The following is a 69,501-nucleotide window of genomic DNA, read 5'->3' on the forward strand; positions in this document are numbered from 1 at the left end:
TCAGTATAATGCTTGCTGTGGGTTTATCATATATGGCCTTTATTATGTTGAGGTACTTGTCCTCTATACCCATTTTGCTGAGAGTTTTTATCATGAATGGATGTTGAATTTTGTCAAATGCTTTTTCAGCATCTATGGAGATGATCATGTGGTTTTTGTCCTTTTTTTTGTTGATGTGGTGGATGATGTTGATGGATTTTTGAATGTTGTACCATCCTTGCATCCCTGGGCTGAATCCCACTTGGTCATGGTGTATGATCCTTTTGATATATTTTTGAATTCGGTTTGCTAATATTTTATTGAGTATTTTTGCATCTACATTCATCAGGGATATTGGTCTGTAATTTTCTTTTTTGGTGGTGGGGTCTTTGCCTGTTTTTGGTATTAGAGTGATGTTGGCTTCATAGAATGAGTTTGGGAGTATTCCCTCTTCTTCTATTTTTTGGAACACTTTAAGGAGAATGGGTATTATGTCTTCTCTGTGTGTCTGATAAAATTCCGAGGTAAATCTGTCTGGCCCCGGGGTTTTGTTCTTGGGTAGTTTTTTGATTACCGTTTCAATTTCTTTGCTCGTAATTGGTTTGTTTAACTTTTGTGTTTCTTCCTTGGTCAGTCTTGGAAGGTTGTATTTTTCTAGGAAGTTGTCCATTTCTTCTAGGTTTTCCAGCTTGTTGGCATATAGGTTTTCATAGTAGTCTTTAATAATTCTTTGTATTTCTGTGGAGTCTGTCGTGATTTTTCCATTCTCATTTCTGGTTCTCTTGATGTTTGTTGATTCTCTTTTTCTCTTAATAATTTTGGCTAGAGGCTTATCTATTTTGTTTATTTTCTCAAAGAACCAGCTCTTGGTTTCATTGATTTTTTCTATTGTTTTATTCTTCTCAATTTCGTTTATTTCTTCTCTAATCTTTATTATGTCCCTCCTGCTGACTTTAGGCCTCATTTGTTCTTCTTTTTCCAGTTTTGATAATTGTGATGTTAGACTATTCATTTGGGATTGTTCTTCCTTCTGTAAGTATGCCTGGATCACTATATACTTTCCTCTTAAGACTGCTTTCGCTGCATCCCACAGAAGTTGGGGCTTTGTGTTGTTGTTGTCATTTATTTCCATATATTCCTTGCTCTCTATTTTAATTTGTTTGTTGATCCATTGATTATTTAGGAGCATGTTGTTAAACCTCCATGTGTTTGTGAACCTTTTTGTTTTCTTTGTAGAATTTATTTCTAGTTTTATACCTTTGTGGTCTGAAAAGTTGGTTGGTAGAATTTCAATCTTTTGGAATTTACTGAGGCTCTTTTTGTGAGCTAGTATGTGGTCTATTCTGGAGAATGTTCCATGTGCACTTCAGAAGAATGTGTATCCTGTTGCTTTTGGATGTAGAGTTCTAGATGTCTATTAGGTCTGGTTGTTGAATTTTGTCAAATGCTTTTTTAGCATATATTGGGTAGTGTGTGGTTTTTATCCTTTTTGTTAATGTGGTGTATTATATTGATTCATTTATGAATATTTTACCATCCTTGCATCCCTATAATAATCCCACTTGGTCATGATAGATGATCCTTTTAATGTATTTTTGAATTTGTTTTGCTAATATTTTGTTGAGGATTTTTGCATTGTATGTTCATCAGGTATATTGGTATGTAATTTCCTTTTTTGTGGTGTCTTTGTCTGGTTTTGGTATTAGAGTGATACTGGCCTCGTAGAATGAACTGGAAGTATGTAAGAAGGATGGGTATTAGCTTATCTTGAAATGTTTGGTAGAATTCAGCTGTGAAGCCATCTGGTCTTGGACTTTTGTTTGTTGGGAATTTTTTGATTACCAGTTCAATTTCACAATTGATAATTGGTCTGTTGAGATTTTCTGTTTCTTCCTGGGTCTGTTTTGGAAGGTTGTACTTTTCTAGGAATTTGTGTCTTCTAGGTTGTCCAGTTTACTGGCATATAATTTTTCATAGAATTCTCTAATAATTCTTTGTATTTCTGTGGTGTCAGTTATAACTTCTTTTTCATTTCTGATTTTGTTTATTTGTATACTTACTTTATATAAGTACTGCTACTCCTTTTTCTCCTCTTTTTTTCTTGATAGCTAGCTCTGTTTTGTTTATCTTCAGAAAGAATCAGTTCTTGGTTCCATTTGTTTTTTTTTTTTCTATTGTTTTATTTTTCTCTATTTACTTCTGCTCTGATCTTTATTATGTCCCTCCATCTTTGGGTTTCATTTGTTCTTTTTCTGTTTTTTCAATTATGAATTTAGACTGTTTATTTGGATTGTTCTTGTTTCTTGAGATAGGGCTGTATTGTTGTGTACTTCCCTCTTAGAACCACATTTGTGGCATCCCACATATTTTGAACTGTTGTATTTTTATTTTAATTTGTCTCTGTGTATTGCTTGATTTCTTCTTTGATATGTTCATTTATCCATTGATTATTTAGAAGCATGTTGTTTAGCCTCCATGTGTTTGTGGGTTTTTTGTTTTCTTCATGTAATTGAGTTCCAGTTTCATACCCTGTGATCTGAAAAGATGCTTGAAACAATTTCAGTTTTTTTAATTTATTGAGGCTCTTTTTTGTGTCCTAATATGTAATCTCTTCTGGAGAATGTTCCATGTGCATTTGAGAAAAATGTGTGTCCTGCTGCTTTTGGGGGGAACATTCTGTATATATCTGTCAAGTCCGTCTGGTCCAATGTGTCATTCAGTGTCTCTCTTTCCTTATTGATTTTCTCTCTGCTTGATCTATTGATGTAAGTGGGGTGTTAAAGTCTCAGTATGATTGTGTGCTGTCTATTTCCCCTTTAGGGCTGTTAGTATTTGTTTTACATATTTAAGTGCATCTATGTTGGGTGCATAGATATTTACAATTATTATATCCTTTTGTTGAACTGACCCATTTATCATTATGTAATGTTCTTTGTTGTTACTTTCTTTGTTTTAAAGTCTATTTTGTTTTATATAAGTACTCCTACTCCTTTTTTCTCCCTTTTATTTGCATGAAATATATTTTTCCATCCCTTCATTTTTATTCTGTGTATATCTTTAGGTCTGAAAAAGTCTCTTCTAGGTAGTATATAGATAGGCCTTGTTTCTTTATCCATTCTGACACCATGTTCTTTTGATTGGTGGATTTACATTTAAGGTAATTATTGATAGTATGTACTTATTGCCATTTTATTGTTTTCTGGTTGTTTTTGTAGTTCATTTCTGTTCCTTTCTTCCTTTCCTATACTCTTGTTATTTGATTGTTTTCTTTAGTGTTACTTTTCGATTTGTTTAAATTTTTTGTGTACGTATTATACATGTTAAATTTGTGATTTTCTTATGATTCCTAGATAGTTTCCTAAATATGTAACAGTCTATATTAAGTCTATGGTAGCTCTATTTTGGACACAATATAAAAATACTCCTTTTTCCTCCTTCACACTTGATGTATAAGATGTCATAAGCTATATCTTTTGTGGATCCATTGACTGATTTTGTGTATAGCTAATTTTACTACTTTTATTTTTTTAACTTCATACTTGCTTAGTAAGTAATTGGTCTACTACCTTTACTGTAGGTTTATTTTCACTGATGAAAAATATTTAGGCCTAAGAACATTTCCATCTACAGAAGTTCTTTTAACACCCTATAAGGCTGGTTTGGTGGTGATGAATTCTTTCATTTATCTGGGAAACTTTTAATCTCTCCTTCAATTCTGAATGATAACCTTGCTGGGTAGAGGATTCTTGGTTATAGGTTCTTCCCTTTCAATACATTAAATGTTTCCCTTCTGGCCTGTGAAGTTTCTGCTGAAAAATCTGCTGATAGCCTTATGGAGTTTCCCATACAGGTAACTGTCTGCCTCTTTTTGGCTGCTTTTAAGATTCTCTCTTTATCTTTAATTTTTGCCATTTTGATTACTGTATGTCTTGGTATTATCTTCTTGGGGTTCCTTTTGTTTGGGGATCTCTGTGCTTCCAGGACCTGGGAGTCTGTTTCTTTCTTCAGATTCAGGAATTTTTCAGCAATTATTTCTTCAAAGAGACTTTCTACTCCTTTGTCTCTTTCTTCTCCTTCTGGGATCACTATTATGTGAATATTGTTTTGTTTGGAGTTACCACACAGTGCTTAGCATCTTCTTGTTTTTAGAAATAATTTTTTCTCTCTGTTCCTCAGCTTGGTTATGTTCCTGTTCTCTATTTTCCACCTCTTTGATTCTTTCCTCCACTTTCAGCATTCTACTATTCCTTCCCTCCATTATATTTTCCATTTCAGATACTGTAGTGTTCAGCTCTGAGTGGCTCTTTTGAAATGTTCTCTTTTGAAGTTCTCACTGACATCATCAATTCTTTTCCCCAGGTCACTGAGCATCTTTATCACTGTTCTTTGAAATCTTTATCAAGATTGGTAATCTCTGTTTCCTTTAGTCCTCTTTATGGTGTCTTACTTTGTTCTTTTGTTTGCAACATATTCCTCTACCTCCTTTTTTGTCTGTTTCTGTGTTTCTTCCTTTGTGTTAGATAGATCTGTTGTGCCTCCTGATCTAGAATGTAATGGCTTTATGAAGAAGATGTCCTGTGTTGCTCAGGACTCTTGCTCACCAGTGCCAAGTTATCCTTTGCAGTACAGCTGCAGTTGCTGTTGGTGACCTGGGTGGGCCACCCTTCTGCCTGTCTGCTAGCAGTGGCTGATCTCTGTCTACAGAGGCTGACAGCTTGCCTCAGCAGGCCCTTTGTAACCCTTTGTGTCACTTTTGCTGGGATCATCTGCCTGCTGAGCAGCAATGGCAGCCACTATTGGGCCAGGTGGGGCCAGGTGGGGTAGGTACATAGGGAAGCACCTCAGGGTTGAGCTGCCAGGGAGGGAGAAGTATCCTTTAAAGCTGGCTCCTGCAAGTGCCCTACCAGTTGGGCTGAGGGAAAGCTGGGAAAGCCTCCCTCTTCCTGCCAGGCAGCAAAGTCTCCCTTTGCTTGCCAGGCAAGAAAGTCTGACCACTGCTGGGCTGTGCAGACTGGGGAGGTGGGCATGTGCACAGGGAAGTGCGCTTTGGGGCTGACTTCTAGTGAGGGGATGGAGTGTTTGGGGCTGGCTCTGAGAGCGACTGAACAGTTGGGCTGAAAGAGGATTGCGGAAGTGTTGTCCACCTGCCCTTTTTCCTTCAGAGAGAGCTCCCTCTAACCCTGCCCCTCTGGCATACTTCCCACTGCTGGTAAATCTTTTAAACCACTGTCTCTGTGTTGGGTCTCAGCAGGACTGATGGAGTGTGCCTGTCCTCCACAGTGACAGTGACAGGAATCTCAGCCTCCCAGACTGCTCCAACTCTCCCTGGTGTCCAGCCCCATTAAGCACTAAAGCCCAGGGCAGTATGGACTTGTGTTTGCTGAGCAGATCTCCAGGGTTGGGGGTGCAGGATTCCTGTGAGTTTATCCCCTCTCAACTCGTGTTTTATCCACTCCTTCCTGCTTGTGGCTGGGATGGGGGAGTGCTTGGGTCCCGACAGTGGCTCTGCCACTTTATCCTTCTCAATGTGATCTTGTCTTCTTCACTAGATGTAGATGGCCTGTTCTGCAGTCTTCAGGCTGTTTCCAGGGCTAGCTGTATTTGCTGTAGTTGCTTCCTTGGGTGTTCATGGGAGGAGGTTTCTGCCTTGCCTTTTCCCTAATTTTGTTCTCCATCATCTTTTCCCTAAATTTGTTCTCATGGATGTTTACTTTATATTTTGGTTTATGCTATAATATTGTTGCTCAAATTGAACCCAGTTTGGGCATTGGCAGCTCTTTCGGGTTGGCTCTTGTGTCCTTATATTTTTCTTTCTTTTTGTTAATATATATATTTTTAATTCTTGATAAACTTGTTAGTTTAGAATAGTTTTAGTTTTATAGAATTATTATAAGGATGGTACAGAGAAAAAACGACTTTATACCTCCAGTGGAGCATGAGCAGTATGAGGAAGAGAATAAACCCTGGACTGCCCAGAGCCCTGTACCCACACACACAGTGCCTGTGTCCCATTGCTGTTACCCCCATGCCTGAGAGAAAGGGTGAAGGGGCTGCTAAAGGAGATGAAGCCAAGGTGAAGGATGAACCACAGAGAAGGTCTGCAAGGTTATCTGTTAAGCCTGTTCCTCCAAAGCCAGAGCCAAGCCTAAAAAGCCCCTGCAAAGGAGCAAAGGAGAAAAGGTACCCAAAGAGGAAAAGGGGAAGCTGATGCTGGCAAGGATGCAAATAACCCTATAGAAAATGGAGATGCCAAAACAGATGAGGCACAGAAAGCTGAAGGAGATGCCAAGTGAAGTGTGTGCATTTTTAATAACTGTGTACTTCTGGTGATTCTATAGTTTGAAATACTATTTTTTATCAAATTTTATAAAAATGTTGAGTTTTGTTTTACTTTTTTTTTAAGCTATGTTGCTAGCACACAGAACACTTCATTGTTTTTTGGGGGAAGGGCATATGTCACTAACAGAATGTCTGAAACTGGATTGACATGAGGAAGAAACACCTTTCCCTTCTAGTTTTGAGAGACTTCTCCTTAGTTCCCATGAGGAGGGATTCCTTGATGTCGACACGCATTAGCCACCTTGAGAAAAACACCTTGTGGTTTTTATGTTTTCTTCTCCTTCTTGGCCTTCAGCATAGACTTGCCTCTCTTAAGCCCAGGGACCTGTTGGGACCTGACCCCCAAAATTGGTTACCAGTATGTCAGGCAGTCTGAACTTTCTGATGTCACTCACTATTGAGATGGTATCGCTCAAAAGAGCAGTTGTTCCTTTAGATTGTGGATCCCTGAAAGTCAGGGTCAGCTTGCGAAAAGTTGTTAAACTACATGCTAAATGTGAAATGCCCACCCTCACTCTGAACTTTCCCTGTTGGGAGCATCCAATGAAGACTTCATCGGGTTTCATAGTGGCTTTCTGATTTTGGTACTCCATTGAAGAAGGGAGTTTGAAAGTTGTTGTATACTGTTAACATTTGTTTGCCCATGTCCTGCCTGAAATACCGTGATTATTTTATGAAAACTATGTTGAATAAAACTGGATAAGTTTGGCTTTGAAAAAAAAGAAAGGTAGTACAGAGAATTCCTATATACCCTACACCCAATCTTCCCTATTATGCCATCTTAATTTAGTGTGGTTAATTTGTTATAGTTAATAAATCAATAGTAATGCATTATTTACTAAACCCCATACTTTATTCAGTATTGTCTATTTTTCCCTAATCTCTGTTTATTACTCCAGGATCCCATCTGGGATACCACATTACATTCAGTAGTCATGTCTCTAGGCTCCTTTCGGTTGTGACCATTTCTCAGACTTTCCTTCTTTTGGATGACCTTCACAGTTTTTGAGAACTGGTCTATATGATTGTGCGCTTTAGTAGCCTGCCTGAAAATCTCCTTTCTTTGCTTTGGGACATTCTGAGAACATACTCTCACTCCATCCAGTGCTCTCCAGCTCCCCCATATCCTGGGGTGGTAGGGACTTAGTTCCCATGCCGTGCAGATTCAAGCAAACACTGGACACCTGGTGACTCTGGCTTTAGGAGTTGGCAAGAGATCTGCCCTATGCTGAGCAGGAGTTCAGTGAGCTTCCCTTTCCTGCCTCTGTTCTTTCTTGCTCTCTGCTGCCTGTAAGGCATCTGCCATTCCATGCTATTCTCACTTTAATGAATTCCTTCCTCACCTTGTACTCTGACTTCCCTTCATCTCTGAACTGAGTTATTTCCCAACACGGGAAAACACTACTTTGCATTCTGTTTCTATGGATTTACCCACATTGAATTATTTCATGTAAACCGATTTGTATAATATATGATGTGTTTGGCTTTGTTCACTGAGCGTAATCTTTTCAAGGTTAATCCATGTTGCAACATTATCAGTACTTTATTTTTATGGCTGAAGAATATTCCATTATATGTATATACCACATTTGTTTATCCATTCATCCATAGATGAACATATGAGTTGTTTATACCTTTTGGCTGTTGTGAACAAACAGTGCTGCTATAAACAATCACAGGGTTTGCTTGAACACCTGTTTTCAGTTCTTTTAGGCATATATGTAGGAGTAGAGTTACTGGGTCATATGTAAATTTTTTGTTTAACTTTTTGAGGAATAGCAACCTGTTTTCCACAAAGATTAAACCATTTTTACATTTTTACCACCAACATGAGGGTTCCAGCTTGTCCATATACTCACCAATGGTTGAAAGGTTTTATATAAAAGAGCATCCTGGCTGCCAGGTAAGACTGGATTGTAGGTGGCAATGGCAGAAGTTGCCCTGGTGAATGATGATGACTTGGACTAGGGTGGTAATGGAGAGAAGCAGACGGATGGGAGAGGTGTTCTTGAAGCAGAAGCAGTAGGACTTTGTTGGTGAGAGAGGGATGAATCAAGAATGATTCCAGGTGTCTGGCTAGGAAAGCTTGGTGCGTGCACTGCCATTTGCTGAGATGGGATTGACTGGGAGGTACAGCTTGGGGAGAAATCAAGACCTAAGGTTTGGACAAAGGGCTAAAGATAATAATGTGATTTGGCCATTATTTTATGGGGTGCTGCCTCTCTGTGAGGCCAGATACTGGGCTTATCTGATCTTTTTGTCGACAATCTGAGTTCTTTTGGTTCCAGAGCAGACATGTTATGCAGATGCTGGGCACAGGGCAGAGGGCCTCTGCATGGTAGAGAGATCAGTGGTGTTTCTCGACATCCCTCTTGTATACTTTTCTGGGGTTCTCTCCGTTTACTGGTTTCCTGACTGCTTGGCTTGGTTTTCCTTTCACAGCCACTTAGCATGGCCTCTTCTCACTGAGCTGGGTCCTAGATCCTTTGCTACCCTGTTTGTGGTAATTCCAGGCTCTTACTTGCTCTGTTCCATCCAACTTTTAGCATTTGGATTGTGCCCCTTCGTGTTTAACATGTGTTGATGGGGAGTTGGGTTCTAGTCCCTGTGTGACTTTTCTGTTGGGCCAATGGACAAAATAAAGAATTTGGAGTTGGACAAGGGAGGGCAGAGATAGGGGAAGAAAAGTCATAATTATTGTCATGATTGTCCCCTGTAAGACAGATGAATTAATCATGGGTTTTGTTGCCTCATCATTCGTATTGTTAATTTTTATGTCCCTAGTAGGTAATACTTTTACTAGTCATAAACATACTGTGAAATTCCTATTTGTAGGAATTAGACAGGTGAGTCATTTTTTGCATGAACACAGGTTATTTATTAAAGAGATGATTACAAAATGCCCCAAATCCCTGGATTCTTGCTTTTCATGCACTTGTCATTCCTGATAATGTTGGTGAAATTCCAAAGACTAGTTGATATGTTCAGAACACTATTCTGCTTGGCTCCTTAATCATAAGGTTGTCGTTGGTTCAGTATTTCTTAGAGAGGTTTTCGAGTGCTTTCATTCTGTAAAACTCTCTGTCATCAGGTGTGCTGGGTTTAAATTGCTGCCTGAAGATCATTCTGGGAAGAGATAAAAGACAATTAATTATATTCTTAAATACATAAGCTGGTTGCAGGCACTGGCTGAGCCACTCAGTGTACTCCATTGCCTACCCACAGTGTTTGCTACCAGAAAGGGGATATGGAACAAGTCAGGCCAGTGGAAGCCTCAGAGGTTATTTCTGGATGATTATCATTTGAACTATTTCAGAAAGAAATGGAGGGTGAAACTCCTAGTACGTGGGGGACCTTCATGTACAGCCAAAACAGGGCCCACCCAGAAATAGTAGAGTCAAGAGATAGATTCTTGTATCATTATTTGGGCCCTGAATCAAGCCACTGTTGAAGCTCGCCCCATCCTTGGATGTTCAGTACTTTTAATTTTATGGTTATTATTGCTTAAACCATTTTGATTGGATTTTTTGTTAGCTGAAACCATTGGCATTCACCTGATCCAATCCCTGACTCAAAGCTGACTTGGGCAGGCTTAAGTGATGTGTCCAAGACCACTCATAGCTATTGATTATAAGAGCCAGAGGTAAAAAACCAACACTGAGGCAAATGCTGATTTACTGCACTCTACCCTCTAGTAATTGATTTGTCCACAGATACAGAGAAATTTGGAGGTTAAGTAAACATAGGATGTAACAACTTCTAAGGTCTCTCTCACCGATTTAACCACTTCAACCTTGGCATTGATTGGAGGAACTGAGGTTACTCCCTGTGGAACGTTCCAATGCACTAAATTTCCTGAAAGAAAGGAGGAGAATCTTATATGAGTTGAAAGAAACAATGACCAGGCTGGGTTATTTTAGCCACTGTCAATGGGAGGGATCTCTGGGCAGTATATGGGTCTAGGAGAAACCCCTCTTCTGTCCATTCAACAGACAGATTTGAATTAAGCCATAGTTTTTCCTAGTCTTTTGTATGTGTGAGGGAGAGTTTACAAGGATCAGAAACACCCTAGCACTAACTAGAAACCTGGTGGGTATTCTATGCACAGACTTGGTACCAAGAGATATGCTGGCATGTCTGCCTTCACTGATGTAGCAGGTCCTGCTATTTTGATGCTATTTGCACTATTTTTAATCTCTTTAGAGTTCACTACAAATGTGTACTTGTGGCATTTTATACCATCATTTCTTGATAGTCATAAATGTTTCAATCTCAGACTCTTGAATGTCTCCAACTCTAGCATCTATGTGATTAGGTGACCTGGGTCCTTGTTTGCTCTAAATGGTTGGTCCTGAAGACCCCTACTGAGCTAGATTTCATTAGGACCTGTAGGAGAGGCATTTAGATACAGTTTTCATGTTTGCCATCTCAGGATGCTGAAGTCCCTATCTAAAAACAAAGAAGTCATTTTCTATCCAGACAGTGATTGAAAGATATGGTGCCCAGTGCCACAGCACATTCTGCAGTGTGGTTTCGCACCCCTGTCCCTTTTTATGACTCTTCTAGGTGTTCATATTATTAATTCCATATACCTTTAAGAGCAGACAAGAAATTCTTCAGAACTGCAGCCAGCACACCTTGCACCTCGTCCGTCTGGAAGAGATGGGAGGACCATTTTCATCCGTACATTTAGTAGTCCCTCAGCTAGTCCTCACATCAGGGAAAGCTGTCCTGGGGGCCTTTGACATGTGGGGTTTTTTCTAGTGGAAGAAGTCTGTTACTGGACAAGGCTCTGTGGGGAAATGGAGCTCAGTCAATCCCTCAGGCCTTCAATTCTTTGGAGGTTTTCAAAAGCCTTTCAGTAGGTTTTGATGCCTTAGGCAGCTCCTTGAACAAATGCTTATAGAGTTGCTGTTATGTTCAATGTGGCTGCATATCATTAGAGCAAATGGTGAATTCAGTATTTTGCTGAAAGCTGCCTCTTTAACATCCTCTCTGAGATCCTCCCAGATGTGGTCCCCCCTGCTGGTGCTCTGTTTCCCTTTCTTTTTTCTGCATTACCCTCTTCAAAGGCCTGTGATTCCATGCTGCCTACCTTTTGCACATCCTGCTTCCTCTACTTTTGGTCCATGGTGAACTCCTGCTTCTCCTAAAGGCTAAGTTCAGGCTTCATTTTCTCAGTGAACCCACCATTTGCCTCCTAGTTGGTGCCCTCTCTACTATCTTCATGCTCAGTTGACAACTGTTTGCATAAATGTATGTCCCGTCAGGTGGGTAGTTACATGAGGTGAGTGATTATGCCTTTTATGTTCCTTCCTCTGCACAGAGCCTGGCATGTCGCCTGGTAAGATGCGATGAAGGATCCCTGGGCTTTCTGCTCAGCATCTGCCTCTTGACTGACTCCCCATTATCTTAGGGCTGACATACGGGACACAGCGACAGTGGTGCCCACTGTGTGCCTCCAGACTCTTAATGATTTGGCTAATTTATGATTTTAATCAGTCTCTGTATTCCCATTTAAACTCAAGGGTCACTCCTGGAGTTGGGCATCTCATTGCTGTTTCATGTTGCAGTTCTAGGGTGGGCACATAGTCATTCTCACTAAACATTTGTTGAATGAAGGCATGAACATGTGCGAGATCAAGTGTCTTAAATGTGGATGTGGTTAGTGAACTTTCTGTGAGTTTCCATTGCGGAACCTGGAGCCTGCTCACTGGGCCCTACCCTCATACTTCCCACTTCCTTACCTCCCAGGCTTTTATCTGTTGATCCATGTGCTCACTGTGTAGAACATGGGTTGAAAACCACTTATGGAAATAGTGAGTCCATGGGAGGATGGGCATATTTTTGAGCAATTCTTATGAGCCCAGGCAAGATTAGAATCTAGATCATCTTTTCATCCTTGCTGTGGATCCCAAAACTTCCTGGTTTATCAGAACTTACGACACTAAAAAAAGCACAGATTTAGACCTTCCTTCAGGTCACCACTGATTGAATGTGGAACTCCAATAATGGGTTTTGGGAACAGTTTTAGGTTTGAAGCCCATGGTCTTCCTGCACACTGTGTCTGTGATCTAGTCTGCATGACCTTTTCCTTTGCAGAGTCCCTGTGTCACTGAGGGTCTGGCATTAGCATAATTTCTCACATATCATAAATAAATATTTTGAAAATCAAATCAACTTACAGTCTCACTGGGTGTCACACTATGTTCAGAGCTGTCAGGAAACGAAGTACAAGGAAAAATTATTTTCAAATAAAATATACTAGCCAGTTATAAAGGAGAGTTTAGGTATTGCATCAGTTGCTTCTTAAGAAAGAAAAGTCATTTATAAAATGTCAAATACAGAGGAGAAAAAGCAAGTTTAAGGTGAGTAAAACTCCATTCTCATTTTCCTAATTATTCAAGGGCCTTTTCCATCCTCATGTGATTTGAATTGGGTTCTTGATGTTTCTTCCTATATTGCTGAATGTCAAGAGGATTTTGTAGTTGTAGACAGTACCTTAGAATCTTCATGTCTGTCATCAGTTTGTCTTTTGAAATCTTGCACGCGTGGGAGATGATAATGATCTGTGTCAATATAAAATAAACATGGGTTAATAATACCCTGACCTGGCTACTCAGCAGATAGGTCACATTTTGGTATGACAAGTAAGGTCAGAGGTTGACCAGAGTGGAAACTACCTGGTATCAGGATCAGCACTCACCGTTTTCCCAGTGGCAAAGGCATCACCATTCTTTTTCACAGAAACCCAATAAGTGGCTGAGATTTTATTGCCTCGCTGGTAGGAGTAGACTACTTGGGTGATACTTGCATCCAGGTTATTCATCTGAGATAAAAAGAAGTCATCATTTGGAGTGTAAAGAGGAAGGAGAGCTGCAGAATGTTGCCTTGTGAGACAGCCATACTTCATTCAGCTCATTTACTCAAATATTTATTTATCCTCTAGTGTGAGTTGGTCACCTAGCTGGGCGCTGGCACAGCTGACGTGACCACTACAGACAGGGTCTAATTCCAGACATTTCCCTGTAACTCATTTCCTTTCTCAGAAGGACAAGAGGGCATTTAACACATAAAATTTCACTTTTCTGTTATACTTCGTCCTATTTAAACCCATTTCTTCCTTTGCTGTTGTGGCAGACAGCTCTGCACTTGGATCATTTTGGGAGGCTCTGTTAAGGAAACATTGTATGAGGCTGAAATAGGGCCTGGCACAGAGAAAGGACTCAATGATTATTACTTTGTTGTTATTACTGCCACTATTCCTTCTGTCACTTTTGGGACCAGGAGCTAATTAATACCTCCCATGTAAACCCACTTCCTTGCTCATGCTATGACTGCTGGTAAATTACTTCTCACTTTGGTTATCTGTAAAATGGGGATGAGAATCTCTACCTCCCAGTGTTGTGTTTATGTAAAGACACCTGGCTTTGTACCCAGCACAAAGAAGGCACTCAGAAAACATTTGTCCTCCTATGCCCCTGCTCTCTGCTTTCCCCCACTGTCAACAAAGACCCATGTATATGATTATTCAGGGAAAATATGTATCTCATAGCATTCCTTGAATTTATCTCTGAAAGAATATTCTGGAACCTACAGTATTTCCACCTGGTTACTCTTAGAGTTTGACAGACTAAGCTTAAGCAAACAGGACAGTGGTGCCAGGGGCCATGGATGATGCTTACCTTGACGGAGCTCTGCTTGGCACTCTGAGTGACTATTGTCTTGAGTATTGTGTGGGACAGAGTTATGGAAATGTTGGCATTTTTAGGATCTGGAGGAAGGGGGCTTCCAGGTACAGGTACTGTATTTCTGGAAAGGACGGCTTTAGCCTGGAGAAAGAAAAGCAGGAAGCACTTGGCATCATGTGACAGTAACATCAATTTCTGTGCCTTTGGAGGCCTGGCTGGGATGTCGAGGAGTCATGTGGCTCCCTGTGAGCACTGCGGTGGGTGAGCATGAAGACCAGCCTCCGTCCGTCTCCACAGCCTCTGCTCTGGGGGACTGGGAAGTGGTGGGGTTTGAGGAGACTAGAGAGCAGAGGCCCCTTGTAAAGGAGGAAGTGCTGCTCCTCTCCAGTTGTTTGGTCCTGGTATAATTTGGCTTAGGGCCACCAGAACACTGGTTTTCCAAGAGAAGCCACAAATCATTTTTCAGGTAAACTCCCCAATTTAAGTGTTGCTTCAAGTAACATGTATGTGTATGCATGTTTGTACATAACTCACCATTCCTACCTTTCCTTACATGTTCTCCCAACCTGGAATGACCTACTTGTGAAGCTCAAGGCCCATCTTGTCTGTGAAACATTTTCATAGATATTCTGGCCTCCATGGAATAATTCCTGTTTCTTTTACATGCATTTTCCCTTCTACTTATAAAATGCAAACCACACATGCCAGGAAACTTTAAAAGTTACATGAAATATGAAGGAGCAGGGAAGAGATTTTGCATGACATCACTGGTATTTCTGTGTTTTTGTTTGTATACCTCATTCCATTTTTGTTTTGCTTTAAAGAAATTACTTTCATAAGCATTTTTGTATACCCTATAAATTTTGTAAGTATTTCTAATGATCTCAGGCATGATTTAACTATTTCCTTTTTGTTCTTCGCTAGTTTTTTTTTTCTTCTCCCTCTCTGATATTTTCATGCCTAAATATGTCTGCATTTAAGGTGCTTCATACAGATAGATTCCCAGAAGTAGGTCCAAAGCCTTGTCTTTCTTCACTACTCATCATTTTGCCGAGGTTTCACATTCCCTGAGTGGTTGAGATAGATGGGGTGGTGGTGAGTTGGCCCTTTTTGTTTTCTCACGTATTTTCCATTGAGTGTCTAGAGCTGTTCTGAGTACATCCTACTGGTCAAGAAATGATTGTTGTCGTGGAATGCCTTTCAGGCACTGTACGTTGGTCTTCAATGGAAGGGAAAACACCGCTGACCCTGTCTCAGGCAATCAGGTGGTGTGGTGGAAGCCTGGAAGATTCATCCATGGTTAAGTTCTGGGGATCTGGATGCAGGCTCGTTTGTCATGTCACTGACATTTATTTCATGAGTTCAGGGATGTCTTCAGCCTTCTTATGGAATCCATCATAAGTACAAAGAATACTTACACAGTAGTTGATAGAGAGACCTTGTGCAGAAAACCGGGAACTTGTAACTTGATACTTGAAAAAGCCAGTAGCTGCAGGCAAGAGGAAAGAGAGAGCGTGTAGGGACCCCCACAAACCTCTGACTGGTGGTGTGCCCTGGGCTCTTGCTGCCTCTGCTCTCTAGATGGGGGACCATTGCAGACCCCTCTCTTTCCCTTGGTCCCAGGCAGAAAGCTGGTGCCTCACTGGCTTTTCCACATCTGTCTGGGAGGAGGCTTTGGGGAGGAAGGTGACACGAGGGCTCTGTCCATGGCGTGCCAAAACCTCCAGGGGGAAGAAAAGGCTTGCCTGGGCCCCATGGATTGTCTACTCTGGGATTTGGGAAATGTTACCAATTTCCTGCTTCAGCTGTCTTGGCAGCTTCTGTCCCACTATGTCCTATCACCCTGTTTCCTGGATATGTTTGGGGACATGGGAGGGGATTTTTGCTTTTTACCCTGGGCCTGGGACTACTCCTTGCTCAGACTCCATGCATGTGTGCACTTTGCAAACCATTTGGGAAGGAAGGGGGCACCACAGAGACCCCTAAGGGACCCTTTGCCCTGCTGTGTCTTGGCGAATGAGTCACAGTGGTTCAGAGAAGCAGGTAAGTCGCCACATTTTCTGCCCTGAGGGTGCTGAGGAGAGTTTGGGTGCTCAAAGGTGCATGGTGTTGCAGCTCATAGCTCCATCCTCTTCTGTCTGTCGCCCAGTGGGATCCCAGGGGAGCCTTGGCTATCTCCCTCTATTGACCTGTTAGCCCCAGGGAGGTCTGGTGTTTATACTCACAGTTCTCACATTTGTTGAAATTTCTGAGATCAATATCACAGGATTTGGAGTTTTGAATCTGTAAAATCACCCCCTGTTAGATTTGCCAAGGAAATACAGCAGGCCCAGCCCGCTCCTCACGGTCCCACCTCCCCTTCTTTCTCCTGTCTTTCCCTTCCCCTATTTCCTGGCCTTTTTGGCAGAACTTGTCTTCTACCTTTGCCCCGCCTAAGGCACTGTCCTATCTTGTTGCCGGGGTCTTTGGGGCCAGGGGGGCGGTTGCTTCCCTAGACTCAGGACTCCTGATGGCCTGGTGTCTTCTCAACTCTCTACCAGCATCAGGACACACCTGAGGAAAGGGCTTCTCCTCCTCTTTCCCCACCTAACAGACTCTGAGTGGTGTCCTCCCCTTTCCCGGTACTTACGTTTTCTTTCATAGTTACTGTCAACAGTGGAGGAATGACGTCATTCAAGGGAAGAGACATAGGCACCGGCAAAGAGTTTGTGAGCCTGGGGAAGACAAATGGGGGGAAATGTGTGGTTCTTGCATTTCTGGATTTTGCTCAGACATTAGAGAAAATCCATCCATCGATGAAACAGCTGCCTGATGTCCTGTTGCCTAATGTGTGCAACTCCCCAAGCCCTGTCACCTTCAGTTTTAGTCATTAAGGAAGATGCAAAGATGCCCAGGAAAACTACCAATGCCCATCTGACCCAGCAATCCCATGTAGAGAAATTGTCCTTCAGATACCTATACACGCTGGTGAACAGACTTGTCTGGAACTTTTCTAATTGGGGTTGGGTACAACAGTTAATGATTGAAAACAACTAGTTCTTGATAAAGAACTGTTTATATAAATTATTTAAGTACAAGTACATCTTCATAATGAAATACTAGACAGCCATAAAAAGAAGGTATTTATATAATGAGGCAGCAGATTACAAGCTATTTTTTTTAAGTGAAACAGATTCCAGAAAAGTATACATAGTATCTGCTCCTTTCTGTGTATGTTTATATGTACTCAAATTTGTTTCATATGCAAATAATATCCTGGATCTACTGGTTGCTTCCAGGGAGGATAATTAGCTACCTGGTGTGCATGGTTGGGAGGGAGACTTTTCACTGAATGGGTTTTTGTATCTTTTGAATTTTGATCCAGGTGAATGTATTGCTTATGCAAGAAAAAAGAACAAAGTACAAAAAGTACACTTAGCAGGCAGAGTGAGAGATGGCTGTTATCAAACATACTAGGCTGTTCCCAAGTGGAGACCACCCTCTGGGCCTCTGTTTGTTGACCATTCAAACCATTGGCTGAGCTCATCTCTAAGGTGGTACCAGTGTAGACATTCTGATGTACAAGCCAGCTGATCCAGAAAATGAGAGAAATGGTCTCACGTACATCTCCAGTATCTGAAAGGTCACTTTCTTGGCCTTGATGTCTTTGTCTTGGACTTGAAGGTTGACGCATTGGGTATTGTTTGTGGAAATGCCGATATTCAGAGTCACATCCCCATGCACTTGAATTCCCAGTAGACTGATTGCAGGTCCTGCTAAGCTGTAGAGAGCAAGATGCAGGTGAGACCAGACCTGGCTCCAAGATGTCACTTAGGCCAAGCAATGGGTGTTTGGGAGTCAGCTTTATATATCTCTGGGTTACTTGAGAGAACGAAAGTTTGGTGCTTTCCAGTGAGCATTCCCCAAGGTTGGCTTCCCCCTGTACAGAGGATTCAGAGCCTCGCTCATGGGAGGCATTCAGTTAAACATTAATAAAATCACCCTCCTACCCAGCTTACAGTCTGTTGGTGGCACAAGGCTGACTTGTGACAAGATGCCCATCAGAGATGCACTTTTGTACCGAGCATTGCCAGCTGTCTGTTGTGTGGGTGACAGCATGAGAAAAACCCATCATTTACTAGAGGCCTTATTAAAGTCAGATGTTCTGGAGAAGACAGATGCTTCTTGACACAGCTAATGGAGATTGCCTCACTTAAGTGCCTGGCTAGAGCTTGGTCAGTGAGAGGTTTCAGTGCTGTGTGTTAGTCCATGAAGCCTCCTCCCCAGTGTGGCTTGCTTGTCCTCATGTCTTCCTGTGTGCCCTGGGCCTATACTATTAACCAGCTCTTTCCCCACGTGTTGATGCTCACTGCTGACAGGGACTGCTTTTAGTCCTACTATGCCCAGCACAGCATCTGGTATGGAGCTGTGCATTAACTACCCATTAGGTGGAGAATGAGTGCAACTTAATCATCTCCGACTCCCCCAACTGCCTTGGACAATGTTTGTGCAGAGTGGGCTGATTCTCCTTGGATTATTTGAAAGGTGTATTTCCTGTAATACTAGTGTCCATGTCAGTACAAGATGCATTCTCTGTTGTTTCTCTCTTCATTGCCCATGTATAAAATTGTGCAGATTTCACCTGGAAATCTGGATTTTTGTCAGTGCTTAAACTATTTGAGAATGGCATTCCATGGGATCATTCTCCTGCTCTGGTCCTCTGGGATGGAGGAGAATGACTGTTGTGCTTGATGCCCAGTTTGTCCCACCCTCAACCATCCTGCCTTCCTCTGTGTTGTCTTTGCCTGGTGCTTGGACACCAGATTTTAAGTCCCCAGTCAATGCCATTGCAGTTGATTCAGAACAGGCTCACCCATTTCCACCTATGAAGGCAGTAGTCATGGCATGGAAGAGGATCCCATCATCTGTCATGGTTGATGTCATGTTCTCCACAGTCACTCTTTGAACCTCTAATCTGCAAAGTGACAGCATCAAGGGTCAGTCCTTGCTCAAGGAATCAGCCTGGGCAGCAGGAGAAAAACCTCTGAAGCAGCCAGTTAACAACCTATCAACCCATCCATCCCCGGGACTCCTTAGCTCCCTTACCCACCCAGTTCTTAAAGCTCAGGAAATCTTTATCACATTTCTCCCTCAAAGGGCAGCCTTTCAGCACAGAGCTAAATATTGCTTCATGGTTGTCCCTTCCCATTGGACTGTTGGGGGTTGAACTTCAGGGTCACCAAATAACTGCTTGCTTCTTGTCCAGACCTTAGGGTAAGGAAGCACTTACCCCAACAAGAGCCCTTCCAGGTTATTTTCCAGCAGGTCCGTGACTGCACTACTAATGCCTTCTGGCACTGCACTCTTCAGCAGGCCCTCGGTGGATTCTTGGAGCTTGCCAACTTGGTCAACCACACCATTCAGGGGCAGGGGGAGATCCGAGAGACCGACAGTGTTGGCAAGGCCTTTTATAGGATTCTCTGCAGAAATGGGTAGTATGCTGCCTAGAGCACTTAGGCTGCTGGCTGCACTAGTGGCTACTGAGGACAGTGGCGGTTGTTGCTGAGATGACTTGCCACCACTCCCCTTGCCCAAGACACCACCAAGGCCACCATCTCCAAGAATATTGAGAGATGAAGTCACGTCCAACACAGACAGCAGGTCAGAGCTGGACACCGTGGCCAACACTGACCCAACTGCACCAGCCAGGTCTACCTTCGCGCACATCAGCATCTTCTCAATCTGTGTGGGCAGGGCGGCATGTAGATCTGGAAAGGTCAGGAGACATGTTCCTGCTGTTGGCTGCCCAGCTGGTTCAGCTGGAGGAACCTTCCCAATTGGAGAAAGAGCCTCTTTTTTTTTTTTTTAAGTTATTTAAGTGTCATTGATATACAATCTTATGATTGTTTCACATAAACAACACAGTGATTTCAGCATTCACCTACGCTATCAAGTCCTCACCCCCTCTACTGCAGTTCACAATCAGCATGGTAAGATGTTATAGAGTCATTAATTGTCCTCTCTGTGCTGTACTGCCTTCCTCATGACCTACCTATATTGTGAGTGCAAATCATAGTGCCCCTTAATCCCCTTATCCCTTCCCAACCCCTCCCCTTTGGTAACCATTAGTCCCTTCTTAGAGTCTGTGAGTCCACTGATATTTTTTTCCTTCAGGTTTGCGTTAGAGAAACAGCTGCTTTGCATTATGAGGCCCACAGGCACTGTATATCCCATCTCTTGGAAATGGCAATCCCTGCTACTGCCCACCATAAGAACAGCCTGGCATTACAGAAATAACCTGTGCCCTGTTCAGAGTTAACATTTATCAGCACCTACCTGAGGTTAACCTGGTGTTGAGTATGTTATTTAGGCATGGAATAAAAGGACCCAGTTTCACTCTTGAGTCCAGTAGGCCAGAGTACATATAATGTAAACCCTGCCCCTTGAAGTCCAAATGGTGTGGGGCAGGGTCTTCTCTTTCTCAAGCCCATCTCTGCACCTGCCCTGGGGTGCATGATAGAACCTACAGCCTGGTTTGTTGGGTGTAGGATGAATGAGTTGATTGATGGTTTTAAGTGCTAAATAGGGTTGAGGTGCCCAGGGAAGTAATGGTGGAGAATTGGACTATCCTATTCTCCATCTGTGTGATTCTGTGCAAGCGCTTTCCCTTCTCTAGGCTTCATTTTCCCCTTGTGGGTCATTGGGAAGTCCTGCCACTTTTGATAAGCTGCCCATACTAGGAGAACTCTTGCATCAGCTCTAATCCTCCTGCAGACTGTTATCATCAGGGTGGAGGAGGTGCTAACCATGCCTTTGCCTCCACCCTGGAGATAAGCAGAGTGGGAGAAGTAGAATCCCAGAAGATGGTGGGGAAGGAAAAGGGTCAAGAGCCAGCTTGGAGAGCTGTGAAGTCACAGGGCCCTATCCTCTTGTGCTGCTCTTGGTGGCCTGGAGAAGGAACTCAGGAAGAATTATCTAGATGAGGGTGAACCCTGCTCACCTAGAGAAGAAGTTAAGTTATTTGCACTGAGGGACAACTTTCTGGGCCCAGCAGAGTAACAAAAAGAAGTCCGCTAGTACCAGCACTGTTGAGCTGGTGGGCCTTGGGTTTTGGAAGCTTGCTGCCGCCTCCATGTCCAGGGCTCTGTGATCTGGGGAGCCTTGGCCTGTGTGGGGGAAGTGAGCATACCCCCATCTTAGCTTTTCCCATGAGAATCTCTTGCATATGAGTACCATGAGGTCCATACAAGGGTGTTCAGGTCAACACTTCTCAGAGCAGTACAAAATAGGAAAGAAAGGAAATCAAATATATGTGTAAATTGTGAAGGATTAATCCAATAGAAAGCCTTGGTGAAAATGAGTGGAAAATCTTTCTGATTACAACATGGATGAATCACCCCAAAAACATAAGATTAAGAGACAATGCAAACCTTTTGGGAAACTTTACAGCACACAGTACAATTTTTTACATTGAAAAGTAATAGCCACACATCATAATATATAAAGAAATGGCAAAGAAAAATTAATCTGGCCAGATGCCCAGTCTTGGGGAGGGAGTTGGAAGGAGAGGGAGGCAACTCAGCAGAAGCCCCAGGGCCTCCAGCCCATTGGCTGGGTTTTATTCCTTAATCTCAGTCATGGGAACAAGGGTGTTTGCTATATATCTTTTAAGGTTTTTGTATGGCTTAGATTAACATCACCACCATCAAAGCACTGCTTGATGGGTACACAACTGTCATATTTACCCCTGTTTGAACTTTTCTATATATTTCAAGTTTTTTGTAATAAGACAGGATTGTGGGAAGCATGGAGCACATGTTCCTGAAGAGGCAAAGCAGTAGATGTGTGGTGTGAGCTGTGGGGCTGGACACTGTCATCACTAGGCTGGTGCCAGTTCCCTCTCTTTCACCCTGACCTGTCACCCCGGAAGGCCAACATAAGCCACAGCTGTAGAAGGCTGTTAAGGGGAGCTCTGCGGGCATTCCTACTAGCCTTCGTTTGCCCATGAGTCCTATTCCCTTCTTGTTCCCCAAGGGAACCCCTTCTTTGCCAAGGCTTGCAATTCCTGAGCTACTCTGTTCTCAGGCCCTGGGAAATGCTGGAGGACAGAATTCCGTATCTTTTTGAGGAGGAAGTTGAGACTCAGGGAGGGAGGGAGAAGGGAGCTTGTAGAACATGACTCTAGTCAAGTGGCTTGGTGGTGAACCCAGAGTTCCCATTTTCTGGATCCTAGTCAAGTAGTTTGATGCTTTAAGTATTTATGGGTGTCTGGGATGAGCTGTGAGGCCCGGCAGTGAGAAGCCGAGAGATTTGGCAGTGCCCAGCTGATAAGAGTTGCATAAAGGTAGGTAACCAGACAGGTTGCTGGACCCAAGAGTTCCCTTCTCCAGGGTTGTTTTAACCACTTCTACCCAGTGTGTGGACTGTGGCCGAGCAGCCTCAATATCCCCTTGGAGCTTATTAGAAAGCCAGGTTCTCAGGCCCATTGCGGTACTGCTGCACCAGAATGTGTGCATGGGGGGCCCAGGCAGCTGTTTTGTTAAGTTGCCGAGGTAATTGTGATGTTTCTCCTTATTGAGAACTCAGAAGGTGTAACTACTAGCCTTTGAGCTTGGAAATGAGAGGTGTGTGTGAGGAGGTGGAAAGTCAAAGGCGTGAAGGTGAAACAATTTTTACTTACATTCATCAAGTTTGCTGGTAGACATGAAGTACCTGGCTGAAGTTTGACACCTGCCTCTTGGGGTCCCAGTCAGACGTTTTGTAGATGAAGAGCTTTTTGGGATTGAGGGATTAGTGGGCAGATTTCCAAGTGGCAAAGGGACAGGGAGGGTATTGATGGCATTAAGGGGCGTACTGAGAGGAACTTGTTTTGTCAGGAGGGGCAGCAGGGCAGATAGAGGAAGCTTGTTGGGTGCTCCCGCTTGGATGGCCAGCGTGATGACCAGGGCCCAGAGGGTCAGCATCTGCAAAAGAGCTTTGTCAGGTACCATATTCCCAATGGATTGTAGGGGTGTCCGTACATCTGTATTAGATGTACACATACAGGGTCTCAGCTCTTGTAAGGGGGGGTGCCACTCACAAAATTGATATTCTAGTCTGTAAGCTGTGTTTAAGGGACAACATTCCAGCACTTGATAGTCAATGTTTTGAGGAAGGTCCCCTGTTACTGCTTCTTTTTCAGCTTCACATGAGAGGGTCTACAGGCTCATGGCAGCCTTTGAGGAAGGCCTTACCTCTAGCACCCACACCCTCCTGCCAGTCTTCCTCTCTCAAACATCCCTGGAGTGGTCTGAGTCACCAACTGGGGAATTTGAGAGCACTGAATGATCCAGCTACAAATGTTTTCACTCATGGTAGCCAAGGTGTCTCCCAGCTTCTGGTCAACTAATATATAGCACTGTTCTTGTTGGTGTGAGCTCACCCTGGGCCAGTCCCTTTGTGGAGTGTAAATGGACATCAGCTGCTCTAAACTCTGTACAACTCTGAGAAGGAGGTTCTGTTCTCATTTTGCAGGTAGTGAGACTTGTGGTACAGAGCAGGCTATATTCTTGCCTGTGGCCATTGGTTAGTTTCAGCTGGTGCTTTTGCCCCATCAGGACCAAACCACCTAGCCAATCAGTCTCAGGTTTGGCACCCTCCATCTCTTTGATCATTGGGCTGTCCTGGCACTTCAGCTCAGTGTGCAGAGGCCAGAGCCATCTCCATGTCAGTAGAAACATCTCAGGCCTTCTCTCGTCTTTTTATAGCCTGTTTCTGTGTCCTAGGAGAGCACTGGTGTGGTTGATGGTGGCGATGGCCCATCCTCACTATTGTGTTGGTGGCTGGCACAAAGGAGTTTAAACTATTTGTAAACTGATGATAGAGTTAACCCATTCGTCCACCTTCTGTAGCCTGTCCTGTTGCAGGGTACTGGGTGGTCCTACTGACCATGGGGTATGTGGCTTCTTCCTGTTGGCTGGGGTTGAACTGCCACAGCTATTGTGAATGTTTAAATTGTGTAAGTCTCGATTCTACTTCTGTTCATTGGAATATGTCCATACATATCTACTGGTCAGTGTCGGTACTGGTGAGTATGCCAAACACTTCATCAGTAACATCTCACATAATCCTCTCAGCAAATTCAGGCACTAGAAAATATTACTCCATTTCCACTTGAGGAGGCTTAGTCTCAGTGAGAAAGCAGAGAACTGGGTCCACACCCAAGCAAAAAACCTCTGTTTGACTCAGAGCTCAGTTGTGTAACTCAATGGACATCACTTCCCTCCTCTGACATCAGATTTACCTTGATTCTCTAAGTCTTTCCCTCTCTAATGTTTAAGGTAATTTGGAGGTTTGTCTTAGGGCATTTTCCCTCTGTGAAGCAAGTAGGTTCTGGAGATCATCTCTGTTTTCATTTCTTAACTGGTTAAATTTTATAAAATTAGGCTTGTCAGCCTTTGTGCTTGCCATGCATAGTTATTGCCCAAATGAAGCTGTCTGTCATTTACCAAGACCATAAGAAGAACTGCTATTATAGAAGTGCTGGGAAGGATATCATGGGAAGCCAAGGACAATCTTGCACGCTGAATAAATTAGGCTTTAGGAAAAAAGCTCATCACATTTCGTTATTTTTTTACATTTTATCCTCATCTATGAGAAATTGAAATTTAGTATCTCAGGTGTCATGTTAAGGGTCCTGTGAGGAAAAAAATAATAAAATTCTGTGCTTGTAATTGATTGATGGCACTTGTTAGACATTGCCTTGTATGGAACCAATTGAGAATCCCAATAATAAATCCCCCATTTTTAAAAGCAGTTGTATACCATGCAATCATTAATACCTACCATGCTAGGTAGAGTGCTGTGCATTTCAGCAGGGAAAGAGCATTGCTAAAGAGATTCTAAACGCAAAACTGTAGATAGTGCTCCTTTGGGGAGCTATCCTATGCTTGTACCTGCCTCAGAGTTTCAACTTTTCTTTTGTGAATATTGATTCAGCAAGTTCTTACCTTGCCCACTGTCAGTTGGTGTTGAAAGGCAAATGTTGTTGGAAGCTGCTTTTCCTCCTTCTCTTGCCTCTGAACTGTCAGAGGGAAAGCCACGTCCCATTTTTATAGACCCCTGTCTCTCAGACAAGTTGTCAGATATGAAGGCACATGATCCAACCGTGCTGATAAAGGTGGCGTGATACAGGCTGACTTCCAAGATCAGCACCTGCTAATGGTTTTGACATTTGTCAGTGTCTTTCTGAGAGATGTTCAAAGTGCTTGGAACTTTCTTGAAGGAGCAGCCAGGCCAGGTATCTGTCCCTCCCCCTATTTTAAGCCTTCACAGGCCTGTTATCTTCAAGCCATGTGGGTGCTGGGTAAATGGTAGAGTAGAGAGGGTGTAAGGCTGACAGGTGCCAATCTGGTGAGAGCCCCTGTGGTGCTCGTGCCATGCCCTGGCCATACTTGGCACTCAGCATCAAGGGACCAATGCCAGGGTGGGAATCTGAGGGAGGGTACAGGGTCCTTTGGGACAGGGTGTTCTTTGATGGCCTCCTTGTCAAGTGACATTTTGTGTCAGATGTGTGTGATATGAACAGTCCAAATATGCAAAGCTTTGGGTGAGAAGTGTTGGCTGCAGGATTGCAAAGTACACAGACTCTGTAGTGGGTGAGCACCTGAATGCAGGCCTCTGGGAATTTAAGCATGAGAATTGTATAATTTGCTTCACTTCCTTTCCTTTCCCTAGTTGCCCCTGGAATATAACTTGACTAGAGTCAGTAGCCGGCTGTAATACTTCTTTTCCAGAATTCTGGGCTCCTTCTCACCTGTTACTTCATTTAATGACTCCCAAAATTCTAGAATATATTCTCTGGGCTTCAGGCTTTTCCTAGCTTAGACAAGGCCTACTAGTTATCTGTTGGATTCCTACCATTTGCAGTTTGTGATTTTGGATGTCTTGTCATGATCATGCTGTGGTATTACCACAGCTTTATAATGCAAGAATCTGGGAGGTGGAGATGATTTAGACTCAGGAGATGGTTAATGCTGGCTTCTGCCCACCTGAAGCTGGGAGACTGGACTGGTCCCTGCCTTCAAGCATGTCAGCGTGTTTGCTGCAGGGCCCTCTCCAACCCCACTGGGGCTCTCATACTGTGAACTTCATACAGTTCCATTTGCCAAAGGTCCCATTTTGGGCTTTGCTGAAATGTCAGATGCATAGAATAAATGACAGTTGACCTTCTCTCAGAGGGCAGAACCTCATGTTTTATAGATGGTGATAAGCAGAAGACAAAACCCAACTGTCCTGGGTCTTATTTTTCTTGGACCTTTCAGGGAAATGGCATCATCTTTTAGCAAAATCTGCGACACCTGTTGGTGGGCATGGCCCTTGATTTTGGTGCCTCCCATTGTTCTCTGGACCCACAGAATGAATCCAGTTCTAGAGGTTGGGAAAGGGCACATCCGGGATGAAGCCCCTGATGGCCCTTGGGGCCTCCCACTTCTTTGTCTTTATTTCCTTCAGCCTTAGAAGGTGGGTCAGCCATTGAATTCTGCTAATCTAGGATCTACATGAAGCTGTTTCATGCAGGGTAGCATATCTGGCTGGGTACAAGGGCCTGCTTATTCCTAAACTCTTAAGTGATTTGACCTGTTGACTCTTGAAAGAGAGGGCCCTTTCAGGGCCAGCCAAGGACGGGCTGGGATCACAATTGCAGATGATAAGCCTCTGCATAAAGATGCCTCAATAGGCCTGTCTGAACTGTGGGTGTCCTGGTGACAGGCTTCAGGACTTGGACCTTTCATAGGTGTTTCCTTAGTGACATACACACATCTGTATATACTTTTATGCTTTCATCTGTGTATATGCTTGTCTGTGTCTGTCTAGTCCCCTGTAAGTCAGTGACTATGTCCAGCACTCCTGCCTCAGTTTCCTTCTCTGGTGTAATCAATCTCAGATTTTTGCTAATAACAGGAATTCACAGGGGAATTCTGCAGGGAACTTGTGTCTCTGAACACTCTTAAGTAGCTTGTAAAATTTGGGTTAATTTCCATTTCTTAGGATACGTATATTTTGTGAGATTTTCAGTGGGCTTTGTGATACATCAAAGGTAGAGAATCAGTGTTTTGGGAAGAGGCAAAATTTCTGTGCACAGACTTTGGGGCCAGACAGACCTAGGTTTAAATGAGATGAATATGTCAAGTGATTGGCACCATACTTACCATATGTTAGTATTCTATAATTTATTATGATTATTATCATCATCATTATCTATTATTGAATCGGCTATTTTCATTTTTTTTCTTACCTTTCTTTCAGATTTTATACTATTTCCCTAGATTTTCCCTAGATTTTGACAACTATTTACACCTTGTTTGCACCAAGAAAATATAGGTTTTTTGATTTTGTTTCTTTTGGCTATATTCACCAAAAAGTGGATCCTTTGCAGTACTTTTTACCAGAATGAAGGAAGGTATGAGACATTTTAACATCACTCTGAAGATTTTATTTTCAATGGGAAGATAGAGTTTTCTCGACACCCTCTACTCCAGCTGTACATGTGAATATACCTTGTCACAAATGCTTAAGAGGTTTCAAAAGGCTAACTGTTTAAGACATGTTTGCAGGTGTCTCTGTTTTGGCTCTGGTCCTTTCCCACCCAATTGCCCCACAGATGTCACTACCCAGTGTCAGGGCCGTGATCTCTGTTTTGTAAGTGAAAGGTGAGTAAGTCTATGCCAAGGGGAGCTTCTCACTCATTCCCAAAGGGGCCAGTTGCTGAGAGGTTTGTGCTTTCCCTCTGAACGTCTTCTGCTGCTTTGCCCCAGTGGCTACCCATTGTGAACAAATAAATGAACGAATGAATATGCTAGCTTCTTTGAGCTTGTTTCTCTGGCTGTCAAATAGGCTGACATTCCTTTCTTGCTTCTCTTACGTGGGGTGTATCAGAATCAGATAAGACAGCGGCTCTGTGTAAAGTGACTGGCATACATGAGGCAGGAGTTTGCTCCATCTTTAGTCCTCCTTTTCAGAAAGCTTGGGGCAGAGATATGGATTCTCTCAGGTGGTTAGTTTAGATGGCTCAGGGATGAATCCCCTGACTTCTCACAATAAAACAGACATTGGATTTTCCCCCAAAGCTCTGGATGTCTGTAGCTTTGTAGCTCTGGCTCAATCTCTTTTCTCTTAAAAATGTATGATATAATTCCGATCACACAGTTCTCTTGCTTAACACTTGCTAATGATTCATCTTTGTGCACTTTTGTGCCCCTTTAATTGTGGCCCTGGCCTGTGTGGTTGACTCCTGCCTGCCTTTCTAACCCCATTCTCCAATAGTTCTTGCTAATCTCTTTAGCTATACTGGCTTTCTTTTAGTTTCTCAGATGTACCTTTCTTTTTCCCACTTCAGGACCTTTGCACATTCTGTTCCCATTGCCTGGATCCCTTTCCTCTACATTTTGCCTAATTTACAACCTGCCACTCTCAGCTCAGGTATCTCCTCTGAGAGGCCTTCTCTGGCACCTTGTCAAAATCAGGCCACCTGTGCATTATTTTCTGCCAGTATCCCCCAGTAGTTTTCCTTCTTGGCTCTCACTGGAATTTAGTCATGTGCCTTTGTTGGCTAAGTTCTCAGTTGCATATTGTTTCCCGCACAAGCTGCATGAAGGCAGGAACCATTTTTTCTTTTTTTTTTTTGCTCACGTGGCAGAGTAGTGCTTGATCCATATTTAGTGAATGAATGAGGACATTTTTTGCCCTAGTGATAAAAGTCAACCATATTCATCGTAAAAAGTTTGGAAGAAACGTTAAGAAGAAAATAAAAATCATCTGCGATCTTACCACTCAAGCCATCTGACAATATCAGCTAACATTTTGAGTTAATTTGTATGTATTCAAATCTGGGATCATATTCTAAATAATTTTGTATCCTGATCTTGTGAGCATTTTCTTTTGATACTAAATGCTCTTTAAAAGCATTGTTTTAATGGCTGTGCAATATTCCTTACTAAGAATTCGTCAAAAAAAGTAAGTCCTCTATTGCTGGACATTTAGGTTGTTCCCAGATATTCAACATAAAACCAATGTTGTGGCAACCAGTCTTACCCTTAAATCTTTCTCTGAATCTGTTTCTTTAGAAAATCCCCAGAAGTGGGAATATATCCTATGCATTTCAAAGGATCTGAATATTTTCAAGATTCCTGATCCATGTGAGATTTGCTTGCTAACTTCAAGCATTTGGATTTCTTGGGGGGAAAGGTGAGTGTCAATTACTGAAATATGTGAACTATAAATTTACTCTGAAAGAAAAGCAGTTTGACTCCATGTAACAGCTCAAACTAGGTTTTGGTTGATTCAAGGCATCACCTAGAAGAAATCTGCTTTAACAAACAGATGAGGATTATTTCTCTTTTGACTATACCTTTATGCAAATGGAAAATAGGAAGCCTTTGGGCCCTGCCTCTCCTCATGTTTCCAGCAATGGTGCATCCTTAGATGTGAGCAAGGCCTGGACTGGTGGTAATGAGTCCATCCATCCATCCATCCATCCATCCATCCATCCATCCATCCATTCATTCGTTCATGTATTTCTCTCATATTTATTGAGCACCTACAATGCATCAAGGAGCCATGGTCTCTCCCCTCATGACTTGTAGTCAGAGAGACAGACACAGAACAAGTAAACAGATCATTCAATAAGCTGATGATGATAAGTTGTGCTAAGTGTTTCAAAAGAATTGAGATGGGAGTTGTACTGGACCTCTCAGATGAGGTGGTTTCTAAGTTGATTTTAGGATAAAAAGATACTACCCCATGCAGAGTGGAGGGAAGAGGGAAAGGGAATGGCTTGTGCAAGCCTGCAGTAAGGAAGATCCTGATGTGTTTGAACAACTTGCAGGCCAGTATGACTGAGTGGGGAAGGGGAGTGGAGAGAGGACTGGAGAGCCAGCCTGGGGCCAGTTCAGGTAGAACCTGGTGGGCTGTGGTGAGGACTTCTGAGTTGGATGGGAAGCCATTGGAGGGTTTTAACCAGGAAGTGACATAATTTAGTTTATGTGTTTGAAGAGCCTACTCTGGCTGCTACATGACGTCTAGACTGGAGGGGCAGAGTGGAAGCAGAGAGACTAGGGAGAAGGCAATTGAAATAGTTCAGGTGAGATGTGATGGTATTGCTGGTGGGTTTGAGAGCCATCTCGAAAGTAGGGCCCCAGGATCTGACTAGGCTCTGGGCGAGGTGTAGAGGAATCAGAGAGCTAGAGCCCTTAGGTGAGGATGGTGGTGCCTTGCTGGGGAGGGAAATAGTGCTCCTCCTTTTAGGCCCCTTTCTCTTTCTCTGATGAATTGACCCCCCCATCCTTTAAGTTATTCCACTTGTCAAATCGATCCTGGGTTTACTTCCCTCAGTGCTCTGCTGCTAGGCTCTTGATGGCACATGGTCTGGGGCCCTCCTTGGTAACTCAGTGCCTTAGCTCCAGGGAGCCCAGAGCTTCCTCAGAGGTGCCCACTCAGGGGCTCAGGAGGTGGGACTAGAGGGGCAGAGCACCAGCTCTCAGCCTCATTCTAACCAGAGCAACATTCTTGTCATCTGTGTTATGTATCAGGTTCTTTTGTGAGCTTGTATTTAAAGAAATGGATCATTAGCCTTGAAAACTATGAAAGCCACTTCTTAAAGGTATATTTCCTTAAGACGACCTTCAGGAGTGAGGCCAGCTGAGCAGGTGAGTGGGAGGGCTGTTCGCTCCCCAGCTGAGCTTAGAGGCCTGAGGAGTAGAATGGGAGCAGAGAGACGCTATATGGGGTGGAGGGAGGAAATGGTCTTTGCAGCCAGCGTCCTGACTCACAACATCAGAAGTGGTGTGGGCTACCCTGCCTGGCGAATTCGGGTAATTGCACACCCTAGCAGGCACCACCCGACAGTACTGTATGGATCCAGTGGGATGATAGATGTGAGTATCTGTGGACTGTAAAGTGAAATGCACCTGTTAAAATCACAGGCAGGGAATGAGGTGCTTCCCTGGCTGGTGGGAAAGGTTCTTTCTTGCCTGGACAGGTCATTGCTGCTGTGGAGCAAGCCAAGGCCCACTCAGCTTTCTTCAAGGTCCTGAGGAGGTCCCCATTTAATCATTTTGTCCCCAGCGTCTACCATACAGCAGGCAATGCACTTACACACAGGTAGGAAAATTCTGAGTTTGGGTATGAATTCAACCCTCCTCTGGGGTGGTATCTCCCAGCCTCACCTTATCTGATACGTGTCATATAGACACTCCAAGGGCCTAAGTCAGGGCGGTCCTGCCCTCCCGCCTGAAGATCTCTGTTGAGAACTTTTTTCCTTGTGGTTCACATTGGTGAAACAGGTCAGGGCATCAGGTAGAGAATCCACAGTGTGGTTTGCTCTGGGCTTCAACCTCCCCTACTACAGGACAGGGCCCCTGCGTCAGACGTGCAAGGCACCCACCCTGATTTTGGTTTCCTGGCAGAGCACTGGCCTCTGGGAGGACCTCGCCCACAACTCCAGTGTCTGGAAGCCGGGGAGGTTAATAGGCTGCCGACCCTTTGTTCATTTCCAAAACAGAGACTATTACGAGCTTCCATCCTGCCTGTGGTGGGGCTTATATCACAATCCAGAGTTCCTCATCTGTGTTTTTCTGGGTCCAGGCCTAACTGCTGTGGGCTTTGGCAGGTGCCCAGGGGTGGAGGGGGGGCATCTGGCTGCTTTGCCATCTCTCCACACTTGGCAACCATGGAGCTGTTTGTATTTCTGACCACAAAGCCCTCTGGTGTCTGGCCTTACTCTGTTCACTGCCCTGCCCTGCCTGGGCTACGTGGGACTGGGATATCATTGGGGAGGGAGGCTGTGCCACTGCTCTTGGGCACATGAAAATCACTCTGCTGCCTGCCACACCTTTGGCGCCAGGGAGCTCTGAGATGCAGCTTTCTCACCATCACCCACCTGGACCCAGCTCCCCACTTGAGAGTCTGGTTGCTTCCCTTAGCCCCTTTCCTCTGCACACAGGACCTCCCAAATATCTCTGGGCTCCTGTGGTTCCTTGTTTCTTAGGGACCCCAAAACTGCCCCCTGCACTTCCTCCCTGTCCAGAGAACCTTTCCTGTGTGTGTAGCTTCCCAGTGCTCTTGCCACACCCCATCCTTTCAGGCCTGGGCTTTTGAGGCTCAAGCCCTTTCTCCATATTTTGAGGACACTCTCCTCCCTGAGACACTGAATACAAAATTCATAAAACCTCTCCAAGGAGCCAGGGGCAAACAGAAACTTCAGGGAGAAAAACCTTCCTTTAAACATCTCAGGCCAGCCTTGCCACCTCCCAGAACCCCTTAGCACACTCAGAACCAGAGTCCTTCTCAAGCAAGAATCATCTTTATTGCAAATGAGATTTTCCACTGTGACTGTAGCCATTCTTGGACTCTTAAGGATCCAGAGTGCTTGTGGCTGAGGGGAGGGACTGGCCCTCAGTAAGAACCACTTATTCCTCAGGAACAGTCAGCAGCAGGTAATCCTGCGGATAGAAGCAGGGAGACGCACCCCATCCATCCTTGCCGCCCATAAAGCCCGCTCTCACCCCTGCACATCCAAGAGGGGTTGCATGTGTCCTAAGAACACACCTTCCCCTCTTGACAAGAAGGCAGAGTCAGGGACCAACAGAACCAGGGATAGAGTGGAGGCGAAGGATGGCCTAGGGAATGTTTGAGAGGGAAGGAACAGACCAGTCTTTGGAGCTCTTCCTGGAAGCCTACGTATCAAGCGTCCTCTAATGTTTCTGATGCCCTGGGGTTTGTCCTGCTGGTGTCTCCCTGAAGTAGGCCTCCCACCCAGCCAGAGCCTTCCACATGGTCCCACTCACAGTGCCCCAACCTTTGCTAGACCCAGCCACGCTGCTGGAATCCATCTGCTCCTGCACCTATTTTCCCCACCAGCAGGGGACCTCCTGGAGGGTTCAGGGATTGGGTCTAAACCCATCTTTTTGTCCCAGCATCACCCAGCACAGGGCCAGGCCCAGAGCAGCCAGTGACATATGTTGACTGAATGAATGTGTGATAGTGAATGAAAAAGAAATCAGGGCAGTCACATAAAGATATGTAGGTTGTGTACTGCTCAACCCCAGGTGGTGTCACCATGTGAACTATGGTATGAGCGGTACCCCCTGGAGGTGTGTAATATGTAACCGGCATAATAGTGCAAGGCAGCCTAGAGGTGAATCAGCGAGCGAGGCAAGGAGCCCACCCTTCCTCTCCCCACTTGCCTCTATCTGAGACAGTTGCTGGGGCTGTGCCCTGATTTTGCTCTTTCTGGCCTTCAAAGATGTAGAGGGGCTCCTGCCCCACCAGGCCACTTTGCCAGGATTTGTGGCATCATTTCTGGAGCAGCCGCAGCCTACGTGTTACCTGTAGTGGCTCTTCTAGCCCTGACCTGTTAGGGTCCCCCTGGGCTGAGCCCTCCTACTAGGGCCTCCCTGGGCTGAATTAGGGGAGGGCCTTGGGGGTGAGGTGGAGCCATAGCACAGGCCAGGAGTCGGGGTTTCATGAGACACACAGCTGTTGTCTCCTCCTACCTCCTTTTGCACAGTAACTTGGGTTTCTTGAAAGCAGGTTTCTAGTGTTTCCTGGATGTCAGTCTGGGAACTGGGAGTTCTGGGTCCAGGATTGGGTATCAGCTGAGGGTCCTGAAGCTCAAACTTTATGTCTGGGATGGTGGCCACATCCTGTCTAATTCTAGAGTAGGGCCAGGCAAAACCAGTGGTCCTAACAGTTCCTTGTGTTTGTGGGGGGAACCCTCACTTCTAGCTCATGGGGAGAACTATTTTTATCTTCATTTTTCAGACAGAGGCAACAGGCTGAGAGAGGGGTAGTGGCTTGCCTGAGGCCACACAACCAGGAGGTTCTGTCTGGTTCTATCTCTCTGCCTCTCCCCTATAGTCCCTCCCTGTGCTGTTGGTTAAGAGTGGGAATCTTTTTAAGGTGGGAATGAAGAAAGAAATGAAGGGCTTCTCTATGCTCTGCCTCTTCCCACTGACCGCCCATCAGCTGCTTCCCAGGTTCGCCCTGCAGAGGGAAGGGGAGAGGGCTGGTGGGGCAGGATGACTCCAGGAGCTGCAGACCCCCTGCAGCACCTCTGAGCTCCCTCTGATGGCTTCCTCTGCCCTCTGGTCTCTGGCTGCAACTTACTTCCCTGGCATGTTAGCCAGCGTAGGGCTGGCTCTGGTTCCCAGCCCCTGGTAGTTCACAGATAGTTCACAGTTACCAGAGGCAACAGCCCTGTTCTGGTTCAGGACACGCCAAGTTCTATGGTGGCGAGTTGTCTGCATTAAGGATACAGGCTTTGAAGTCAGGTGAAACCCTCTTGGAATCCTGGCTCTGCTGTCCTGCCTCTCTGAGCTTTACTACCTTCTTGTCAAATGGGAAAAATAATAGCACAACTTCATGGAGCTAATTGTGAAGATCACCTGTGTAAGGCACTGACCCTCTCCTTTAGCCTAGGGTCTGGCTCACCGAGGGACTCATGGAGCCCCTCAGAGCCTCAGTTTCCTCTTCTGTAAATGGGGCACCACATCCAGAATGGCAGTGAGGAGATGGTGAAATAAGGGAGTTAAGGGCATGCCACGGGGAGTGCTTCTCTGCCTGAGCCTCAGCTCTGCCTCTGCAGTGTGGGGACGAGGCACTGGCAGAGTCCAGGGCCCTTCTAGCTCTGACCCCCCATGTGTGTCTCAACGAGCTCCTTTCCCAGCATTTACCTCGGAGGGCTCCATTCGGGCCTGGCCAAAGGAGATGCCCTTGATGTTGGGCAGCGGGAGGTCTTGTTCTCTGAGCAGCTCTGTGAGAGGGGTAGGCAGCGGTGTTTGTGGGTGCAGGGCCGGGGCAGCGTGGGGCCAGACCAGCTGACACCTGGCTGCTCCACTGCCCAGAACAGGGAGGGGACTAGGTGTGTCCCCCTCTTCCCTCCCCTTCCCAGGGGACCCCCTCTCCATTCCCCACCAGGCTGCCCCAGTCCCGAAAGCCAGGTCTCTAAACATTTTACCTATTATTAAAAACCTATCTTAAGGGAATTTCTTCTCCAGCATATTCAGTAACTATGAACCCTTTTTATAAAAACACTTTTCTAAACAGCATTTTAAGCAATGCTCAATTTGTTGAAGGCTTCCTGGGAATCTATTAATGAATTTTATTCTTGTTTAATTGAGGGAAATGACTGAAAACACAATGTGTTCCTAATAAAGCTAAAATGTTGGCAGAAACAGAATACCTCAGAAAAGGATTAGAAAGAAGTGATAAAAATCAACTTTAAAACACTAGAAATTTGGTTATATTAATAAGAAAATATCCATGAAATATATCAAAGAAAGAAAATATTCATGAATATACTACTCATATAAAAAACAGTCCTTAGAGTAAATTTTTGGTAGATGTGGTATAAACTTGGAGAATTTATCATTTTGCAAATTGAGTTTCAAAGAGTTAACCATTTGGCGAGTTGATTTTCAGGAAACCGAGTTTCTGAGATTTGACCTTGTGGGCCTAGCCTGGGCGCCTCCTTTGTGCTGACCAGCCCTCACCCCACGCAATGGCCCCATCATCACTATGGGCTCAGGGGAGGGCCTGACACCCGTTTGCTAGCCTAATGTGCTGGTCTGGCCCACTTGGTGGGTGGGATGGTGTTCCATCTGTCTTCCGGTCTGCAGAAGCCTCCTCACCAGACGTCCAGCTCCCAGCATCCGGATCCCTCCCCATTTCAGTCTTCTTGCTATGTTGGGACCAGGTGACTCTGCCTGCAGCACAGGCTTTGTGACTCTTCCCTGCCAATTCTCTCACCCTAAAGCTGCTTCTTGCAGGTGGTCCTCCTGTATTCCCTCAGTGCCTTTGTCCCTGCTCTTTTTCTCTGCATGGGGGAGCTTTGGACAGGACATCAGTGTGAACAGCACTCATTGGTGTGTGCAACACACTGGCCTGGGTGTCTAGACCCTGCAGGACTATATAGGCTTCCTGGGCCTCACTGTGGCTCTCAATGGTCCACCATCTAAGAAACATTTGCTGAATTAGCTGCTCATGGTAGGCAGTGGCAAGGGTAGGATATTTTCTCCCTGATCCTTCCCTTCATCCGAGGCAGGTTGCACCCTTGCCTGCGTGGACTCTCTGGCTGCCTTGCTGGACTGTCCCCCACCTCCAGTTGGCCCCCATTCTCAAATATAAATCTGCTTGCTTCATGCCCATAACAGTCCTGGCTACCACAGGCCATGGAACAGATGCCACACACTTCAGCCTGGCCAGCATTAGAGCCCCTGCCTGCTCCTCTAGCCTCACTCTGCAGTCCTAACATGAGTCCTCGAGTTGGAAAACAGAAAAGCCCCTGACCAGGAAACAAGAAGCCAGAGTTCTGGGGTCAGTTCTGCCAGAGACTTTGGGTGAGTCACTTGGGTAAGACCTTGGGTAAGTCACTTAACTTTTCTGGGCCCATCTGAAAGACAGCAAGGCTGAGCCAGGTGATTTCTCAGAGGTGAGTGAGGTCTGAGCTGTTTATCCTACATGGACTCCCTGAGTATCTCCTCATGAAAAACAAAGATGAGGGTCCCTGCCCTCCGGTATCTCACCATCTGGTCAGGAACACAGGCCTGACCAAATAATCACGTGGGCAGATGGCGGCTGTTACGCGGGCAGAATCAGGGAGGCATGAGGCGAGGGAAGTGGTGGGCTCTATGGGGCAGAGGAGCTCGGCTGGCAGGACTCACTCCCCACATGCCTCCAGCTTCCTGGGACCACCTCCCAAAAAGCTCCCTGTGCTCTGTTATCTGAGGGTCTACAGCCTCACATGCACTCACACATACTATATAGAGAGCTCAGACGAAGGGAGTGGTGTTTTGGAAGAGTTTGAATTTATTACTGATATCTAGAGATGGGAGTGATGTCTCAAAAAGCTCAGCTCTCTGGCATCGCTCAAAGATAAAAATACCTGCCCTGCTGCCAACACTGACTGAGCTGCGTGTTAGATGCCCACTTAAGGCCAGGCACGTCTGCTGAAGGCCCCACCCGGGCTGCTGCTTTGGTTATGTTACTTACCCACCTGGGCCTGCAAACACTGGAGTCATAAGCTGTGGGTTCCACCACCTTTGAGGGCCCTTCCTGTTCTCACTTTCCTTACTGCTAACCTCCCCCTCCCCTGAGAAACCCTTCCTGGCCACTCGCCCCATACATACCTGAGCTCCTATCACCACTAGCTGCCTGGGTGAAGAACAGGAGGGCACACATAGCCCCTTCCCTCCCCCTCACTGACACACCTCAGATTTCAGGGTTTCTACCCTGCCTCCTTCTGTCTTGCCCTGGAGCAGTTCTTAACCAAGCTCAGGGGGCAGGGTGGAAGCCAGCTGCCTGTGCAGAGGACACAGTTGATGCTGCTCCAAGACAGGTGGTTTGTGGGCATGAAGAGAAACCCAGTGTGGGCTCACCATTGTGATGTGGCAAAAATGACCTCCTTAGAAGCTTTAAGAGAAGGGCCTTCAGACGTATTTCCTGCAATAGATAAAAGAGGAACAGGAAGGCCACTTCAGCTGGCTTGGCAGATTCTGACCATGGGAATAGGTGCCCACAGATGAGAAGTCCTGGGGAGTCCAGTTTTAAAGGGCATTGGAGCCAGATGAGCAGAATAGCGAAGGGACTGGGGAAAGATGAGGAGGCTGAGAAAGAGTTGCCCCCACCCAGGTCACAATGACTATCTTCCTGTCTGCAGGGCAGCCAGGAAAAGCACTGGTAGGGCCAGAGGAAACCCCAGGGCCAGAGCTTTACAGGGACCAACTCCGGCTCAGTGTAAGGAGGACTCTCCACTGCCAAGAGCTGCCTGGTAAGGGGGCAGAACTGTCTCCTTGAGAGAGCAAGCCCCCTGTCACCAAGGATGTTCAAGAGTTCTTAATCAGGGCTGCCCCAACCTGTTTGGACGGATTGGAAAAAGACTCCCTTTCTTCAAGACACTCTTTACCCCACCTGTCGGGGGCCTGTCATAAACACATTCATACCTGTACTGTCATTGATGTGGGTGACTTATATAGTGCATGACCTGTCAAACCAACATGGCAGCCCTGGCCTGTATGACAGCCCTCTGAGGACATCACAGAAGGGATTCCTGATCCAGGAAGGTGCTCTTTAGAACCTCTCAAGCCTGGGATTCTATGCAATTAAGATTGTAGCAAGACCTGATATAATGGGGATGATAATCTTGAAATGTTTCCCAGTACATGTTCTCATTCAGCCCTTAGATTTGTTTTGCTGTTTTGCAGCTTTCCCCTGTTAGGGCTAGAGCATGCGCTTACAGTCCTGTAGAAGTGGAGGGTGGTGCAGTGTCCCCAGGGTAGGGAACAAGGGGCATTACTTTATGGGGCTTTCCTCAGGCAGGCAGGGGCAGTGAAAAGCTCTTCAGTGTAGGAGCAAGAACAGGACCCGGGGAAAGAGAAGGTTTCTCCACCCCATGGACTCATTATGGTGAGGCCAGTGCCCCAGGGGTGGGGAGGGCCCAGACCAGTCGCCCCCGCGGCAGAAACTCTGCACTGCCATATATGAGTGCAGGCAGCAAGGTGGCTTAGGATGCCATTCTGGGAAGCCCACGGGTGAGGACACTCACAGAGGGGACACTCAGCCTTGGTGGGGCACTTCCTTTTTAATATTAGCCTCTGCACTCCCGATCCCCTGTCCCCTCCTTTACTTTTTCCACAGCGTTATCACCTGCTTACATACTACATAATTTACCTAATTTGCTGTGTTTATTATCTGACCTCTGTTAGAATGTGGGTTCCATGAAGGCAGGAACCTTTGTTTTGTTCACTGACAAATTCCAAGTACCTATAAGACAAGGCTGGGCACATAGTAGGTGCTCAGAGGTATTTAAGTGTACAAAAGAATGAAATAGACAAATTTTAGTTCTGGGGGCTCCCCCTGCCCCAGTGGGATGACGAGGTCAGTGATGGAAAGGGAGTGAGGCTTTCAGCCTTTAATGTCAGTGACCCAGGACCCATTTTGGGCCCACTGGGGGGTCCTTCTGGACCCTGGGGAGGCCAAGGGTAAGAAGTGACTCACCTGCTTTGCCAGGCCAGCAGGGTAGGCGCCCAGGGTGACTGTGGTGCTACTGGAGAAAAGAGAGCAATCACCCTTTTAGGTGACAGCTGCTGTTTGGGAGTGCAGCGCTCCATGAGCTTTGTCACAACACGTGCCCCTCCCTCCCTCCTCCCTCCCTCCCCTAACTGGCTGTCTGACAGCAGGCATGGAAACTTGCACCTCTTAACCATGCTCTCTCCCCCATCGTTTGCTTGGTCAGCCATCTTATTTCTTTCTGAACATCCGAAATCAAAAAACATTACCTGTTGGGAATGAACTGGAGTTTTAATTTCTGATTTCTTGAGGAAAACATAGCTGTTGAAAGGAGTTTCTATGAAGAGTTGAAATTAGGTCACAACAGGAGAGGAATTCATGCTCCGGCCAGGGGGATTCCCTTGTCCCCACCTCCCATGAACACTCGTCCAAGGCTGGCCGCTCTCCCCAGGCTTCTCCCTGTGCCCCCGCTGCTGGCTCGTGTGTGGGTGTTGCCATGGGAGAGGGCACTGGTGGTTGCTGGGTGCTCCTGAAGAGCAAGGGAGGTTGCAGCTCCCTATGGGGGGGCGCTCAGCTCCATGGAGGGAAAACCTGGTTTTGAAGGGGGGGTTGTCTGGGCCTCCGTCATTCACATGGTCACCTTATAAACCTGAAACAGGACTTTTCACCTCCGGCCAGAGAAGACTGATTTCTTGGCCACAGAATCACACCAACTAGGATTCTCTTGCACACACTAGATATGGCTGGGCTCACCTGTGGTGGGACAACCCTTCTGTCTGCCTCCCTTATCTTACACACCTTCCCAATTTCAAGGTCTGTGGAATGGGAAATAAGAATCCCAAGGAGGTCTCAGAATAGAGACGTTGAAACTCTGGGGGAGCTGTAGTTCCCCAGAATTCCTCCCAGGGTGGAGCCCTCTCTAGCCTGGGTCACCTCTCTCTTGGGGAGTGGAGAACACAGACACATTTAGGTCCTCCAGGAACTGTTTCTCTGATCTTCCTCCCAGTTTTGTGGACAAGGGCTTTTGATGCAGCCATGTCTAAGGGAAACAGTCTAAAGACCTAACAAGCACCCTGTGAGGGCCCTGAGCAGAGGGGGCCAGAGCAAATCCCTTTAGTTGCTGAGGAGGTCTTTGGGGAGCATGGGGACTGAACTTAGGGGAGCAGGTGTTAAAGTATTTTAAGGTTCTAACAACAGGTGCAGTTCTTTGGTGCAGATGACACAGAGCTCAGTTTGCCACTGTCCCTTGTCCAGCTGCCTCAGTCAGGTGGCCCTAGAGTGGCCCTCAAGTGGACTGAGGGCCCCTGGGGAACAAAAAACTTAAAGGCTTACTCACCCAGGAAACTGAGACAGAGGAGGTGTTGCTGGGCCCCAGCAGCACCAGGGAGCCCGGCTGGATGACCTTGGTCAGATGGCCTTCAAGGTGGACAGTGGGAGGGTCAGGGGTGCTGATGGTCAGTCCCACATTCCCTTTGGACTGATTAGAAGTCTGAATGAGGTTAAAGCAGAACAGATGCAGGCAGGGATAGAAGATGGTGTTCCTCAGCTCCCAGCTTGGAGGAATGAGAATAAGACTGTGCCTGAGTTTTCATTCTAGCTTTGCAGCAATCTGTTGCATGACCTTGAGAAGATCATTTACCCTCTCTGAGCTCCTTTGGGGTGAGGTCACATTCTCTTTCTCCTCAGCATGCATAGCAGGTATGAGCATAGATTTTGGAGCAGAATCCTAGCCTCACCATTTGCAAGCTGTGTCTCTTGAGACAACTTTCTTAACCTCTCTGTGTCTCAGTTTTCATACTTGTAAAATGGGGACAATTTTTTACTCCATAAGGTTTTTGTGGGGATTAAATGAGTTCATTTATGTAAAGTGCTTAGATAGAACCCAGCACCCAGTAGCGTTACTGTTATCTATTGTGGGTGTTGTTATTGTTGCTTATTTACTAGGTGCTATATTCTAAGAGCCTTTGCAGAGAGGGCATTGAGTCTGGATTTTGGAGTCCAGGTGACTGGTTCTGCCATTTACTGAGCAATAGAAGCTTGGGCAAGTGATTTTACTTTGCTGAGCCTCATATAAAAATGTTAAAAAAACCTCATGAAAAGAACACCCCACATTTAAAAAGGTGTGAAAGTGCAGGATTTCTGAGGAATATGTCGACGTAGGTTGGGGGGCCTGGCACCTGGTCATTGCTCACTGTTATCTACTCTGTGCTCATCTGTCTGCCTCAGTAGCATGCCTTAGCAGGTTGGGGTCTTGTTCAGTAGTGAATGATAATGACAGCCCCAGGGCCATGGCCACCTGGGTGGGGTAATGAGCTAAATGCCTTACTTAAAGCATCTCCTTTAATCCTCACAACACCAGTGAAGCAGAAACACGGATATTTGGAGTCCACAGTGGAATATTTTGGGCAAATGGAATGTCCATCTGGCCTGATCGTGCCCCCTGTCCCAAAATCTTTCCTGAGATCCTGGCCAGGGTGCTGGAGGAGGAGCTGGGAACACACGCACCTGGGGTCTGCGCTCCTGTTCTCTCATTGACAACAGCTGAATGAGGTCGGCGGCCTGGAAAAAGGGCAAAATGTGTGCTAGCCTATAGGATCCTATAGACCTATTATGAGCAGTTTTGGGGGGGGCAGACTCAGTGGGGTTCAAAGCGATGTAACTGTCCCCAACTGAATGTACCACCTGCACAACCATCAGTCTCAGCATGTGAGGAGCCATTCGCCTGGTTTCTCACCATGATTTATCTGGAAGGGTTGAGTTTGTATTATTTCAATGCTTTTTCCCTTAACATTCTATTTTGAAAATTTCCACACATGCAGCAAAGTTGAAAGAATTTGATAGAGAACATGTAATGTGCGTCACCTAAGTTCTTTCATTAACATTTTCCTATACTGACATTATCACATTTCTATCCATCTATCTATGCTCTACTGATTTTTGAAAATCAGAAATCATTGTAAAAAAACACTACGAAAATGTATGATGTAAAGAGTAAAAGTCCACCCACACTTCTTTCCTGTTTCTTCTAAATCCTATTCTTGGGAGTAACCACTGTTGACATTCTGGAGTATATTGTGACGGACAGTTTCCCCCACACACAGCGTGAATAGATGGAAACCTTCTAACCCTGTGGTCCTGCATCTCGTTTGTTCCTCTCAACATCAGTATGTGTAGAACAATCCCTTCTTTGTTAACAGCTGTATAGTATTCTGCCTTGTATGGGCATAACCTTCCTTACGATGGACACCTATGTTAACTTTATTTTTCACCCTATAACAAGTGAAACTACAAAGAAGGCCCTTGCACATATACCCTTGCCCACTGGTGCAAGAATTTCTGTAGACATGGAATTACTTCTGTCTCAGAGCTGCCACACCCATGCGGGAAGGAGGGAACAGCATGAAGAGGCAGGAGACCTGGCTCCAGTCCTGATCCCACCTGCTGGGTGACCTTGAGCAAGTCATTTTCACTCTCTGGACCTTGTTTCCTATGTTAAAAATGTAGCAATAACATTAGATCTCTTCTAGATGTGGATTTTAGGATTTCATTGCAATGTTTACTGATATGTGCCCTTCACATAGTATAATGTTCACAGTCCCTGTCCTCAAAATGGGGGAGACAGTGAACATGTGAAGGTAAATATATGCAAATATACATGCATGTATATATGTGTGTGTGTATATATATATATATAACTTGGCATATATAACTTTACTCATACACATACATATGGTGTGATCTATGTTTTGAAGGACTTAAAGAATAGAAAGAGATGAGAATATATTCATAAATGACAGATGCTATGAGAGGTTGACATCCAAAGTATATAAAGAGCTTATGTGCTTCAATAGCCAAAAAGCAAATAACTCGATTAAAACATGGGCAGAGGATCTGAACAGACACCTCTCCAAAGAAGAAATTCAGATGGCCAACAGGCACATGAAAAGATGCTCCACATCGCTAATCATCAAAGAAATGCAATTAAAACCACAATGAGGTATCACCTCACACCAGTAGGTAAGGCCAACATCCAAAGACAAACAACAACAAATGCTGGCAAGGATGTAGAGAAAGGGGAACCCTCTGACACTGCTAGTGGGAATGTAAATTAGTTCAACCATTGTGGAAAGCAGTATGGAGGTTCCTCAAAAAACTAAAAATAGAAATACCATTTGACCCAGGAATTCCACTTCTAGGAATTTACCCTAAGAGACCAGGATCACAGATTCAAAATGACATATGTACCCCTGTGTTTATCACAGCACTATTTACAATAGCCAAGAAATGGAAGCAACCTAAGGGTCCATCAGTAGATGAATGGATAAAGAAGATGTGGTACATATACACAATGGAATATTATTCAGCCATAAGAAGAAAACAAATCCTACCATTTGCAATAACATGGATGGAGCTAGAGGGTATTATGCTCAGTGAAATAAGCCAGGTGGAGAAAGACAAGTGCCAAATTATTTCACTCATCTGTGGAGTATAAAAACAAAGAAAAAACTGAAGGAACAAAACAGCAGCAGACTCACAGAACCCAGGAATGGACTAACAGTTACCAAAGGGAAAGGGACTGGGTAGGGTGGGTGGGAAGGGAGGGATTAGGGGATTAAGGGACATTATGATCAGCACACATAATGTGGGGGAGGGGGACACGGGGAAGGAAGTATAGCACAGAGAAGACAAGTAGTGATTCTATAGCATCTTACTATGCTGATGGGCAGTGACTGTAATGGGGTATGTGGTGGGGACTTGATAATAGGGGGAATGTAGTAACCACAATGTTGCTCATGTGAAAGCTGAGCTGAAGATTGTGTATCAATGATACCTTAATAAAAAAAAAGAAGAATGGAAAGAGGTAGAGGAAAGAAAGGGAGAAAGAGAGATACTTTCACTATTTTAGATAATCTGGATACTTTAGACATTTAGATGTCAAGGAGGGTCTCTCTGTGGAGTTGACATTTACACCGACACCAGTAATGTGGAGTGTTCCAGGCAGAGAGACCAGCATGTGCAAAGGCCCTGAGGTGGGCACCAGCTCAACCTGTGTGGCTGAAGTGTAATGGGTGAGGAGACAGAGCTGAAGAGGTAAGCAAGAGCAAGATCGCCTAGGAAATGCAGAGAGGAGATTGGATTTTATTCTGATTGTGATGAGGAGCTGCTGGGGGTTTTTGAGCAGTGATGTCTCTGGATTTCTCCCTCCCTGACACCAGGAACTTGCCCTTCCTATTCAGGCCACCTCCTCAGAGATGTCTTCACTGACTACAGCATCCAGGGTAGCCCTCTCATTTCCACCAGTCATTTGCTGATCCATTGCTCTGCTTATTATAAATAATATAAATTATTTTATTTATTGGACTGCCTTCTTGTTTGATTTCTATTCCCCCACAAGACTGAACATTTTGTGCATAGGACCTGACACACAGTAGGACTCCAATAAATATTTATGGGATAAATGAACGGATAAGTGTTACAAAGTGTGGAACAACAAAGGAGCCTGGGTGTTCAAGGAAGTCTTTGCAGAGGAGGGGACTTCTTGCTGAGTTCTGAAGTCTGAATGGGAGTTCTCCAGGTGAAGTCCAGAGAGGGGAGTGACTTACCTAGGCCTACCTAGAAAGGCACTTCTGCCAGCCTGGGGTTTGTCTTCCCCTTGTAGAAAACAGAGCAACAACTCCTCTTCCCAAACACTCACCATGGGGTCCTGAGGGTCCACATGGATCTCCTTGCTGGCATAGAGGCAGGACAGGATGTCATTGTAGGTTTCCAGCCAAAAGGCCAGGTCTGCCATGCTGCCTTGGGCTAATTTTGGGAGCGGCTGCCAGGCCAGGTGGTCAGACCTTAGGGATCTTTGGCCTGGGCCACAGGGGGTTATAAGCTTCAGAGAAATGAAAGAGGAAGGAGAAATTCAGTGGGAACAGCCTCTCTGGCCAACAATTGGTTACAGCTAACATATCAAGGGCTCACCATGTGCTAGGCCCAGTGCTGAACATTCATGTGAACAATCTGCTTTCACCCTCGCATCGGCGCCAGGAGAGGGGATTATTATTGTCACTATTTGTCAAATGAGGAAACTGAAGCCCTGAGGGGTGGAGTGACTTACTCAGGATCCTGCACATGGTGAGCGGTGGAGCTGGGTTTTGAACCCACAAGGACCTTTTCTTGTTTTCTCCCTTTTTGACTCTGTTCCCTTTTCTGCACCTTTGTTAACAGCACCTCCTCCTATCCAATCAAATCCTTCCCATCCTCCTGACCCACCTCCTACCATTCCATGGGGATGGGGAACGAGCAGTGGATGGGAGTTGGGCAGCCGGCCTCATCCCTTTTCTGGGCCTCAGTTTCCCCATCTGAAGGGTCCTGTCCAGCTGGGGGTCAGACGTGGTCCTGCAGCTCCTGCATTGCTACACCTGCCCTTTTGCTGGCGTCTGACCCTTGCTCACAGGACACGTGGCCATGGGGCCTCTCCTGCTCCCTGGGGTGGAGGCTGGACTCCCCAGGCTCAGCATGAGCTCCCAAGGGCAGAGGCCTGCCCGGTCTTCCCTTTTTTCTCCCTTCTTTTTCTTTCTCTCCTCGTCTTTTGCCTACTGCCTCCTTTGCTTGCTCCTCCTCCTCCCCCTCCTCTCTATGTCTCATTTTCCCCTTTGCACCTCCCCTCCTCTCTTGCCCACCCGCTCCTGACCAGCACATGCCCCTGGAGGGTCTGCCCTGGCTCACCTGGACTTTCATCAGGATGGCCTCCTCTGTGAGCTCTGTGGCGGTCACATGGTACTGGAAGTCTTCTGGGCCCGAGGTGTGTGGGGCTACAGGGAGGAAATGAAACTGGGCTCAGCCTCATGGGGAGGGAGCAAAGCAGGGAGAATTCATTCTCTCTGCTTAGCTTTAAGTGTCTCATGGGCTGGGCCTGTGCTTCTTGTAGCAACATTTATTGAGCAATAACTTTGTGCCAGGTTGTATGTATTATTGCAACAGTCCACTCTGCGGGCCCATGATTAATCCCATTTTACAGATTGGGAAAAGGAGACTTGGGGTGTGGAAATGACTTACCAAGGTCATAAGGCGTATTGCCCTTTTCCTCCCCAACTAGAAAATAGGCTCCCTGTGAGCAGGTTTTGTCTCTTTTGTTTCCCATCATCCCCAGAGCCTAGGCCAGTTCCTGGCACACAGTAGGGACAGCAGATAAGTCCCTCCCTTGGCAGGAGTTACATACGCAGAGTGACGTACAACAGGCTTTCCAGCAGTGAGTTGAGGAGGGTCGTGGCCAGAGGGCACACCTGGAAGGAAGGCATGAGGGGGGTCCGCGTCGGGGTTGGGGTCAGTTCGAGGGGCTCTCCTTCTGGGCCACCCCCGTCTCCCAGGGGGCAGGGGGTAATGAGCAACTCACTATCTTCTGCAGGAGGAAGGGCAACTCCTTGTCCAAGACGCCTGTCACCAGCCCCAGAGCTTTGTTCACCAGGAGGGAGTCCATCCTGGGGCAGGGGAGAGCAGGTGGGGTCTGACACACATGGAAGGGGAGACTGAGGCAGTAATGGGAATCCAGGGCAGGGCTGAGGGGGGTGGGCCTGCATGACATGGAAGTTCAGAGGGGCTGCTTCCTTCCCCACTTGGTGGGTCTCTCCTCTTTACCCCCTTTTTTTCTGTTTTTTTTTTTTTCCTTGTCTTCTTGCTTTCTCTCTCCCTAACTTTCCTCTGCTCTTCTTTATTTTCTTCCTGACCCTGACTCTCTGCCTCTGTCTCTTTATTTTTTTCTCTGATAAACGTCTCTGGGAGAGATCACACCTGGCAGTGGAAGTCATGGAAGGCTTCCTGGAGGAGGTGGCTTTTCTTCTGGTAAATATAAGAATCATAAACAGTGGCTGCCTTACATGGCAGGTTTTGTACTAAGTGAGTGACATGGGTTAGCTCATCTATCCCCTACAACCATCCCATGCTGGCTGGGTTCTGTGAGTGATCCTGTTTTACTGAGGTTTCTAGAAGTCAAATAGCTTGGTTAGGGCTGCAGTATTGGGAAGTAGCCAAGTCGAAATCTGACCTAAGTAGATGCATGCTCTTAGCCATGACATTCCATATGGAGGCAGGAGATGCTGAAGGATGGTGTATGCAGCTTATGGCCTTGGAGATGACCCTGCCCTGACATCCTTGGTAATTCTAGACAACTAGGCTGGGGAGGGGCAGCCTTAGTGAGGGGCTGAGCAGCAGGAGCCGTGCGGGAAGGCTTGGCACCTGTCCCTGCCCAGTGGAAGGGCACATGAGGGCAGGTGCTTACTGCTCCAGAACCTTGATGCTCAGGTATCCTGGTGGGGTGTGGCACTCCTCGAAGGCCACTTTGGTCTTATTCTCCATCTGTTCCAGCCGTACCCCGATGCGGATGTTCTTGATGATTCTGAACCGCAGGATCCTATAGGAGCAGCATGTCTAGGCAGGCTCCAAGCCACAGCCCAAGGTTGAGGCCAGAAGTCACAGGTTAGTGGCCTGCAGTTGCCTATAGGGCTCAAATAAAAAACTAGGAGAATTTGTTAAAAATACAGAGTTTACACTTTGGAAAACTTTGAAAGATCTGACAACACTAGGCCAAGATCCTCCCAGGGTGGCAATGACTTGACCTTGAGATGGGCCACATGCTCCCCAGTTTGCTACAGTCCCCCTCAGGCCAAGGGTCAAGTTGCATTTTTACTGTACATTGTTACGAGGATGATATGTTTATTGTACAGCAGAGAAATACTTCTCTGTGTCCACATCTCTGTCAAAGATATATTTCTTTGTACTTCTCTGTTAAAAAGGGAGGCTAGATGGAAAAATCTACATTTTCCAAGAAAAACAGGAGTGAACATATTCCTAAAAGACCTTTAAGAATATCCCTGCTTCATGTGCACACATCATCCATATCACTCTCTCCGTTTGGCTGTTGTTTCTGCAACCCCAGATTGGCATGATCATCCACAGTTTAGTGAGTGATCCAGACTCTCAGACTGGCAGTAGCCAAGTGCACTAGGGGACCCATTTTATAGATGAGGAAACTGAGGCTCAGGGAACAGATGCCCTTGTTCAAGTCGCCTAGATAGTAAGTGGGATTGGATCCAGGTGTGCCAGGCTCCAGGGTGGGCTTAAACCAGACCCTCCTCAGGTCATCCCATTAGTGCATCTGCCTTTTATTTATATGTGGCACGTTTCCCCTGACATGGAAGCCAGAGAGCTTTATCTCAGCCTTTGCTGCTGACTCATTGTGTGATCCTGGGCAGGTCCCTCTCCCACTCCATGCCTCAGTCTCCCCATCTGTTAAAATGGCTTTGAAACATGCCCAAGTAGGAAGGATTCTTGTGAGCCTTGTGGAGACACAGGCAGAGGCTTCTGCTAACCCAGCCCGGCTGCCACATGAGTCATCGCAGTGAGGGGTGGGGTGCCTGGCACTGAGGGAGGTGGGGAGGGAGCGCCCAGTGTACTCACTCCTGGAGCGAAAAGTACAGTTTGCATCGCAGTGTGACCTGCAGCAGGCTGTTGCTCAGGATTTGCAGGGTGACCTCAGGTCCTTTGGCATCTTCTATAATCAACCTGAAATAGGTATGGAGGGTGTTGGTGTGGCCCAGTAAGACCGCTGTGGCTCTATGAGTTTGTGTGTCTGGGTTGGCTTGAATAGGGGCAGACCCCAGAGGGGTGGGGGCAGCTTTGGGACATCCCCTTCCCTGTTCCCCAGCCCAGCTGCAGAACACTGGGCTCTAGTTCCAGCCTCCAGGACTTAAAGACCTTGGCAGGTCCCTTGCCTTCTCTGGGCCTCAGTATCACCCTCTACAAAATGGGGAGAATACAGCAGAGGAGCTGTCTCTGCACATTTCACTTCTTTGAATTCAGGCATAAACATTCTGTGAAAGAGAAGGTGTAAGTCAGAGAAAGCAAGACGGCTGGTGCCCCTGGATCCCACTGCCATCCAGTCAGGGACCATCTGTCCTGGTGAGCCCCTGGGACGGAGGACATGAACCTTTTCTCTCCTCAGTGGCCTCAAGTCCCAGCATGTCTCTGAGCTGCGAGGAGGAGCCCAGAGTTTTATAATATAAGCTGGTGGTTCACCTTGCACTTACTGCAGTGGGCAGCAGACCACCCAAGGCTAGGGCAGAGGCATGGAAAAGATTTGCCCTCACAGTCATTAAAAGGAGGCAGCCCTGCTGATGCCTTCCTCTTGGACCCCCGGCCTCCAGAACCGAGACGGTACATGTATGATGTTGAAGCCATTCAGTCTGCGGTACTTTGCCACGGCAGTCCTAGCAAACTAATGCAACCAGATTTTGATTTAGCCCCTCTTCACTTTAAAGTGTTGACAATTCATTAAAATATTTTTAAAGACAGTGTGCAAGTCTACAACGCCCAGGGGTAGGCCGAATGTGGAGGGCTAGAGGGCTACCAGGCCGAGATTGAGATTCCTGTTTAGACCCTGCTTTGTTCCTTGGAGATTTTTGGGCAGCTTGGGGGAGGTGTAGACCAATAAAAATGCACTTGCTGAGCACTTCCCATGCTGTGGAGGACCTGTAAGGACACCCAGGCCTTCCCACCGGCCGGCGCTCCCCTAGACAGGCGAGAACACTATGGCTCAGGGAAACTACGGTGCCCGGGCAGGAGGCCTGGCCAGAGGCAGCCTCCACAGACTCACCCGCCGGCCTGGAGCAGCTCCGCCAGCAGTGGGAGGCTCTTCCCTGAGAGAAGGTTCCCGACCAGCGACAGGTCAAGCCCACTGCTCTTCTTGGAAAGGCCTTCTTTTATGAAGGGCAGGTGGTCCAGGATGGCGACGCCTTCACCTGTGGCCCCCGTCACAGGCATCCTGGCCATGCGATCCAGGATGTGGTTTTCCGAAAACAGGTCTGAAATATCTGAGTTCACAAGCCCCTCCTCAGTGAGGGGCTCACCCCTCAGTCAGTCAACAAATGCCCGCGAGCACCCGCTCTGAGTCAGCGATTTAGATAGTCACTGGGCCACAAGTACTTGTGAAGTGCCTGCCCTCTTCTGGGCTCAGGGCACACAAAGGCGATGTGGCTCTTGCCCCTTGGAGCATATATTCTAGCTGGTAGACACAACAAGTGAGCACTCTGATAAGCAAACAAGGCAATTTCTGAAATAAGTGCCACAAACAAAAAAGGAAAGAAAATGGAGGTGAGTTGGGGCATGACTGGAGTGAAGGGCTACTTCAGATGGTGTGGTCAGGGACAGCCTCTCTGAGGAGGAGAGGCATTTGAGCTGAGACCAAATGAAGTGAAGGAACCCACTACTGCAAGATCTGGGAGGAGAGCAGCGTAGGCAGGGGAATCACATGTGCAAAGGTCCTGAGGCAGTAATGAGTCCAGTGAGTTTATGAAACTGAAAGATCAGTGAGGTTGGACTGTAGTGAATGGGGTAGGAGGTAGATGAACAATAAGGAGATGGTCAAGAGGGAGACAGAGAGACAGATAGATAATATGTAGGGTAACATAGATGAGGCTTCATCAAAGGGCTGTGGGAGCCCAGAAGAAGGAGACTCCTGTCTGGGGAAATTGGGAGGAATTCCCAACGGAGGGACTGTTCGAGATTTGCCTTAAAGAATGAGTCAGAATTCACCATGTTCAGAAGGAAAGGTAAGAACATTATAGGCAGAGGAATAGCGTAAGAAAGGAAGAGGACTGGGAAGCCTATGCGGGTGGCCAGGGCAGGTGGTGGAAGAGGCTAGACATGTAGGGTCTTGAATGCCAAGATGGGGAGCTTAGAGGTTCTCTTGAGGATACTTGGGAGCCACAGCAAGTATTAGAGCAGGGAAAGGGTGGGGTCAGCTCTGGGAGAAGGAAGGCAAATTCTGCTGCTGATGGGGGGGGAGACCAGAGGAGAAGCCTTGGGGAGGGAGGTGGTGTCCTCCTCCCTTGAGTTCCTGCCTCCTGAAGCCCATGCCTTTTACCTGTTTTCACCTGATCCTTGCTGATTCGCAGGAAGAGCAGGTGCTGGGCCTCCCCTTGAGTCTGGGACAGTAGTTCCCAGCATAGCAGTGACCCCCAGAACAGCAGCATCCTTCCCAGCAGGACCTGTGGATACAGAGCCACCTCTGTGTGCCCACTGAGCCCATTGTGTAGGTTCTCCCAGCTCTGCCTCTCCTAGGACTGTCCTTCCAGCTTTCCCTCCCTTGCTCCAGATCCACTGGTCCTTGATCACAGCCTGCCCCCAACCCCCCTCATTATTTTAGTGCTTTTCCTTCTGGAGTGCCCTTCTCTATCACATGGGCTGGCTTGGAATCCGGGCTGTGCTACTTCCTGGCTGTGTGACCCTGAGCAAGTTACTTTACCTCTCCTGGCCTCAGTTTTCTCATCTATAAAATGGGGATAAAACATAGGTTGTTGTGAGGAATACATTCAACAATATATGCAAAGCACTTAGCAAGCAATGTGCCCAAAATCTGTTAATGTGATTGGGCAACTTTGTGAGATGTTAAGAAATGTAGTATTTCCTTTTAACCATGGAGGTTTCTGGGTCGTGGGGAAGAATGGGGGATGAGAGGCACCATAGTGGCTGGAGTAGGTACCAGGGAGCTCAAAGCGGCGGCTCTTTACTGACTAGCAGGGAAATCTTCCAATATTCCAATCAGTACATTTGTACTGGTTCCTACCAGCTGAACTTCAATCTTGCCAGGTGGCCAAAAGGGCATTGTTGGGACCCCCAGAGCCTGCAGGCAGAGGGTTGTCCAGTTGGGCAAGGATGTGCCACTGGGAGATGCAGCCTCTGGACCTGCAAGGCAGGGACCAGATGGGATGCAGACAACTACAGGGCAGGTGCCAGTGTCAGCGAGCAGACCCCAATGCCGTGCTCACTAAGAAGCCACCCAGAGGGTAAACACTGCCCGTGGGCAAGGACAGGAGACCCCCAAAGTAGCTGAGCCTACTCTGGAGTGCTTGAGAAAATCCTGGCATTGCCTCGAATCCATAACATCCATTTTTTTTCCTCCCTCTTTATTTTTCTTTTTTTCATAACATCCATTTTTTTTGCTGCTTGGTGGCACAGGAACTCAAAATGATTAAATTGGGTCATATAAAAAAAAGCTTTTTGTTTGTTTACATATGTGAATTTTGGACTGGGAAATTTGTGCTCATGGCATTAACTATTCATATTTTGCTCCCAGGCTGATCTTAAATCCATCTGCTAGTCATCCAACCAGTATTTAGTCCCTATTTTAGGCACTTTTTTCAGTCAGTTCACCCAAGTCAGATCTCTTCTCCCTTTCTGCCCTTAATATTTTATACCATCTTCCAGCCCTCATATCTCTCACCTTAAATCATCCATACCAGCTCCAACTTGTACCTGAGTCCTGACTATGTAGCAGGCACTTGCAGAGAGCTTTACAAGTTTCATCTCATCACTGAGTCCTCACCACAGTGGTCTGGGATCATTGATAGGAGGACCATTTTTCAGATGGCAAAACTGAGGCTCAGAGAAGATGAATGAATTGCCCAAGGTAACAAAGGTGGAAGGTGGTAAAGTCTGGATTCAAACCCAGGCTTGTCTGGTGCTAAGAATCTGCACACCCCTTCACTGCATTATTGTAGGTGCTCAAAAAACATTTGAGAAATGCCTATGTTAGCCTCCTTGTCCTTACCTTTCCAAGAATAGGGCTGTTTGGAATCTCTCCTCTGCCTCTGTCTCCAGCTTCCTCGAGAGATACAACTTTTATAACTCTAGCTCTGAAGCCCAGTGGGTGGGTACATGGGCCGGAAGTCCAGCCCCTGGCCAGGGCTGGCACTCAGAGAGCTCTTCAGTGGCAGGAGGGGTGGGTCCTCTTGGCCCTGGGTGGCTGGGGCTTCTGGCCAAAACGGATAGGGCCTGTCAGTGAGGCCTGAGGGGTGGGCTCTAGGCCAGCAGACCCCCAGTAGGGAGTGGGTGGGGACCTGTGGTCTGTGGGGGTGGGCCCTTTCCCTGAGGAACAACACCAGAGCTTGGGAGCTTGGAACATCGCCTCCCGCTCTTGGGAGGGCCCCGTGGAGGCTCCTAATACAGAATGTGGCCATCACAGAACCTACTTGATTAAGGGGATGTGTTGGGACGTGTGGAGGAGAGCAGGCGAGGGGTAGGGGCAGAGCTGGGAGGGGCCCCGTGACCACCTTGTGACCATTCCCCATGACCTTTCCTTATATGTTATTGATGGCATGTCTCTGCAGCCAGACAGGCGTGGGTTCAAATCTCCAACGTAACTGTGGGCAAATTGCTTTCCCTTCTGAGCCTCACTTTTCATGTCTGAAAAATGGGAATAATAAATCCATCTATGTCTTTTGGATATTGTGAAGATTCATAGAGGTAACTGATGTAGATGTCAGCCCAGAGCCTGGCACATAAGAAGGGTTCAAAATAGTTACTTATTTTAATTTCCATTTTATAGATGAGAAAACAGAGACTTAGAGAGGTTAAGTGATTTACTCAAGGTCACACAGCAGGTCCATGTCAAATCTGGGATTTGAAATCAGGTCCCAGAGAGGAGCCTGGCTACCCAGTGAAAGGGAGAGTTGGTGTTACTATGCAACGCAGCTCCAAAACTGCAAGTCCTCACTCCTGGCCAAGCTGCTATGCAAAGGTCCTCCTGTGTGAGAGTCCCGGCACCACCCTTGTGAATGCCGTGGCTCTGTCACCAGGGACTCCGTCATTCACTGCTGTCCAGTGCAGTCATCCCAATGGTGGCTGTATTCATCTCTCCGAGGCTTTTAGATTTTCCACAGGATCCTTTTTGTGATCAATTCCTGTCCCTTCTACTACTTAAAGATGTGGTTAGGGCAGTTGTTAAACTCCATTCTTCAGCTGGACACACCTGGTGCAGAACAGCTGATGGTGGGACAGTGGGTTCTGGAAGGCAGCAGCCACCCAGGAAATGAAGGCAGGCTGGTGTTAGCTAGTTCTGAAGTTCTCACTTTGGCTGAGGTCACAGCAGATGGCTACTGTTAGTATGGTTCAGTAGTATATTTTAGATGGGATGTCTTTACTTTAGAGCATGGACTTCTTGGTTGGAAGATGCTTTACAAGTTGGTGGGGTCCCCTAAAATCTGTTGACTGGGTCTCAGCGTTACTGCCAAGTGCTGTCCTCCTTATGCTTGGGGTAGACAAAGGCTCGGGGGTTAATTTCTTCATCCCAGTCATCAGGGACGGGTGCAGGATGTTGATGGGAGCGTGGAGATCTCCCTTCCCTTCCAAAATCTGGTCTCTCCAAATGGAACAGGAGGGAAGAATTTGGCTAAAGCCCCGTGGTGGATTCCAACAGTTTACCTCATTGGCTGATCTCTGCTGAGATATAGATTTCCTGGGGGTCTGTCCATGAAAGGGAAGTCCTGGGAAGGACAGCAGAGAAGTACAAAATACTGTTACTGCCTGTTGCTGAGCCTCAGTTTATTGATCTGTAAAATGGAAGGTTAATCTCATAAGAGGTGCTGGGAACTGAGTAGCCCTCAGAATAGAGGCTGTTAATTGCTACTGTTATTTTGGGGAATAAGAAAACTGAGTCTTTGTCCTGCTGTGGGTTCAGGTGGGGCCCTGGACAAGTGGGTGAGGATTGCATTCCTATCATTTCACTGGCTGTATGTTACTTGATCTCATCTGTAAAACAAAGACAGTAATTCCTGTGAGGCAAAATAATTTATTGAGATATCACTGGGTGTTTATTTGCAGATGCTAAGACTCAGGGGGATGCAGAGAAGTTTTCCCTCCCTCAGCCCAGGAGCGTGGGTGGAGTCCAAGAGTTCCAGGTCTGGGGGCTCCTGCCTCAGGGGTGCATTGATGGTGGAAGATAACCCTTCTTCTTTATGCAAGATGGAGACCCAAGGTGGGTGGGGGATGACGAAGCAGAGAGGAGAGGAAGGCAGTACGGAGTAATGTGTAGAGCTGTTTGGCAGCTGTGTTGAGTCAGAGCCTCAGTCCTTTGTCAAGTGGAGGTATTACAGGCTGTGGGAAAGACTGGTTGAGTGAAGCCCCCAGATGTCCAGGGGGCTCCAGCCAGCTTCTCATAGTATCTGCAGAGCTAATTCCTGTATTGGTTTGGGTTCCCCAGAAGCAGACTCTGAGACCAGTATTTGAGTGCACACAGCTGATTTGGGAGGTGATCCCAGGAGATGGTGATGGAGGAGGGAGAAAGTGAGGCAGGGAAGGAAATAGCCCGTAAAGGTGTGGCATAGAGCAAGGCCTGTGGGCACCTGTGCGCAGTCCTGCTGGGGCTCTGGGGGAGTCAGTGTAGGGTTGTTCCCTGCTCACAAGAGGTGAGGAAGTGGGGTTATTTCTCCACCAACCTCCAGGAAGCCCAGGGGTCATGGTTGGCTGGGACTCAGTGCCATGGCATGGCTGTTTTGAAGTGCCCAGCTTGGCTGGACCATATGGGCTGGTACAGAGTTCCCATCATCGGGATCAGATGGGATCAAGGACAGGAAGCCCTGCCCCGTCTTCCATGCTCCTTGGAAGCCCCCTCACTCCCTAGTCCTGCCCTGACCCTTGAATAACCCCAGGGAGCCAGAAGAGACCTACCCCAGAGAAGATGGAGATTGATTTTCTTATCTCCTTTGTGAGTAGGGGTTCAAACCTAGATTTAATACAATTTAGAAAAATAATGGATTGTGGTATGTGGGGATGCAGATTGCAAAGTGTGTCTGGGAGTCAGGTAAGTGTCGGGGAGCTGCAGCACAGGGCCTGGCACTCAGCAACTGCCCAATAAGTGTTCGCTGACCCTGGGGTAAACGTCTCATGCAGGGTCTTGTCCTGGCCCCTGGTATCCCTCTCAGCCTATCCCATGTCCTGTAGATGGAGAAGTACATTCCTGGCCACCTTCCCAGGCTGTGAGCCGTTCTTGTGCCTGTTGGTGCCTTTTCCCAAAATGCCCACCCATCCCTTCATGCACGGCCTCTTGTGTAAGTGAAGGGCTGGGGCGGACCTGCAGTCTGGAGAACAGGGGTCCTATTGTCTGTCCTGAACCTGCTGGCATCAGGGAGGCCAGGGAGACAATGACAGTCATGTGGTGTCCAAGCAGGAAGGGCCTCGGTGATAAGCCCAACATCCTGGAGGCGAGGTAACAGCAGTGACAATGGCAGCAGCCACAGATGACATTATTTGAGCACCTGCCATGTGCTAGGAACCCTTCTCTCCAATTTCATCCTCACCACAGCCCTCCACCATGGGGACTATGATTCTCTTCATTTTACAGAGAAGAAAACTCAGGGGAAGCTGTATCACAAGGGCAAACAGCTACTGAGGGGCCAGGCCAGAACTCAAAGCCTAGTTCATCTGCCTTCAGATTCACAGTGTCCAAAGAGCCCTTGACCGTCCACATGCCAGCATCAACCCTCACTAAAGATGTTGTCCCACCATAGGGAGTCTTGAGGTTGACACAGAAGGCAGGAGGGCACAATTGGCTTTCTTATTTCTAAAGCCCCAGGAAGTAATAAAAATCCTGGACATAGTCCTCATGTGGTATTAGTGGGCCAGACACAGCTTGGACACAGCTCGGATTGGCTCAGATGTGCCTGAATGTGCCAGATGTGTCTCAGGTGTCTAGTCCCCAAGCCTTCCAGGGACAAAATGATTCCTGAATTGAGACAAAGATATACTCCAGATTGCAGTAGTCACAGACTAGTATTTATTTATTGAAGAGAGGGATAGTCAACAGAGCTGGCTCCCACATCCCCACTGGGACCCAGCCTGCTGTGAAGGGAGACTGTCCATCTTCATCAGGAGAGAGGACAGTGGTCACGTTTCTACTAGGCGGTTGCGGTGATCACAAGGGCGTCCTGTAATCAAAGGAGAAAAGTTAAGTGGGTTTTCTTTTCACCTCCTACCTTGTGATTTATGCTGGTTTGTCTGCCACAAGGTGACTGGTAGAATTGGGGGTCATGACCCTGAATGCACTCATATAGAATTCCTGGAAGGGTCAGAGGAGTAGGATGTATGTGTGAACAAAGGCGCTGCACAGAGGTCTGAGGCACAGGTTTAAATATCTGAGTAGTATGTGAGTCTATTGTCCCCAAGCCCTGCTAATCACCAAAACTCCCCAAGAAGTTCTATAAAATGCAGGTTCCTGGATGTATCCATTGGGTCCCAGCCAGCTAAATATTTAACAATGCTCTGCCTAATTTTTTGAAGCTAAGTGTGATATGAAGAACTTAACCTATTAGATTTCTGCTAACATTTTATTATGATAATTTTTAAACAATTTTACAGTGAACACTTGAATACTCAGCATCTAGATTATATTAACTTTCTCTAAAGCATGCTTTATCTCATATTATTCATTTATTCATTCCTTCAACTAACTTTTAAAACATGATCTATGGATATAAAGAGAAAATCAGTGTGCTGCCAGCCCAAAACAAATGAATTGAGCCCACCATGGGGCTGTCTGTGGGGACCTTGTTTGGAGTAAATCCTGGGCAATGCCCCTTTTCAGAGTGGATCATCCTGGGCTGTCCCCTGTGCCTTAGGGACAATTTGTTAATTTCTCAAGAACAGCTCAGGAATTCGGTAGTACCAACCCACAGCTTTGGACAAATCAGGACAAATAACGAGCTAAAGATTTGGTCCAGAATCCCTCCCTGGCCTTAGTTTGGACACTTTAGCCATGGAATGTTGGGCTGGGTGGTCACTTGTGAATTTTCTCAATCATTAATAATTCTGCTTCTCTATCTCTCTCCCTCTACAGTGGACTGGAAACTCCAAGAGGGTAGGGGTGTCTGCCTGTCTTGTTTATTATTGTGATCAGTGCCTGGCATACAGTAGGTGCTTATTAGTCAATGCCTGCTGGCTGGCTGACTGAGATGGGCCTATGTCACTGCCATTGCTCATGCAGGGGTTAGGGCCCAAAGCAGGGGTTCAGGGCAGATACCGAGTGCAAATCCTGACTCTGCCACCTACTGGGTATGTGATCTTGGAAATGGATTTGCTATCCTTGATCTCAGTTTCCTCATCTGTTAGATGGGATCTATGGTATGGGTGGATATGAAGACTGGGCAAGATGCTCCCTGTACCCCAAGGCCTGGCACAAAATGATTATGGGCTGTTAAATATAACTAATAACAATATTTGGGGGTGGTGGTCATGCTACTATAGCTCCCTTCCCCAGCAGCTGCCAAGGAGAGTCATTTACTCCACAAGCATTTATTGAGCATCTACTGTGTGCTAGGCCTTAATGAATGAATGAATGAATGAATGAATGACGGTGAAAAAACTTGGACGTATATTGACCCCAGGCTAGGACAGTCACACTTGAACACTTACAGATGAGGAGATGAGGCCCTGAGAGAAGAGGGGACTTTCCCAAGGTCTCCCATGGTGACCAGCAGGGCCAGGACTGGAGTGCAGGCACCACCTCCCAGCCCAGGGCTCTCCTGGCAGCTGTGCCCTCCCTGGTGCAGGACGTTTATCCCCACTCACCTTTGTGAGAGATATCGAAGGTGACTCGAATCCGAAGGCCTTCACTGTTGACATCTGTACTCCGGATCTTAGTTTACCTGAAATAATAAATGTGGTCAGAGACTGGTGGGCCTGTAATTGGGTAGCCATGGGCAGGCTCACAGTTCCTGGAGGGGCCCTGGGCACCTTGCACACCAGATGTGGACTGTTCCTCCTGCCTCTGCTCACCTGTTCTCTGGCCCCAGCACCCACCCAGACTCATTTCCCTGGTGGTTGCTTCCAGCACTGGCTTCTGGCTGCTCCAAAGGGCACCCCTCACATCCTTGCACACACCTGCTCAAGAAACCTTGAGGCCTCCTACCACCCACAAAACAGGTGTCTATACTTGGAAATTTTCCACTCTAATAAAATGAAGAAATGGAAAAGGCAGTTGGCATACATAGTTTACCAATTCTCTCCACCCCTACAACCTAGGGCTTAATTAGAGTAATTCTGCCTTTTCTCTCGGCTTCCCCCACTAATAATGCAAATAGCAATCCCAACATCGGCAATGGCTAAGAAATGTTGAGCACTGAGTGGGCCAAGCACCACCTTTAGCCTCTTATAAGGAGAAATGAAGCACCCACCCTCAAAGCCCTGGGAAGGGAGTGTGGACAGCAAAGGGACGCACCATTTTCGTTAGGCAGGAGGACAGAGGCGAGGATCTGGGTGACGATATCTTTCAGAAGATCAGGCTGTGAGAGAGAAGACGCACTGTCACCCTGAAGTCCTCCCAGCCATTCCTAGGATGGGCACAGCCCAGCCCCACGGCCAGGGCAGCTGGAGGACGTTCCGGAATCCGGCCCCCTGCTAGTGAGAACTGCGAGGGCTGCAGGGGACCGGATAGGCAGGGAAGAGCACAAACTCGGCTAGCTAGCCCATTTGCCCAGAGGGAATTCTGCCCTGTGTTTCCTGGGCTTGCTAAGGAAGTCAGACGTTTTTGTTTGGAAACCTCCCATTTAAAAGTTAGTCAAAAAAGTTAAACAACAAAATATAAGGGTGAAAAAAAAAAGCCACCGCAGAATATAGGATTCAGCCAGTTTGAGATCTCTGATGGGGTCTGACTCGGGTGGGAGAACGGAGGACCAGAGGCAAAGGGCTGCCCGGAGCGTCAAGATGAGTCTTCGTGAGCCAAAGGAGTTTGTCGGTAGTGGAGAGTTGTTTTCAAATTTAGGATCAAAGGGTTGCAGAAGGAAAGTGACTGTGTATCTGTGTGTCTGTGAGTATGTGTGTGTTCTCAGTTGTGCCCGGCATACGGTCAGTGCTCAGTAAGTGCCTGAGCCAGGAGGTTGGATTTTGTGACTGATCACATAGAGGCTGGCCAGCCCACCATGGGACTGTCTGTGTGGACCTTGTTTGGTGTAAATCCTGGACAATGTCTCATTTCAAAGTGGATCATCCTGGGCTGTCCCCTGTGTCCCCAGGGACAATTTGTTGATACTCACGTTGAAAAGGCCAAAGCTTGAGTTCATCAGGTGGATCCTATCAGAGCTGCAACAAGAGATGCCTGTGAGAACGGCCCCTCAGAGTCCTATTCACTTGTTCACTCAACAACTATTTATTGAGCACCAACTATGTACCAAGCACAGTGCAGGCTCTGTAGATATAGCAGAGAATCAAATAAAATCCTGGCCTTATGGAGCTTACATTCTTATGAGGAGGGAGACAGAAAACAAATAGTCACCCTAAAAGCAGAAAAATCACCTCCAGGAATGAAGACTTGTAGTACGCCAGGGAGCTCAGGCTCTTTCTACAGGGGGAACCTGATTCCCAGCTCAACTGTTCACTGCCATGTAGGAATGCAGGCCCGTGTGGCCCAGTATGCTGATTTTTATATGTTGGCAACTAATTTATATTAAAAAACCCTAACCCTATGTGGGGTGATCAAAACAGTCCACAGGCTTGATTTGTCCCAGGAGGTTTCAGTCTGCAATCCCTGAACTTCCTTTAGGAACAGCAGGGAGAAGGTGGGCAGGGGCACAGAAGGCAGCTGAGGCCCTGAGCTTGCAGGCTAGGCTCGGTGGGACATCAGCATCTGGGCATGACAGTCCCTTTACTGTCCCGGCGATGTCCTGGATGGGCCAGGGAGGGAGATGGGGCTGGGCAGGCTGATCCTGTGGCCAGGGTCGGCCTGTCCACGGCTGCTGAAAGGCCACCTCCCTTTCCTCCCCTTTCTCTTGCTTTCAGTCCTCAACAGCAAAACAGTGCAGGTGAGGCAGTCTTCCTGCCCTCCCTGGAGCAGCCTGCACTACTCACCACCCCTCAGAGGCTCAGAACACTGGGTATTTAAAGTATTGCCATGAGGCAACACTTGTTTCTATCATAATCTTCACAATGATTTACATGTTTACCTGATTTCATTTAAGTTGAGCATCAGTTGGTCACCTTCGGTGTAAAATTGAGCTTCTGAGCTGGCTTCCTGCAACAAGAGAAACCCAGGCCCCATTTCTTTGAGGGGATGTGTCAGGCATAGGGTGTGGGGTTATACAAGGAGGCTCTAAGGGCAAGCTGACATGGTCTGAAGCTCAGCGACTGGCTCTGTGACCTTGGGAAAAGGTTTGACCTCTCTGGGCCTCACTTTCCTCATCTATTAAATAGGATAGTACCTGTACCCATTCCCCACTGAACAGATAACAACATAGGCTTGCTGTGGGAAGTGGTGGTGATAGTGATGATGGCAGCAACCAGTATGCATGGAGCCCCCACTATGTGTCAGGCAGTGTTTTAAGAACTTTACGTGATGATCTCCTTTGGGCCTCACAACCTTATGAAGTGAATCCTATTATTAGCCCATTATAGAGGAGAGGGATCTGAGGGACAAAGATCAGTAAGACTCTGGTAAATGCTAACCATTACCATTATCGTCCGAAAGGTGAGAAGCTAAGCCAGGTCAAAGACACACCTGTGGGCTGGATGAGCCTGAGGGCAGAGAGTTAGTGAGGCTCCACTTCCAGGTCAGAGAACAAACTTGTCCTATGGGCCTGTAGGCCTTTGGGAAAGTGCCTGCCATTGGCCATGGAGGGACCAGGTCGCTAGGGAGTAGAGCTGGCCTGGAAGTCCATGCCCACTACTGGCTGGGGGATCAAAATATCTTTCAATATGGGAAGCCAAGGCACTGTGCATCTTGTATTTTGGGAATGGCACCCCCTGAAATTGTGTGTGGACAAACTGCACAGCTGTGCACAGCCACCCTGCTGTGGGATAGTCAACATTAACCTCCTACTAATAGCCAGGTACTGCCCAGACTCAGGAATGGGCACATGACCCAAACTCATCCAACAAGAGTTAGCTTTGGAACTTCCACTGGAGCTACTGGGAAAGATAGGCTTTTCCTGCTGGAGTTATCAAGCTGGTGGGTATAAGCCTGATACAGGGTGGGGTAATTCCATGGGAGGATAATCTGCCCAAGGATGAAGGCTGCACTTGGGAGAACAAGGCTGCCAGATAGGAAGAGAAGAATGAAGATGACATTGTTTGAGCACCTGGATCCAGCTATTCCTGAAGGTAACAACACCTGGAATTTTAAGTTATATGAACTAAAATAATTCCTTTTGTGCATATGAGATAAGTTTCTGCCCAAGGATCCTGTCTAATAAGGTCACAGGGTCAGAGATGGGTCTCCAAATCTCCTGATTCTTAGTTCACAACTCCCCCTCCCCCATCTCTGCTGGGTAACAAGAGTGGTGGAGACATTTAGCAAAGCAATAAGGTTGAACAGGAACAACGAACAGCAGGATCCCCCAGGTTGTTGCCAATGTCACAGACAATTGAACTCACGATTCCCAGGGTGAAGAAGGGGTGGTTGACTTCATTGGTGGCAAATAGTTCCAGCACAATCAATTGGACCGCTGTGGCACTGCCCTGAGCCAGAAAGATGTCTGGAGTCTCCTGAATTAGGATCTTCACGATCTGTGTGGGCCCCAGCTTCTCTGCAGCCTGGAAGGACATCCGACCTGCGTGTGGGCTCCCAAAGGCCTCACCAAGGCCCGGGAGCCCCATGTGGCCCCAGCCCCTGCTTCTGGCTTCCCTCATTCCTGTCTGCTCCAGCCTCTCTCCTCCCAGACCCTGGAAGGGATTGCTGCTCTCCCCGTCTCAAAGCCTTTGGTTTTGCTTCTCCCTCAGTCTGACATGCCTTTCCTTCAGGGAAGCCCTCCCTAACTTCTGGGCTATGTCAGGTAATCCCCCATAACCCCTGGAATCTGTCCTTTGTCACCACACTTGTAACTGAACTATTACCTGTGTAACTATTTGATTCAGTCCCATTGCCCTGGTAGACTGGAATCCCTGTGAGGGTAGGGACTTGGTCCATTAGTCACCAGTGTCGGAAGGAAAGAGCAATCCCACATGTATTTTATTCCCTAGAACCAGTGGACAGACCACATCAGACTGCAGATGGCAAACAGACAAACCGTTTCATTGATCGCCTTCATGCTCGTCTTCAGCTGCTGGGCCAGCTCAGGAAACTGAGGAGGAGAGGAAGCCAGAGAAGGTCAGCAGGAGGGGAAAGGGGAGACACATCTCCAGCAGCTCCACTGCCAGGACCCTCAGAATCCCAGAAAAGCTGGGTAGGTTTGGTGGTCCAGGCCTCATGTCTGTCATTGGTGGAAAACAGCCCCTGTATCAGCTGTTCTAGGACATGAGGTCCCCACGGGCCTGGACTTTTACTGTGGGTTTGGTGGCATTTGTGGGTTTGTGGGCAGCTCCCTGCTCCCAGGGACACTGAGAAGTGACCTCATTCTTATTCCAGTCATAAATGTGGCTGCTGGTGACTACTCCCTATTTCTCAGCATCCCAGCCCCTTACCTTGATTTCTAATCCCCAAGAGGTTGGTTATCTGTGGCCTGTCAGCTGACCTGAAGCAATTTGGGCTAACCCTTTCCCCCCGGGCCTCAGTTTCATCATCAGTCATCCTGGAGGAGGTGGCATACTCCAGTTGACTGGTGGCAATTGCTAGCTGTGCGGGGCTGATGGGGATCCCAGGGCTGGGTTGGCACCAAGGCTCAGTAGGAAGAGAGGCCCTGATGTATTAGTGATGTCTGCCAGGGGCCCCTAGTAAACAGCACAGCACAACTGCCATCCTGGACGTCTCAGTATCTAAGGTGCCCTTTGGCTCCATAGGACTGTTGCTTGGTAGAGGAAGCAGGTGTATCAGGTTCCAGGGGAGCAGAACTAGGCCTGGCGTTGGATGTTCCGGGGCAATTTTCAGCTTTCAGGTTACATGTCCGACTATTAGAGGAGGACCGTTAGAGGCCTATTTGGGAACTGTTAGAGGAGGGGGTGAGCTGTCCATTCCTGGAGGGGTTTGGGTGGCTTGGTAGGGGATTATTGCTCAGGGAGCGTTAGGGTTCTTGCACCATGTGATTTAGGGGATTCCCGTGATGCAGCAGAGGGGGCTCCATCCTGTCCCATGCTGAGGCTTACCACGTAGTTCAACAGGACCATGAGTTCTCCTGGAGGGAGCAAGACACCTACTGCCGCGTTCACCACATCCTGCCTGAAGGCGAGGCTGAAAGGGGCACTGACCACGGTGGGCATCGTCAGGGAAGCTGCTGATTCATTGAACCACTGGGTCACCTTTCCTTGTGAGTCCAGGAACTTGACCTAAGGAGATACAGAGCAGAGAGTTGGCTGGGAACTTTAACTCCACAACTTACCCAATCACAGCCTAGAAGGAAATGACACTGTTTAGCCTGGTTTGCTTTTTGCATTCACTGCCAGGAAGCTTAGCCTGGAGTTCAGCACCTTGCTGTAGGTGATGAATTATCTCGGGTGCTTAGCAACATCTATTGCACTCGTACTCCTTAGATAAGCTCTGATTTTCTCTAAAAACCTAGCTGTCTTATTTGGCATTTAGATTTCAACTTCTCAGGTACCTTACAAACCCTTTGGATGGAGGGAAAATTCAAAACTGCAGCCAGATGGAAATGTTTGATGCTGCAGTTATCCAAGGGATCTGTGAAAACTGGTCTGGGATTCATGCTGCCCAAATTAGCCTGGCTCCTCAGGAAGTCCAGCACTAGTGTGAGCATGTGGCTCCACATTTTACACAGCTGAGAGTTACCAGGCTCCTCCTGCCACCAGGACCTGTGCAGTCTCGTTTCATCCTCTCCTTGGTGACTATTATTATCTACATTTTACAGAGGAAGAAAGTGACACTAAGAGAGGTGATGAAACTTGTCCGAAGTCACACATTCAGGGACTTGTGGAGCTGGGAGAGAAACTTAGGTCTTTGTAATTCCCAGTGCAGAGAGAAAGGCTAAGAGCCCCAGTGCATACACGTTGGCCTCTGATGGGGGAAATCAGGGTGGGGGAACATATCACTGAGGTTGATGTTTTGTGTGTGCCCCTTAGATTCCACCTGCTGGATTTCCTCTGTTAGAATGATTAACCTGGGACATGTCTGGCCTGTTGAACATGTGTGTCCTACCCATGACTGGTATGTTCTTCCCTGAGATAGACCTATGGTGTCTGACCCTTGGGGGTCAGAGAAGGGCAGTGATGTCCCTCATTATCCCTGAGGTCCCATGACACTCACCCCCAGGTTGAGCTGGATGAAATTATCCTTGATGGCAGGAGACAGAATGTCAAACTCCAGGTGGTCAGGGACGAGGGTAACTGGCACTGCTCAGGTACAAGAAGAAAGTTCTATGAGGGTGGAGGGCAGGCTTGTGGGCTGCTTTTGGCTATAGTTGCATTATCCCATAGGTGGGTAGATAGAGGGGAGCAGGAGTAATGATGGCATTGATAATGACTGACATTTATGGAGCACGTGCCAAGTGCCACGTACTGTCCTAAACGTGCACAGGTGTTAGCTCATTTAATCCTCACAATAGCCTTAGGAGGTAGGTCCTATTAGTACCCCCATTCTATAGATGGGGAAAGTAAGGCTCAGAAAAGTAAAATGATTTGCTAAGGTCATACTGTGAAAAGATTTGAACCTAGTTGGTCCTATGCCAAAGTCCTGATTGGAAAAAAACTGTACTATTGTTTGTAACAGTCCACATCTTCCAACCAAACTGTGAGCTGCACCCTGCACCTGGGCAGGGTCTGGGCCCAGATGCCTGATGCATGCCTGTCTGTCCACTGGATCGCTTGTTTGCCTCAGGATTCCTCACTTAGCCACTAGGTGGCAGTGCCGTCTCATCTGCCCTGGCTGATGGGGGAGAATGGAGAGGGGATGCAGGGGCTTAGGGACAGGCTGGGAGATGGTCCTTGGGTGGCCTTCCCCTGAGGAAGAGAAGAGCCATATCGACTTCCTTTCGAGTCTCAGTAGCCTTGGCTAGTGTATTCCCATTTCTGAACCTCAGTTTCCTCATCTTAAAATGGGGGTGTATTAGTAATACCTGCCTTATAGGTTGTGTAGGATTGGTACCTATTAAAGTTGCCTTATATTTGAATTACATCAGACTTGGGAATTGAAGAATTGAGCTCAAGTCTTCCCCTATCACTAGTTTCCTCTGTGAACTGGACAAGTGACTTAATTTCTCTGAGACTTCAGTTTCCTCATCTGTGAAATGGGGTCATGATGTCTTCTTCAATGAGTTATCTGAGGAGTCAGGGAGACAGTGTACATGAAACAACCAGCCCAGTAGGTGCTCTATGGGTGTTCAACCGATTCCATTCTCCTCTTTCCACTCCTCTTTGTTAATCCTTTGAATGAGCCTCTGCAGATCCCAAAACAGTAGACAGAATTTTTTTCTTACTGCCAAACCCCACTCTGAGGGCAACAAGTACAGCAGAATTCCAAGATTGGGGCTGAAGCCTGTGTCCTCCTATCTCTGTTACTTTGGGAGGGAGAAATGACCTCTTTCTTGAGCGCACATCCAATCTCTTCCCTTGTTCTTCTCTAACAGCCCACAGTAGTTGCTGTATTATTCATTCTTTCATCCATTCAGCACACATTTGTTAGCACTTCTCTGTGCCAGGCAGAGCACCTGCTATGTGCCTGAAAGTTTCCTGTAGACTTTTAATCCTCACCAATAATCATGTGAGGTAGGGATGTATAAGCCCCATTTTACAGATGTGTAAACTGGGGATAAGAAGGTGGAGTGGCTTTCCTAAGGTCATAGAGCAAGTCAATGGCAGAGCTGGGATTTGAACTTGGAAATCTGGGGCACACATTGGCTCTCATGGAAATTTGCACATAGTAGGTACTGGTAAAGTCACAGTTGTGGTGAATTCCTGTCTGCTTTTCCTCAATAGGGATCAACTTATGCTCAGTCCCGCTTGCTGCTGGACTATGTTACAGCTCAGGCCTGACTTGGGAGGCCTTCCCTGGGCAGAGCCATGGCCTGGAGGCCTGCTCAGCAGTAAAGGAAGAAGGTGGAAGAGAGCAGTGCACCTACCCTTCACTAGGTCCAGGAGGTCTTCACGTGAGTCCTCAAAGGCTTTCTGGATCACGGGACACAGCTGCAACGGCACCAATACAGGAGCTCCATCAGCAAGGGGCCAGAACACGGCCCCACAACTGCCTGTGCCCAGCCCACCCAGCCTGAACCCGTGCGACCATGGCCAGCCAGGTTTTCATCCTCGGGGTTGAGGACTCAGTGGAGTGCCCACTCCCCGAGCCATCCCTGTGGCTCAGAGCACACCCCACCCCCGATGTCACCTGGGGTCTTTGCAGTGGTTTATCCCGTGTCCTATGCCCAGGGTGCGCCTGGCCTGCCAGCTGCCCTCCCCATCAGACTCCTTGTCTTGTTCAAGAGAGCCCATGTTTTCCATAAGAGGGAAATGGAGAATTCATTCCTTCATTCACTTGATGAGTCATTACTGAGTTCCTTCAACATGTCAGACTCTAGAACAGAGGCCAGCAAGCCTGATCTAACCAGACTCATGAACGATGTCTTTGTGCCCTTTGTGGGTGTCCGACTCCAACACATCCTTTTGCTTACTCAGCTCTTCTTTCTCCCAAGGGCCAGCAGTTCTCAGTAGGGAGAGATTTTGTCCCCTAGGAGACATTTGGAAATTGCTGGAGACATTTTTAGTTGTCATAACTTGGGGTACAGGGTGTTACTGGCATCTAGTGGATAGAAGCCAGAGATGCTACTAGACACCCCACAGTGGGCAGGACTGCTCGCACAACAGAGAACTGTATGGCCCAAATGTTAGTAGTTCTGAGGGTGAGAAACCCTGGCCTAACCTAACTCTGGCCTCACCTGGTCAGCTTAAGGAGGAAGTGCAACATTTGACTCACTTGCCTGTGAGACCCAAAGGCTGTGTTATCTGCTCTAGGCAACCTATTTTCTGGGGCAGTACCCAGAGATTTTGTTGTTTTGTCATGGGTACAATTTCCCCAGTGGAAGAGCCCTAGGACTGAGCATCCTTTGCTGCTCCCAAGAAAGTACAATGTGCTCTGAGAAACGTTAACTTTTCCTATGAAAAACCCATCCCCTGCTCTCAGCTACTTTGCCAACCCGGGACCCAGGGAGGACAGAGGACTTGGCAAGCTCAGAGACTCCCAGCGTCCACTGCATGGCCTATCCCTTGTGGGAAGGGTGTCCTGGTGACCTTGTCATCTTCTCCCGCCATTCCCCTTTCTCCTTTACACCAGAATCCTCTGAGATGCTAGGGCCTCACCCAGACCAATCACACTGGAATCTCTATCAGTATTTTTAAAAGCTTTCCCAGAAGGTTCTGATACAGCTGGGGTTGGGACCCACATATTTACAACAAAAAGGGCTTCAGTATTTTCTAGATGGTCTCCTGCCAGATTTAAATGTGTTGTAGATTTTTCCTTCAAGTATGATAGTCACATGACCATTATGTCAGTGAATCATGGTAGGAAATCATGATGATTAAGAAAAGGCCAGTTCATCTCATATTCTTCACTCTACTTGGCTTTTCACTTTAAGAACAGATATTATGCAAACGGCATTTTATGATACTAATTTCTTGCCGTCTTTCTTATAGAAAATACATTTTTAGCAGTTAAACTATGATGCCAGTTAAAATGTGATTTTACTGGAGGCTGGAGAAAAATTTTAGAAAGTGCAACCTTTAAACAGAAAAAACATTTCTTAAAAGAAAATATATCTCTCATAAGAAAAGCCAAATTTTACAAAATTATTCACTTCCAGATTCCTTTAAGAAGGCTCCCTGGAATGATTTAATGAAGTATTAAATATGATGTAGCTGCTTTAATAATTATGAATATTGTACAATGGCATAGAAAATAGATATAACAAAATATCAGAGAGCAGTGACACCGAGTATAGCCACATAAAAATATGAGTGTGTGTGTATGGAGATTGGAAGGTAATGCACAAAAGAGAAAATAGCTGTCATGTTAAGGCAGAGGATCATGGGTATTTTTTCCCCAAAGTTGTTTTAGTTATTAAATCATCTTTTCAATTCAAAAAGGTTTTATTATTAAAAAAATATTGGTTATCTGAAAAGGTGTTTTGAACTCTAGGGGGCCCTACTGTTGTGACTATATTTTGGAATTTACAGTGGAAATCAATGGTCAGAATGGATGAGTCTGATATAGAGAGTTTTAGTTTACCTGTGACATACAAAGGATATATAAATTGAGATTGACTCATGTTTACCGACTCACACAAAGTAATCCAACAGGACCTGGTGGGTGACAGACCACTGAAGACCACATGTTGGTGTGACACTGGTATTTGAGAGCCAGCTTGTACCAGTTTGTAAGGGCCAATTTTTAAAATTTTCAGGAATTTCTGAGCTGCATACTAAACCCAGACATTATTAAAAATTGAATTATATAAACTTACAACTAAATAAATTATACTAAAAACAAAGTTAAAAAAACCCCTAAAGTTAAGAGAAAATACCAAAGTCATAATTTCCCAATTATTTTGTTACATTTTACTATTATCCTCTCTTGACACTTTTTATGTCTAGTGTATCTGTACGGCGGAAATATCATACAATGGTGTACTAGTACTCATCTCTCTCCACCTCTGCTCATTGACATCACATTAATGGCTTGAAATTGGCCTTGAGAGAACAAGTCACACCAGAGAGATCACCAGATGTTACAAATCAGGGCTCTTTCTCCTCAATCCCTTCAGAGTCAATTATTAACAATTTATCAGCACATCAC

General features: G+C 46.6%; 3 protein-coding genes and 1 pseudogene across 3 annotated transcripts in view; 1 reads left to right on the forward strand and 3 right to left on the reverse strand.

Moving 5' to 3' along the window:
* Positions 1–6,004: 6,004 nt before the first annotated feature.
* On the forward strand, positions 6,005–6,797 carry LOC108384693 (non-histone chromosomal protein HMG-17 pseudogene; annotated as a pseudogene).
* A 2,388-nt stretch (positions 6,798–9,185) lies between these two features.
* Positions 9,186–25,065, reverse strand: LOC118971433 (vomeromodulin-like). Its single transcript, XM_037012922.1, has 15 exons — positions 24,977–25,065; positions 22,669–22,951; positions 19,279–19,756; positions 18,862–18,963; positions 17,614–17,769; positions 16,639–16,723; positions 16,235–16,292; positions 15,428–15,498; positions 14,004–14,150; positions 13,025–13,147; positions 12,820–12,887; positions 12,504–12,534; positions 10,911–10,971; positions 10,094–10,173; positions 9,186–9,444 (listed from the first exon to the last, which is right to left on the reverse strand). The coding sequence occupies exons 2-15, from the start codon at positions 22,949–22,951 to the stop codon at positions 9,421–9,423; spliced, it is 1,767 nt and encodes a 588-aa protein (XP_036868817.1). The 5' UTR covers positions 24,977–25,065; the 3' UTR covers positions 9,186–9,420.
* A 7,266-nt stretch (positions 25,066–32,331) lies between these two features.
* LOC108384699 (uncharacterized) lies at positions 32,332–52,662 on the reverse strand. The gene is made up of 16 exons (XM_037012697.2): positions 52,624–52,662; positions 50,938–51,061; positions 49,669–49,885; positions 48,474–48,578; positions 47,296–47,427; positions 46,414–46,498; positions 46,240–46,303; positions 45,747–45,832; positions 44,728–44,910; positions 41,538–41,591; positions 40,369–40,521; positions 39,302–39,369; positions 39,021–39,069; positions 37,403–37,466; positions 34,700–34,779; positions 32,332–32,467 (listed from the first exon to the last, which is right to left on the reverse strand). Exons 2-16 carry the CDS (start codon positions 51,044–51,046, stop codon positions 32,435–32,437), a joined length of 1,482 nt encoding a protein of 493 aa, XP_036868592.2. The 5' UTR covers positions 51,047–51,061; positions 52,624–52,662; the 3' UTR covers positions 32,332–32,434.
* A 3,940-nt stretch (positions 52,663–56,602) lies between these two features.
* BPIFB1 (BPI fold containing family B member 1) overlaps positions 56,603–69,501 on the reverse strand; it is a 19,496-nt gene continuing 6,597 nt past the window's right edge. Inside the window, exons 7-16 of the mRNA XM_017641868.3 lie at positions 66,779–66,842; positions 64,969–65,054; positions 63,855–64,034; positions 62,843–62,896; positions 62,211–62,369; positions 60,785–60,852; positions 59,879–59,924; positions 59,065–59,128; positions 58,416–58,492; positions 56,603–56,776 (exon numbers count right to left, since the gene is read on the reverse strand). Coding sequence (XP_017497357.1) covers positions 56,747–56,776; positions 58,416–58,492; positions 59,065–59,128; positions 59,879–59,924; positions 60,785–60,852; positions 62,211–62,369; positions 62,843–62,896; positions 63,855–64,034; positions 64,969–65,054; positions 66,779–66,842 — 828 coding nt within the window. The 3' untranslated portion in view covers positions 56,603–56,746. The remainder of the gene's footprint in view (positions 56,777–58,415; positions 58,493–59,064; positions 59,129–59,878; positions 59,925–60,784; positions 60,853–62,210; positions 62,370–62,842; positions 62,897–63,854; positions 64,035–64,968; positions 65,055–66,778; positions 66,843–69,501) is intronic.

Source organism: Manis javanica, chromosome 5 (assembly GCF_040802235.1).
Source record: "Manis javanica isolate MJ-LG chromosome 5, MJ_LKY, whole genome shotgun sequence".
Taxonomy (NCBI): domain Eukaryota; kingdom Metazoa; phylum Chordata; class Mammalia; order Pholidota; family Manidae; genus Manis; species Manis javanica.

Bases quoted from the DNA above. Each gene is read 5' to 3' on its own strand.
- LOC118971433 (XM_037012922.1), bottom strand. From the start codon at position 22,951: ATGCTGACCCTCTGGGCCCTGGTCATCACGCTGGCCATCCAAGCGGGA. The intron at 19,757-22,668 runs GTAAGTAAAAAT...TGACCTTTCCAG, and splicing joins TACCAGCAAACTTGATGAAT to ATCTACATGCCGCCCTGCCC. The intron at 16,293-16,638 runs GTAAGTACCGGG...GTGATTTTACAG, and splicing joins CAGTAACTATGAAAGAAAAC to ATTCAAAACTCCAAATCCTG.
- LOC108384699 (XM_037012697.2), bottom strand. From the start codon at position 51,046: ATGCTGCTGTTCTGGGGGTCACTGCTATGCTGGGAACTACTGTCCCAG. The intron at 44,911-45,746 runs GTGAGCCAGGGC...ATTTCTCTGAAG, and splicing joins CCATCCTGATGAAAGTCCAG to CTTATAACCCCCTGTGGCCC. The intron at 32,468-34,699 runs GTAAATGCTGGG...TTCTATCCGCAG, and splicing joins CCCGAATGGAGCCCTCCGAG to GATTACCTGCTGCTGACTGT.